Source organism: Macadamia integrifolia, chromosome 8, assembly GCF_013358625.1.
Source record: "Macadamia integrifolia cultivar HAES 741 chromosome 8, SCU_Mint_v3, whole genome shotgun sequence".
Taxonomy (NCBI): Eukaryota; Viridiplantae; Streptophyta; class Magnoliopsida; order Proteales; family Proteaceae; genus Macadamia; species Macadamia integrifolia.
The window spans coordinates 24,936,746-25,000,967 of NC_056564.1; the positions used below are offsets into that span (position 1 = coordinate 24,936,746).

Sequence of the window (64,222 nt, forward strand, 5' to 3'; positions counted from 1 at the left end):
TTATATATAGTTTTTTTTTTTTTTTAACTATTTGTTTTATGCAATAGTGTATAAAAAAGTGTTTCCTATCCATTTATGTATCTTTAGCGTATCTTAGCGTATCTCCAATACGATATGATACCCTCCGATACGTATTTTAATTTTCGCTGGCCAATATGGCGACCGATACTGATACTTTAATCCTTGGCTAGGATCCATATTGAAAAGCTCATTGAAGTAATTTTCAGCCACTCTTTTAACATCATCAAATCTGTGAACAGAACTTCTATTCAAATCAACAAGTGTGGGAATGGAGTTAACATTAGATCTTTTGCCTTCAAGGTCCGGTGGAAATAAGCAAAATTAGAATTATCAAGCTCCAACCATTTAATCCTAGACTTTTGCCTAAGGAAACTTTCTATTTGACCAAGGAGAGAGGCAAGACTAGCAGAGGCAGCTTTTTCCTCATCAACCAAAGAGGAATAGAGAGGATCCGATTGAAGCCTCACCTGAATACTAACAAGGTTATCTCTGCAATCCAAAACCTGAGAGGAGATATTACCAAATGAATTCGTGTTCCAAGCTTTAAGAGCACTCATGACATGGACATATTTACAGGGTCATTCCCTTTGGGCTCAATTCATGAGACAGAAAGATGGGGATTCTCATGAGGTATTACATAACCTGCTCATTCCTATTCCTTTCATTGTTGGCAACCACGGATCGTTTTTTTAATCAATTCAAGTTTGTTCGCTTCTACTTACTATACGATGTAATTTGCTTTTGCATTTGCTTTCTTCTTTGATTCCTCTTTTGTCTTTTGAATTGGGTTCAACTCTGCATCTAGGCGGGTTCTTCTAATAAAACGAACAACAATTGTACGACCAAAGCACCCAGCCAGAACTAGGCGCGAAAGCAGCCAAGCAGAGAGGAGCGGATGGATTAGTTCTGTCCCCTCTTTGGAATTGAAATGAGTATCCTGGAAAAAGCAATGATTGGGGTAGAGAAAGCCTAAACATGCTTGGTCCAAGCTTCTTTAACAATTGAAGGAAATTAGGGTGAGGACCACATGTCAAAATATTTGAATGGTTTGGGGCTAAATGAAATGTAAGGTTGGATAAACAAAGAGATGGGGCTGTGATCAGAGATACCTGGAGCTTCAAAAGAGGCATGGGAAGAGGGGAAGGCAGTGAGCCAAGATTCATTGACCAACAACTGATCAAGCTTGCAAGCAATACTGGCATCTCCACTTCTTTTATTGTTTGAGGAGAACTTGAGCCTAGACCATCTGAGATCATTGATAGCAATATCATCAATGCAATCATTGTAAGCATCCACATGAACCATGTCTAGGGAGGCCCCCACCTTGTTTTTCATGGCTGAAACGGATCACATTTAAAGTCCCCACCGTTCCCTAAGGGAGAGAGCCCACTTGATTTGCAATATGGCGAAGATCATCTCGAAGGGTCTCTCTTTCAGAAGCACTATTGGAGGCATAAATGGCTGAGAAAAGGAAGTAGGTGTGATAGGATTTAGTTTTCAATTAATTTGAGTTTCCAAATTAGAGTAGGTTTCTTTTTAATATTGGTTTTCTTTTACTATTTAAATGCATGTAACCGTTCAGTTAGGGACATATTTGAAGAATGATGAATTGAGTTAACGTTTGAGAGCTTTCGGGCTGTGTGTGATTCTCCTCCCTCTTGTGCGAATCTCCTCTCCCTCCCCTGCAACTCTGAGTCCACCTTAGAGATTCTTCCCTACCCCTACCGGGCCCTCCATCAAGTGGTATCAGAGCTGAAGGATCCCTTGCTCTACTGAAACGCAACTTCCTTCACCTCCCACAGTAGCCCTTCCACCTCCCGTGCAACTCCTGATGTAGATCCCTATTATGGGCAGTGCTATCGCATGAAGCCCAGCCCAAAGGGTCTACAATCGACCTCTAAGTGAGGCCCATTTTAGGTAATAAAGTATGGGCCCAATGGGCCCATCGGTTTAGGTAACTTAAGTATTCTCTTAAATATTTGTATTTTATTTTGGGCCATTGATTGTAAGTCCTATGCCTATCAGCCCTAGTCCTAGTTGCAATAGGAGTGGTTAGTCCTAGTTATAAACTAACTCCTATTAGCTCCTAGACCTATTATGGTTGTAAATCTGCCCTCTTTAAATAGAGGAGCTTATGTACACTTATTTCTCAGATTTAAATAAAGAGAATATTGCAGTCAACTATTAGGACAGCCGAGATAGCTGTGGGTGAGAAGCCCAGGCTGAGACAGCCGCTCCTCTCCCACTTTATCTTTGTTTCTTCTCTTTTATTCTTGCATTCGATCAACCCTATTTCTTGTTTATTGTTGCTATTGAGATCATATCAGACCTGCCCAGAATTTCCAGAAGAACAAAATCAACCAGCCTAGAATCTGGAATTTTGAGACCTGCGAACTCTCTCTTATTCCTCATTTTGAAGTCTGATTGAGGAAGTACTGTTGGGAGTTGTTCCAGGGTTCCAAAGGATCAATGGACTCTCTTTTTGCAGCTGTTCATTCAGCTGCTGTTCTTGAAGGGTTTTCTCAGTTTTCTCTCTCCTAGGGCTGAAATCAAGAATCTTCATATCTTCAACTCCAGCCGTCGGAATCTTCTAAACTTTATAGGTTATTGTTGCCTTCAAGGGACCTCCATTTGACCAGAAGTACAGCTCCATTGGAGCTACACACAGCCAGCCGCCCCTCTCTCTCTCTCCCAATCGTAGGTTTCTCTCTCCTATCTTTTGGGACAGTTCTGGGTTGGGTTCTGCTACTGTTTCAGGTTATACTTTTGGGTATTGTTTGCTGGTTGTTTCCTTGTTATTCCCTTTGGTTTTCTATCAGCTATTGTTAAGATCATTGAGGGAAGGTTACTTGTGTACTTGGGGTTATCTTTGCGGGAGTTAGTTTCTTGTTACCCAATCTTACATTAAGTGGTGTCAGAGCTATGGTTGAAGAAGAAGAACCCCAAATCACTCTTAAAGATGTGTGGAAAGTCGTCCAAACTTTGGCCACAAGATTAGACGGATGTGATCAACAGATAGCTGAACTAAGAGAGAGTACTGTTGCTTACTCTAATACTCAACCAACTGTTGTCCAAACTAATGTTCAACCTACTGTTCAAAATACTTACAACGTACCTATAAGGGTCACTATGCAACCTCGAAGGAATATACCAGTCCGTGTTGAGGAATATGATGACTATGATAATTATCAACATCAACATGATGATACATACAAGGTGAAGTTGGAACTGAAAGAGTACAATAGGTGGCACAATCCCCTCTACTACCAGGATTGGGTAACTTCCTTTGATGATTACTTCCGGTGGTACCATATGCCTGAAGAAAGGAAAGTCTAATTAGTTGTCACTAAGCTAACTGGTGGAGCTAAGGACTGGTGGAAGAATAAAGATAGGCTAATCCGCAGTCGTTAGATGCCTCACAATTGGGAAGACTTGAAATTTATCCTTAACGACAGGTTCCTACCACCAACCTATCGACGTCGATTCTACGACATGTTGAATACTCTCAGGCAAGGTACTATGATTGTAGGATATTATATTGATCATTTTAATGAACTGTTTTCACCAACAGGTGCCCATAAAGAAGATGAACTGCTCATATCCTGCTTCAAACTAGGGTTGAGGCATGATATTCGTGAGAAGCTTGGTGTGATCGAGATACCCGCTTGAAATACTTGTTTTGACAAATCACTAAAAGTAGAGGATCTAATCAAATCAACCTCCAGAAGGTTTAACTAGCCAATTGATAACGAAAAGCCATATGTACCAACCAAACCAACTGGATTCCCTACCCGAGCTCCACAAGATACGCAGGATAAGGGGAAGGCTCCAATAGGGGAAGGGAGAATGGATCTGTGACGTGTTTCAACTGTGGAAGAACTGGACATATGGCAAAATTCTGCCCTAAGCGTGGACGATCCAACTCCGTCATCAGTGCCATTGAGTCCAACCCGGATTTGCAAATACATGAACCTCAGGATGACGATTGGACTATTAATGTTGCAGTTGAATGAGAGGAGGATGAATTGGAAGATGAGTTTGCACCAGAAGATGATGATCCTTATGCTTATGTCAATGTGGTTGCAAGAATCCTAAAACTAAGGGTGAAGACTGGAGGAGGAACAATATCTTCTACATTTTAATGTCTAGTGGACCTCACAAAGCTCAAGTGATTGTGGATAGCGGGAGTTGTGTGAATGTTGTATCACAGGCCTTCGTTATTGACGGAAAGTTTAAGACTGGATTCCATCCACAACCATACAAGGTATCTCTTCTAGACAACAACACCATGCCTATAACTCAATCTTGTTCTGTAGCATTGAAAGTTTCAGATTATGAAGAAAGTGTATGGTGTGATGCCATTCCCATGGTCCTCACCGATGTGCTACTTGGAAGACCTTGGTTATATGACAACAATGTGCTAGTGGGAGGTGCTAAGAACCAATGCATCTTCAATCAGAAAGGCAAGCCGTTCATTCCAAATCCACTCAACATACCTCAAGTAAAAGACAAATTAAGGGCTGCCCAAATAAGAAGACAATATGTCTTAAAGAATGTTGCAAAGGCCTCTTCCAAAACAACCACTGAGCAAAAGAAGCAACCATTCAAAGGAAATTTCAGCAGGAACATTTTGGACAACAAGCTATATGTGCTACCCCATAGAGTTTTAACCACTAGTGAAGAAACCGGACTAATCCTAGCTCTTGTTGCTAAAGTTGTTGAACCAATGAAAGAGGTAAAACATCACCCACAAATCAAACAGTTACTTGCTGATTTTTCAGATTTGGTGCCAGATGAATTGTCTGATGAACTACCACCCATAAGGGATATTCAGCATGCCATTGACCTTGTGCTTGGGTTAGTACTCCCTAATGTGCCCACTTACTGTCTCAGTCCCACAGAGCATGCCGAGCTCAAGAGACAAGTGGATGATTTGTTGAAGAAAGGGTTTTTGGTTGAAAGCATGAATCTATGTGCAGTACTAGCCCTATTGACACCAAAGAAAGATGGATCATGGTGTATGTGCATTGACAGCCGTGCTCTCAATAAAATCACAGTAAAGTACAGATTTCCTATTTCTCGTTTGGATGATATGCTTGATATGTTGACAGGGGCCTCTATATTCTCAAAGATTGATCTACGTATTGGCTACCATCAAATTCGAATTCGTCCAGGAGATGAATGGAAAACAGCTTTCAAGACCAAAGAAGGACTTTATGAGTGGAAAGCCATGTCTTTTGGACTCACCAATGCACCTAGCATTTCTATGAGGGTGATGACACATGTACTGCACCCCTTCATTGGCAAGTTCCTGGTAGTATATCTCGATGACATATTGATCTATAGTAGGGCACAAAATGAGCACCTTGAGCATCTCAGACGTGTCATGAGGGTACTACAAGAAGAGAAGCTCTATATCAGTCTGAAAAAGTGTTCTTTCAGTTGCCCAAGGTTATATTCCTTGGCTTTATTGTGTCTTCACAGGGTATAGAAGCTGATCTGGAGAAGGTGAAGAGTGTGGTAGATTGGCCTATTCCAAAGACTTTGACAGAAGTTCATAGTTTCCACGGTCTTGCTTCATTCTATCGATGGTTCATACGAAATTTCAGCTCTATTGTAGCCCCAATCACAGAGTGCACAAAAAGGGGAAAAGTTCTTTTTCAATGGACTCCAGTAGCCACTAAAGCATTCAATATGATCAAACAAAAGATGATAGAAGCACCAGTGCTTAGACTACCGAATTTTGATCTCCTGTTTGAAGTGGCTACTGATGCATCCCATGTTGGGATAGGAGGAGTGCTTATGTAAGAAGACCATCCGGTTGCCTTCAACAGTGAAAAGTTGAATGATGCAAAAAGAAGGTACTCTACTTATGACTTAGAACTTTATGCCGTTGTTCAAATTTTCAAGCATTGAAGACATTACTTAATTGGCAAAGAGTTCATACTCTATTTGGATCATGAAGCACTCAAATATTTGCATTCCCAAAAGACCATTAGCGATCGGCACGCTAAGTGGATCTCATATTTGCAAGGATATGTATTTACCCTCAAGTACAAGGCTGGAAAAGAGAATCAAGTGGCTGATGCATTTAGCTGGAAGGTGCTAATGATGAATACCTTCACCGTACAAAGTGTAGGAGTGGAACACATCAAAGATGAGTATGCCAATGATGCTGATTTTTCAGAATTATTCAAGAAGTTGCAAGAAGGAGGTAGAGATGATATATCCTCCATACATATGGGTACCTCTTCAAGGGCACATGTCTTTGCATTCCAAACACCTCTCTAAGACATCACTTGATTCAAGAGCTACATGGAGGGGGAATGGGTGGACATTTTGGCAAGGACAAGACCTACTTTATGATGATGGACCTGTATTATTGGCCTTAACTACAAAAGGATGTTCAACATGTTATACAAAGATGCCGCCCTTGTCAACTTGCTAAAGGAGAAAAGAAGAATGCGGGTTTGTACACACCGCTACCCATTCCACTTGCATCTTGGCTAGACATAAGTATGGACTTTGTCCTAGGCTTACCACCTACATAGGAAAGGTACGATTCTATATTTGTGGTAGTGGATCGTTTCTCCAAAATGGCACACTTTATCCCTTGCAGGAAAACTCTTGATACAAGTCACTTAGCCAAGCACTTCTTCAAAGAGATAGTGTGTATGCATGGTTTGCCATAGTCGATTGTTTCAGATAGGGATGTCAAGTTCATGAGCTATTTCTGGAAAACCCTATGGCTGAAAACAAACACTAAACTCAAGTTCTCCACGGAATTCCATCCTCAAATAGACGGATAGACAGAAGTGGTGAATAGAAGCCTTGGCAATTTACTCCGTCGCCTAGTCCGTGATTATGAGAAATCTTGGCCATCTATTCTAGACATTGCTGAGTTTTCTTGTAATAGCTCAGTCAATCGCACCACTGGTCGTATGGCATTTGAGATTGTTCTTGGACTGTAGCCATAATGACTGGTTGACATGGTACCTTTGCCACCTCATGCCCGTGTTAGTGTTAAAGTGGATGAGTTCCTTAGGCATATCATAGAGGTACATGTTGCTGTTCGTTGACGCATAGCCATTAGCAATGATGGCTATCAAGCAACTGCTAATCGTCGTCGACGATGCGTGGAATTCCAACTTGGTGATATCGTGATGGTTCGAATTCCACCTGCGAGGTTCTCGCCTGGTACAATGCATAAACTCCATCCTTGGAACATGGATCCTTACAAGGTTTCGAAGTGGATTGGCACTAATCCTTACATGCTTGAATTACCTCCTACCCTGAAGATCACCAATGTCTTCAATGTGGCTGATTTGACACTGTACGTAGGACACCATTCTGATGAAGGAGACACAGAACATACTCTAAAGCTTCCCCAATTTGTATCCCCTAACGATGATGTTATTGAAGATGTCCTTGAAAACAAGTTCACTGTAGTTCGTGGGGGCAAGGGTTACTACTTATTCCTCGTCAAATGGAAAGGACGGCCACAACAAGATTGCACTTGGATCCATGCAGATGATTTCCAATGACTTGATACAGATCTCTATCAGCATTACATGTCATCCATCCATTCATCGGAGATGAATGATTCTAAAAAGGGGAGAGCTGATGTAGATCCCTATTATGGGCAGGGCTATTGCAGGAAGAAGCCCAGCCCAAAGGGTCTACAATTGACCTCTAAGTGAGGCCCATTTTACTTAATAAAGTATGGGCCCAATGGGCCCATCGATTTAGGTCACTTAAGTATTCTCTTAAATATTTTTATGTTATTTTGGGCCATTGATTGTAAGTCCTATTAAGGCCTATCAGCCCTAGTCCTAGTCTTAGTCTATTTCTAGTCCTAGTTGCAATAGGAGTGGTTAGTCCTAGTTAGAAACCAACTCTTATTAGCTCCTAGACCTATTATGGTTGTAATTCTGCCCTCTTTAAATAGAGGAGCTTATGTACATTTATTTCTCAGATTTGAATAGAGAGAATATTGCAGTCAACTATTAGAACAGCCGAGATAGCTGTGGGTGAGAAGCCCGGGTCAAGACAGCCGCTCGCCTCCCACTTTATCTTTGTTTCTTCTCTTTTATTCTTGCATTTGATCAACCCTATTTCTTGTTTATTGTTGCTATTGAGATCATATCAGACCTGCCCAGAATTTCCAGAAGAACAGAATCGACCAGCCTAGAATCTGGAATTTTGAGACCTGCGAACTCTCTCTTATTCCTCATTTTGAAGTCTGATTAAGGAAGTACTGTTGGGAGTTGTTCCAGGGTTCCAAAGGATCAATGGACTCTCTTTTTGCAGCTGTTCATTCAGCTGCTGTTCTTGAAGGGTTTTCTCAGTTTTCTCTCTCCTAGGGCTGAAATCAAGAATCTTCATATCTTCAACTCCAGCCGTCGGAATCTTCTAAACTTTATAGGTTATTGTTGCCTTCAAGGGACCTCCATTTGACCAGAAGTACAGCTCCATTGGAGCTACACACAGCCAGCCGCCCCTCTCTCTCTCTCCCAATCGTAGGTTTCTCTCTCCTCTCTTTTGGGACAGTTCTGGGTTGGGATTTTCTACTGTTTCAGGTTTTATTTTTGGGTATTGTTTGGGATTCTCTCTTCTCTTATTCCCCTTGTTATTTTTTTTTTTTGTTGGGGTTATCATTGTGGGAGTTAGTTTCTTGTTACCCACTCCTGCATTAACTCCCTTTCTCTCCCTATTCCCTTCCCCATTCTCTGTTTCTTCTCTACCGAAACTGAGAACAGCCCTAATCCCTCCCTTTTTCCCTCCCTTCGATTCCCAACAAAAAAAAAAAAACCACCCCCTCCTCTTTCCTGTTTCCGACAGCCAGAAAAAAAAAGCACAGAAGAGAAGAGAAAAACAGAACAGAAGACCAGAAAAAAGAAGAAGAAGTCAATGAGAAGCAGCAGCGAGAGCAAGCAGAGAAAAAAAAAGCAGCGCAATCGATCCTCCCCTTCCCAAGGGTTCTGCCGAGTGAAAAAAGAAAAGAAAAACAAAACAGCACAGAAGATAGAAAAGAAAAGAAGAAGAAGAAGAAGAAACAGAAGAAGAGAAGACGAGTAGAAGAATAAGAAGAGATAAGACAAGAAGAGGGCAGCAGCATAATAAAAGAACATACCTGGTTCGAAGCCTGCGTGACCGATTCCTATCCACCGCTGGTCGTTGAGCTGCCACCATCTTCTCCATCAAGTTCCTTTGGTTCCGTCTCCAAGGAGGACTCCTCTGTCGATAAGTCTCCTCAACCCACGATCCTTTATTTTTCCTAATTCTTTTTTTGAATTTCTAGTATTGCCCTTTTGATTCTCCACTTATCCCTAGTTATCCTTTTTACACTTCACTTCCAAGTATACCCCTGCACCCACACTAATATCCTTTGAGGTGTAAAGTGAACTTTCAATATTTATAATTCTGCCACCCTAGAAAAAAAAAATAGAGAAGCAAAACTGACCGATGGATTTAGATCTTTTATTGGATATCCGTCAACAAATGCAATTGATGCAAGAGAAGCTTGATTAGATTCAATGACATTGCACGAACATCAAAACCCAAGCACACTTTACCTTTAACTATGTGATCTCAGCCATTGAGCAATAGGTAGACGGACGAGAAGATGGATCACCAGTGGTAGAAGATGAGATGGCACTGTTGGAAGTTGAAGATCAACTTGTGGAAAAATTTAAATTGGTTGAACTCTTCAGTAAACCGATCAATTTTATTTTTTCGAATCACTACTTCACCTATACACTTCGTGTCGTGGATTTCATAGCATTCGATTATTGTTTTGATGGTGATTTCATATATGCAAGGATGGATACTAATTGATTGGTGTTGATTCTCCCGTTTTACAAAACTCGTGGACGAGTTTTTCTCAATATCGGAGAATCAATGTAGATAACACACCCATGGAGCGATCCATATCCATCTGGGTATCTAGCGAGAGATGAACCGGACCCATATTGAGTCCTTGGCTAGTAGGATATTTTAGGAATTTTATTTTCATGCAATCTTTTAATTTTTGGTAACTTAGGTAGGAAATAGCTACCAGGATTTAGTTTCCAATTAATTTGAGTTTCCAAATTAAAGTAGGTTTCCTTTTAATGTTGGTTTTCTTTTACTATTTAAATGCATGTAACTGATCAGTTAGGGACAAATTTGAAGAATGATGAATTGAGTTAATGTTTGAGAGCATTCGAGCTGTGTGTGATTCTCCTCCCCTCTTGTGCGAATCTCCTCTCCCTACCTTGCAACTCTAAGTCCACCTCAGAGATTCCTCCCTACCCATAGCAGGCCCTCCATCAAGGTGTTATCCGAGGTGTCGAATATGGAGATATGGAGGATTGAGAGGAAGAAGACATCAGAGAAGCCTTGAATAAGAATGATTAGGGTTAGAGATGAGGAAAAAAGCGAGAAGAGAGGAAAGAAGAAGAAGGAGAAAAGAGATGAGGGCAAAACGCGAGTTAGCATTCTTGCTCTTCCCACATATATTATGCTCAAACTAATCAGTTAGGTAAATTACATAATCCTCCCTAGGGAGGTAAAAGGGAAAAAAGATAATACAGCTTAGGACAACTTAATACAAAGATAGTTACTAAAGTACCCCCTATTACATAAACTCCAACAGGGCGACCCACGTTTGAACTGGGCCAAGACCTACTTCGATTAATAGACTTTTTTTCCATGTGTTAAACTTAAAATTTTTTATGTTCTTTTTTACTGCTTAGACATATCTCTGGTATCTCTTTTATCGTCTTCTAGTTCCTTGTTGCAGTTCTTTTATCCTGTATTTCTTTACCTTGATGATCATATTGGATCCATGTAGCTGACACCGTTTAGTTGGGATAAGGTTATGGTGGTGGTGGTTGTTGTTGTATTAAACTTAATGACCAATGTTCCATTGTTATATTTAGTTTCAAGTCTGATAAACACCTGAACACATCCACGTCTAAAATTTTTCCAAATCCTGATTTAGCAACTATAGTTTGAGACCCTAGAGCATCACTATGCAGGTAAGTCTCCAATTTTCCACATATTTTGATTATGGATTTTGTTGCTCTGTTTTTCTTCTCTATCTCAAACTGTTTCTGTTTAACTAGGTATTGAGGAGTGGACGAAGGATTTCGAGAGAAATTCCAACGTCAAAAGAATGAACCTAGGGAGAGAAGAAGACAAAATGATGTGCATGACAAGGATGAGGCTTTCTTCATAACAAATAATGGGTGGTAGAGGAGTTATTGGGGATAAATGGTCAATGAGGATTCTGTGGGCTTGTGCGATTGGAAGTGCTCTAGGCCTGTGGATGGTTGGTGTTGAAAGGCAGGCTCAGAACAGGGAACGGGCTATGGCTGAAAGCTTGAAGGCTATGGATTCAGGTGCAGATGGTCAACCCAGTGGTGAAGAAGTTTGAATAATTAACTAGAATAGTTGATCCCGGGCCTTTATCCTTGAGACATGACAAACCGTTTCTTTGGCTCCTTCCGTAGAACTTTTCTTTCCCCTTTCCTTGGTCTTTACTCTTTGAAGCGTCATCCCTTTAGGTAATATCTTATATTCATTGATCCTTTCCATTGCCCAATTCATTTGTTATGCCATTCATACCCATTTTCTTTCTTATCCTTTTTACCCCAAACTTTATGCTCTTTGCAGGTCGGGTTTCCATGAGTACCAGATGATTGTTTCTCCAGCTGAAGCTTTCATTCCATGCAATCCCTGGAGAACTTCTTGGGTCTTCAGGAATTTGAGCCATGGCTTAGTAAATCTAGTCATTTCTCAAGGGAAGCCCAAGTTTGAAATGCATGAAATTGAGCCCCCGAAGAAGGAGAAGTGGAAGACCAAGAAGCGATTAAAATTGCAGCGAAAGAGAGAGAAGCGAAAGAGGAAAGCAGCAAATAAGAGGGATCCACGATGTCTTGGGGTCAAGGGTAGGAAGCAGAAATTTCCAAACGCCGAGGCTAGAATCAAATACAAGATTGAAAAGGTGAGTGAAAATTGAGTCCTTGAGTTTTTTTTTTTTAGCCTTTTCTGATATCAACAGTACCAGAGTTAACTAGTTGATCTGTTCCTTTTTGAACAGCTTTAGTTAACCTTATCCTTATTTACGAGGATTGATATGATTTATAGGCTTCCTTCTTCAAAAGATATTCATTAATGTCCATTGGGACCAGGCTTCATCTGTGGGATCTCTTTCCTGGTCTATCTATAGTTGAATTCCTTTTGTACTTCTCATTTTCATGTTATATCTCCATTATTATTACTTTCAATTCTGACCTTAAAAAATTGTTGTAGAGGAAAAGGGAGAAAAAAAAAGGATTCCATTGAGTCATGAGCTGAAACCACATGTTCATAGGAGGATCAAATAGTTACCATTCCTACCTGTTCTTATCCTGGAAATCCAATTGTTACTTCTATTTACATTACCTCAATAAGCGCAGAAGTTAAACTAAAATTTTTCTGAGTAACCTATTCATGAGAGCAGAAATCAAGGGTTGCCTAACCCAATCACCAGAAAAGAGATCAAGGATTGCCAAAGAGCAATAAAATTTTATTCTTTGAAACTTGAAACATTAATTAATCTAAGCAATGCACCTGACTTAGGAGGAATGACTTACTATAATACCAAATTGATGTCCACAAGGTCAATTCCGTGCAATCATGTTCCTTCAGTGTGCCCAATTAGGGTTTCATTGACCCAATGGAAAAACAATACCAAAAGAGAAAAGGGGAATGGACAGTTGAAGACCACTCTCATCCAGTACAACTTCCGTGCAATCACGTTCCTTCAGTGTGCCCTTAATGAACAAGAGTTCAACCGAGTCATAGCATGTGACACAACAAAAGAGATTTGGGATATGCTTCTTGTCACACATAAAGGTGCAGCAGAGCTAAAGGAAAGAAAGGTAAACCAACTTGTTTCTGATTACGAATCCTTCTTTATGAAAGAAAATGAGTCAATAACTTCTATGTTTACAAGATTTACTGACATTGTGAACAGTCTCAAATGTTTAGGTAAAACTTACACTAACGCTAAAAAAGTCAGGAAAATCTTAAGAGCCTTGCTTGTAGCTTGGAGACCCAAGAAAACAGCAATAGAAGAAGCCAAAGACTTGACAAAAATTTCTTTGGACTACTTGCTTGGATCTCTACAAACTCATGAAGTAGAGTTGAATGCCAACAAACCAAATCCTGAGAACAAAAAGAGAACCATAGCTCTAAAGTCATCTCAAACTATCGAAGAAGTAAGCGATGATGAAGAATTTGATATAGAAAAAGAAATTTCACTCGTCACGAGGAAATTCAACAAGTTCCTCAAAAAGAAAGGAAGATTTCAACACAAGAACAAATCCTACGGAGACATATCCTATAGGGAAAAAGGTAAATATAAAATTAAACCCAAGGAAATCTCTTCTAAAGATATAGTATGTTTTGAGTGCAGAAAGCCTAGACACTTCAGAACCGAATGCCCACATAAACCAAAGAAGAAGGCTTATGCAGCCCAATGGGACTCAAGTGATGAAGAGGAGAAAAGCGAATTTGAAGAAGAAGTCACCAACCTCGCCTTGATGGCTATCGGAGATGAAGAACAAGAAGTATGTCAAACTCAATCTGAATTCTTAATAAGGGACTCTAATGAGGAACTTCAAGAAGCCTTCGAGACCTTGCATGAAGAAAGTCTCAAATTAGAGTCTAATAAGAATGAACTTGAAAAAGAGGTTGACGCACTCAATAAGAGAGTGGATGCACTAACCTCAAAGGTGAGTGAATTGGAGAAAGAAAACTTCAAGTTGAACTCCACCCTTTGCACCTTCACCCAAGGGCAAAGGATCCTTGACAATCTTCTTAGATCTCAAAGGAAATGTCCAAATGAAAGAGAAGGACTGGGTTACAATGGACAAAATCCATTTAGGAGAAAAGAAAAACAAAGTGAGAATCCAAGAAGGGGTGACCAAAGAAACCAACCATCCACCTCTTACATCAAATGTGGTTTTTGCAAAAAGACAGGACATTTCATAAACCAATGTCACTCTAAGAAAAGAAAGAACCCCAACTCTCAAACTGAGAAACCAAGAGTTAGCCATGCCTACTACTACACGCCCCTAAGAAGGAAATATGGGTCTCAAGAAGACTCTAGACCTATGCCTAGGTATAGAAAATCCCAACGTCAAAGAGACTCTATTGAGAGGCCCCAAAGACAATACTAAGGATATGAGAACTACCATCGAGAGACTTATAGACCACAAGGGAAATACCAAAACCAAGGATCCTATAGACCTCAAAGATACTATACTCCTCAAAGATCAAATGGATCTTATGAACATCAGAGGACCCAAAGAAACCCAAAGTCATCCCAAAGGCAGAACCAAAGACCTAAAAAGTACAAAACCATTTGGGTTCCATTAGGAAAGTTTGACACTAACAATAATGGACCCATGAGATTATGGGGATCAATGTACGATTAAATTTCTATTATAGGTTTGATTGAAGAATAAGGTGAAAGCCGAATGGGTTATCGACAGTGGATGCTCCAAACACATGACATCCAACAAGAACCTATTCTCAAGCTTGCGGGACTACGACGGAGGATGGGTCTCCTTTGGAGATGACAGCAAAGGAAAAATTGCTGATATTTGAAAAATAAGACTTGGAGGTATTTCAATCTCAAATGTTTACTTTGTGAAAAATCTGAATTATAACCTCCTAAGTGTAAGTCAGTTATGTAGCATTGGATACAAAGTAGAATTTAATGTTTCTCATTGTTGCATTAAAGATGCAAATGATAATCTAATTCTAAAAGGGTCTGGCAAAAACAATATCTATGCTTGTATGCTTGACGAATCAAGTTCCTTGAATGCATACTTGGTTTCTAACCATAGTGAGTCATCATTATGGCATAGAAGACTTGGACATGTAAATGTCAAGTTGATTCAAACCATTGCATCCAAGGATCTTGTGAGGAACCTCCCTAAAATCAAGTATAAAATAGACAATTTCTGTGATGCTTGTCAAAAAGGCAAACAAACCAAAGTCTCCCACAAGTCGAAGAATATTGTCTCTTCCTCTAGACCATTGGAACTACTTCATTTAGACTTATTTGGACCTATCAATGTATCTAGTATGAGTGGTAAAAATTATACCTTTGTAATCGTTGATGACTACTCTAGATACACTTGGACTGTTTTTCTGAAAAACAAAAATGATGCCTTCGATGAATTTGCAACTCTATGTAATAGACTGCAAAATCAGAAAGGATATACAGTAACCTCTGTGAGGAGTGACCATGGAGGAGAATTTGACAATATAAGTCAATTTGACTTATATTGCAACAAGTATGGAATTGACCATAATTTCTCTGCTCCTAGAACGCCTCAATCTAATGGGGTTATTGAAAGGAAAAACAGGTCACTACAAGAGACAGCTCGGACTATGCTCAATGAGTATTCCTTGCCCAAGTACTTTTGGGCTGAAGTTGTAAATACAGCTTGTTATGTACTAAATAAATAGGATAATTCTCAGACCTTTACTTTCCAAGACCCCTTATGAACTGTATTTTGGTAAAATGCCAAAATTAGACTACTTTAGAGTTTTTGGGTGTAAATGTTTCATCTTAAACACTAAAAACTATCTTGGAAAATTTGATGCGAAATCTGATGAAGGAATATTCTTAGGATATTCACTCAACAATAGGGCATATAGAGTTTTTAATAAAAAGTCATTAATGGTTGAAGAATCAATGAAAGTACGTTTGATGAATCATTGCCTAATAACTTAAACAAATCTCTTGATGATGATGATGATGATGATGATACCATGTTTGATGAGCTTAAGAACAAGGTTAATGATATCTCTCTTGATGATTCTAATGATGTTACCATCGAAAAAGTAAAAACACTTCCTAAGGAAGTCATCCCTCATAGGAATCATCCCTTAGAAAACATTATAGGGGATCTAGATGGAGAAATCCAAACTAGATCTAAAACCCTAGAGGTATACAATCACACTGCATTTATCTCAAGGATCGAACCCAAGAACATAGAAGAAGCACTAAAAGACAGTGCTTGGATTATTGCTATGCAAGAGGAGCTTCACCAGTTTAAAAGAAGCAAGGTATGGGAACTTGTCTCAAAACCTGACCACCACACCATCATTGGTGCTAAGTGGGTCTTTCGCAATAAACTGGATGAAGATGGGAACATAATAAGAAATAAAGTGAGACTAGTAGCCAAAGGGTATAATCAGCAAAAGGGAATAAACTATGATGAAACCTATGCACCAGTAGCAAGGTTAGAGTCCATTAGAATGCTACTAGCTTTTGCATGCCATAAGGACTTTAAACTATATCAAATGGATGTTAAAAGTGCCTTCTTGAATGGATGCATTCAAGAAGAGGTCTATGTAGCTCAACCCCCTGGTTTTGAAGACCCTAAGTTTCCAAACCATGTCTATAGACTTGAGAAAGCGTTGTATGGCCTCAAACAAGCTTCTAGAGCTTGGTAGGAGAGAATAAGTACTTTCTTGATGGAAAGTGGCTTCTCAAGGGGGAGGATTGACACAACCCTGTTCGTGAAGCACTTGAAGAATGACATACTCATTGTTCAAATCTATGAAGATGATATCATCTTTGGCTCAACCAACGAGAGCATGTGTACTAATTTCAGTAGCAAGATGAGCAATGAATTTGAAATGAGTGTGATGGGAGAGTTAAATTTCTTCCTTGGACTTCAAATAAAACAAACTGTTAATGGAATTTTCATAAACCAAAGCAAGTACACCAAGGAGGGAAGGGAAAGGATCTTGAGAGATCTAGGTTAGAAATGGGTTCTAAGCTAGGGTTTTGGGAGAGGAATAGTCGAAATAGGGTTTTAGGCTAAAAGGGGTTTTTAAAATGAGACAAAATGGTTAAAAAAATCGATTTTAAAGGAGTTCGGAATCAAGTTTTCAGCGGCTCCGGTCGACCGGTAGATGGCTGCGGTCAACCGGTAATCCTTTCAGTTAGTGGCGGTCAACCGGAAGATTTGAGGCGGTCGACCGGAAGATTCTAGAATTTCCTGAAAACCTAGAAAATTGTGAATTTTGAAGGGGTTTTTCAAGTCTGGGCTTTTGGAATAAATATGCATGAAAGAATGGTTAATCTTTCAACCAAATGGGTTGCAAATTCCAAGCTCCTTAGGAAACTAAAACGCTCTTCACCTAGTGGTTTAGTGAATATATTTGCGAGTTGTTTCTCGGTTTCAATGTATTCTAGAGAAACATCGCCATTTTGAATGGTGTCTCGCAGAAAGTGGTGTCGAATATCAATATGCTTTGCCCTTGAGTGTAAAATGGGATTTTTACTCAAGCTTATGGAACTGGTGTTATCGCACATGATTGAGCAAGATTCGAAACTCACTCCAAGGTCTTGGAGAGTTTGCTTCATCAAAAGGATTTGAGCACACCATCTACCAGCTGCAACATATTTGGCTTCGGTGGTAGATAAAGCAACGGAGTTTTGTTTCTTGCTAAACCAAGAGACAAGGCAAGAGCCGAGAAAGTGACAGGTACTACTGGTACTTTTTCTGTCGATATGGCAGCCTGCGAAGTCAGCATCTGAAAAGCTGACTCAGTCAAGGGGTTGGTTTTTGGGGTATCATAACCCAACATCACAAGTGCTTTTCAAATATTTAAAAATTCTTTTTACAGCTTGAGGTGAGATTTCTTGGGATCAGCTTGAAACCGAGCACATGCACATACACTATATATGATGTCAGGTCTACTTGCCATTAGATGTAGAAGGCTCCCAATCATGCCTCTATATCTAGTTACATCCTCAGAAATGCCATCTTCATCCTTGGTTAGTTTAAAGGATGAACTCATCAGAGTATCTGATGATTTTTACTATTAATGTCAAATTTCTTTAGCAGCTCCTAATTGCCCACAAGATCAATGAAACCCTAATTGGCCCACTAATGAGCCCACCAAGCAATACGATTAAGTTTCAACCATTGACTAAATAAGATTTTGGGGAATAATTCTTAATTCACTCTTAAAACCAATCAATTGTCGGTAGAGTCCTTTAGGGAATCCAGCCAATAATAGCAGTAGCGTGAACTTAATTATTCAATTGATGTGAGCCAAATTTCATAGATTTGTTTTTTTTTTTTTTAAGTACAAAGTCTTATTTAATTGAAGTGTTGTATACCTTACCGGAAGGAATAATTCTACTCCATAAAATGAATTCAGGCTACATATTTCAACAGTTTAATGAACGATGAGGAGATTAAAGAGAGGTGGACTAAATATTTCTACATTTTACTAATTGAAAATAATACTAGTATATTAGAAAGTTATAATAACCATCAAGGAACTACGAAACTTAGATGTATACGGAAAATGAGGGTGGCTGAAGTAAAAGAAGCATTAAAATATATATGAAAATAGGTAAAGTAGTAGGTCCAGTGATGTCCCAATAGAGGTTTGGAAGAGTCTAGGAATTTGTGGATTGCCCTAGCTAACTAGAGTAATTAATAATATTTTAAGTACAAGGAAAATGCTAGATGAATGGAGAAACATCATTTTGGTACCGATTTATAAAAATAAAGGTGATATTCAAAGCTGTAATAATTATAAAGGAACTAAACTCATGAGCCATTCTATGAAATTGTGGGAGAAGCAATTGAAGCGTGTTTAAGACAATAAACTAATGTTTTGTATAACCAATTTGGCTTATGTAAGGAAAATCAACCACATAATCTATCTTTTTTTCTCAGGAGACTAATGGAAAGATTTAGAGCATATAAGAAAGATCTTCATAGGCTTTAGAAAAGCCTATGATAGAGTTCTTAGAGAGTTAATTTGGCAAGTTTAAGAGAAGAAAAATCATGGTACTGTAGCAGGCAGGTTGATTTGCAGAGTGGAAGCTCACTACAGGGAAGGAATTGAGAGGCGAAACTCGAGGGTTTGAGTTGCCTACGGAAGGGCAAGCAGTGCCCAGAATATCAGACCAAACAAATCACTAATGGGAGAGATTGATCAACTCCTTTGTAGCTCGGCAGAAGAACAGCAATAGAAAATAGGGAATAAGCTTAGAAAAGAAAGGAAGAAGATGTGAGAGTGAGAGCACAAAAAAGGGGGAGGGGGAGGGGGGGGGGGGGGGGGGGGAGGAGGTCAAACGACCTAGTTTTGCACCATACTCGACACCAAAACACTCGTTCAATTCATTCTTCAAAACTTGTTTAACAAATTGAGTTACAAGCCTTTATATAATAAACTGAAATCAAAATTTGCCTAATTAAAATCTAAAACTGAAATAACAACTCCTAATTACTTCCTACAGACTAATAGAATAGAAACACAACAAAACTAAAAATGGAAATTTATACTTGTCTAATAGCTACCCCCAAAATAACCCAAAATGTAATACTACGTATCTTCCCAATTAAAATAACTCAATCTTTCCTGAATAACATAAATCCTAAAATATCCTACTAAACTCAAAAATCTAACCGGACCTCGTTTGTCTCGGTTGAGATCATGGTTTAAGATCTTGGCGAGATCTCGTTGTGTCGAAAAGGCGAGTTGGCGTAACAGGCTAGGTCAAAAAATGACCAAATCTCGAGCGAGATTTTGAGATCTTGCCGAGATCTTGGTCAAAATCTTGACTTAACCAGTTTCGGTTCATTTCGGTCCAATTTTTGGTTTGGTCCACACCATATAAACAAGGTTTTGACCCCAAGAGGTTAGATATCTCGCTGGTTTCGCCTGGTTTTGCCTCTGGGACCTATTTTTGAGAGGAAAAACACACAAAATCTGTGGAACATCTGTTCTTTCTTGGAGATTTTCACTCTTAGTTGCATTGAAGCAAAGATATTTAAGATTGGTAGTGGCTTTTCCCCTCAAGAACATTAAGGTAAAAACTTCTTCCCAAACCCCTTTTTTTCAAAGTAATGTCATCAAATCTTGTTTCTTACCATTGGTTTTTTCAAATGTCATGATTCTAAGGGTGATCTATACATTCATGGAAGAAAAATTAATTTTCTGTTTTTAAATTAATTTTTTTATTTTTCTGTTAAAATAAATGCTTTTCTAAAAAAAAAATTGAAAAAAATGATTTATGTAAGATGTTTGGTACTCATTTTTTTTATATATTGGTCACCAAAGGCTGATCTATAGCCTCATGGTGGCCATTTTTTTTCAGCCAATAAATTAATTAATTAATTTTCTGAAATATATAATATATATTAATTAATTAATTTTCTGAAATATATAATATATATTAAATAATTAAAGAAAAATAAAAAATTATGAAAAAAATTTCTGTTTTCGATGGAAAATTACTCTAATGTTGTGTAAATATTGTTTGTATATTTTGAAATGAAAATGGTGTTATTAGTTGCACTCTAGTATACTTTATTATGAACTTTGATTTATTATTAATAAAAAAATATGATTTAAAATTACAAAAAAAATTAAAAAAGTAGGGGATTAATATGTAATAGCTACAAGTTATTGAGTAGCTCTTAATGCATGCATTCTTTACAATATAGTGTTTATGTTGAATAGTTACTAATTTACTATTTACTAATTCATGCACAAACACTTTTATGTAATAGTGTTGAAGACTTGAAGTTGGGGAACAATGTCTACTTCTCATGGTGGTGATATTGCATGGTTACACAGGGATCCTATGTCCGATGATAAAAAAAAGTCTAGGTGTAGGTATTGTCAGAAGATGATAAATTCTAGAGGTGCTACTAGGTTGAAGCAAAATTTAATTGGGGGGGTATAAGGATGTTGCCAAATGGCCCCAAGCACCATATGAAGTCATAAAAGATGTACAACGTAGTCTAAGAGGTGAAATGTTAAAGAAGGCAAAGAAACAAAGGTTGGACCAAGAATTCGATGAGGCAGTCTTAGAGAGTCATCCTTAACCAACAACAGTGGATGTTGACTCTGATGAATCTGATAGTGATTACAACCCACAATCAGGTATGCCAAGGGCAGAATGGAGAGAATTGCAAAAAGTTAAGGCAACGAGCTTAGTCTCTCATCAAATAGAAAATGTTAGGCGGGTAGAGATGAAGAGAGGAGCAGGTGGCTCTAGTTCTAGAGTAGCTGCATCAGATGTGCCTCCCACAGAGGGAAGAATGAACAAGAAGCAAAGGAATGTGGATGTGCCTTTAAGGAGAGCTCAAAGTGTGAGGGCTGCCACATCATCACCCCGAAGAGATCCTGATGAGAGGCAAGATCCCTTGTTATTTAGACAGTAGGATACATATCAAAGAACCATAAAGCAAGCCTGGGGTACATAGAAACAACTTGGGAATGCAATGTCAATTTTTTTTTCTATAATAGCATCCCAGCTAATGCTCCACAAGGGACATATTACTATGCCATTATTGACACTGCAGGAAGGGCTGGTCTAGGAACAAAAGGGCCCACTCCTTATAAGCTGATGAATGTTTATTTGCCTCAACAGAAGAAGTTAGATGAGTACATTAATGGCTTGAAGACTCAGTGGGTATGATATGGAGTTATTGTGATGTGTGATGGTTGGACTGGACTAACTAGACTATCCATATCTTTATGGTGTATTGTGATGGGAAGACTGTATTCTTAAAGTCGGTTGATGCATCCAAAGAGAAGAAAGATGCAATGTACTCATACAAGTTGTTGAAGGATGTTGTCACAGAGGTGGGGCTTGAGAATGCTGTTCATATTGTCACAGACAATGGGAGCAACTTCAAGAAAGCGGGGGGGGGGGGGGGGGGAGTAGTGAATAAGAAGAGCAAAAACATCCACCTTTTTTGGACACTATGTGCTGCCCACTCCGTTGACTTAATGCTTAAAGAAACGGTGAAGAAGTCTTTGGTAGCAGGTGTGGTTGAACTGGCAAGACAAGTGATCATATTTGTTTACAACCATGGATTTTCTCTCGCTTTGCTGGGGAAAAAATGCGGTGGAGACTTGGTAAGGTTAGGTATGACCTAATTTGCAACCAACTGCATTGCACTGAAGAGCTTTCAAGATAAGATTGGTTTGAGATCCATGTTTGCCAGTAAAGAGTGGTTTGGATGGAGGGAATTGGGTTCGCCAGTTGGTATTGCAGCATAGACCATCTCTAGTGAAAGATTTTGGCAAGATGTGAAGAATGTTCTTATGTTTGGCCCAATTGTTACTGTCTTGAGGTTGGTAGACTCAGAGAAGTAGCCTACCTTACTATATGTGTATGCTGTAATGGAGAAAATGAAAGACAAGGTGAGAGCATCTATCCCTAGGGGTGCAAAATCCTACATCAAAATTATTGAGAGATGGGAGAAACATTTGAGGCATCCATTGCATAAAGCTGGTGAGTTTATAAACTTAACTATTGAAGACTTACTTTACATATTACGGTTAATGACAAGTTACTTATGGAATTTGCAGTGTTTTATCTCAATCCTAAGTACCACTACAAGTATGGTCTAGGAATGGATGATGAATTGACGGAAGCAGTGGAGTTTGTGGTGGCAAAGTTGGTCCCTAAAGCTAATCTACAGGCAACATGCAACATTGAGGTGGGTTAATGCTTAAGATATATATAGACTTATAGGTTATAACTTCTTAAGTGTTGAAGTACATACCGTATTGTGTACTAACTCGTATTCAATACATAGTTTTTAAGGCGGTAAGGCGACGGAGACGTTTGAGGGTCTTTTAGAGCGCCTTAGCGATAAGGCGGGCATAAAGCGTCGCCTTATCAACTAAAGCGTTCATGTGTAATTTTTTTATAGTTGAATCTTATTACTCATATGTTAAATAAATATAAAGGTTCATATTCTTACCAATGAAAACAAATCAATAAAATGAATAAATTAAGTTCATCTTCATCAATCATCAATCATCAATCATCAATCATCAATCATCATAACATATTAACATATAATATAAATACATAATTATGAAGCAAAATTATAAATATAAAGAAAAGAAGACATAAAAAGTACAAGTATTTATTATACTTACCTCTATGATGCCAAAATGAGTGCCTAAGTCCTAAGGTCATCCACTATATTGTAGAAACGCAACCCTAAAACAATGCAGAAGATAATGGAAAAACAAAACAAACAATGCACACAGATTTTACGAGGTTCGGCAAGGTTTCCTACGTCCCCGGTGGGATGAGATCCTGCTTCACTATCAATGGAGAATAGGGTTACAACGCTCGTCCTCACACCTCTTAGTATTGCTTGCATTACAGAGAAAGAAACCCTCGCTACAAATATATAGTGAAAAAACATTAATCCGGATTAAACTACAAATATATAGCGGGACCGCCGTCCTGCCTGTCTAGGTGCTGCACCAGTACTCCCTGGATTAAACTGCGATGGAATACAAGACATCATGCACCAACATATATTTCTACTCCCGTCAAAGAAGAATGAAGCTCATCGCTGCCGGAGCAAAATGGTGGCCTGGATCAATGGTTCTTCCTTGTTCCTTGATTCCTTCTCAAAGCCCTTTCTTAAAACCCTTGACAAAATCCAAACCCTGTTTGTGAATCGTGTTTTTGTTTTGTTTGTTTTGGTTATTTTTGATGGAGTAAAGCTGATTTCATACATCTCAAGTGTTAACAAAACCATACACTTACCAATAAAAAATATATATTTGGAATCTTCATCAAGTAATTTTAAATTGTGTTTAAAAAAAAAAAAAAAAACCCATAAGGCGCCACTTCACAAAGGCAGAGCACTGCCTTACCATCTCTAGACCACATCAGCGCTAAGGCGCTGGTAAGGCAACTTGAAAACTATGATTCAATATTTGAAATATGTGCCAATGAAGGAATTTAGGGATGCTAATGGGAGTTTTGGTAGGGCAGCGGCAGTGGCTGGGAGGCAAACTACTACCCCTGGTGAATGGTGGGTCCAATATGGAAAAGATGCACCTAACTTGAGGAAGATAGCAATCAAGGTGCTCTCCCAAATTGTTCTGCATCTGGATGTGAGCATAACTGGAGTACATTCTCATTGATCCACACCAAGAGGCAGAACCGACTGGGTCATGAAAAGCTGCAGCAATTGGTATTTGTGCATTACAACATGAGATTGAAGATGTAACATATACGTCAAGGCCAAGAGGGTAGCAGTGAGCCAATTGAACTTGCTAACATTTTCCAAGAAGACTCAAATGAGGTCTTATACCAATGGGTGAAGGATCGAGGTGAGCCACTTATGGATCAGCCTGGGGGTAGGCCTGACCCCGTGGTAGCTAGTTAGATGGGTACATACGTGGATGAGTATATGTCTCAAGAGGGCCGTGTGCTTTCACAGGTACCCAGGCCTTTCAAGACCCAAGCTACTGGGGTTGATGTGGTGCCTGAAACTATTTGGTCACGGTCCAGTGATGATGATGATGGGGATGGGGATGGGGATGGGGATGGGGATGGGGATGGGGGGTTACACGAGGTACCATTACACTGAACCGGAGCAAGAACAGGTGCAGTTCACAGGAGAGACTCAGTTCACTCATGCCACACTAGACAGGGTGCACCCGCACCCGCACCCGCACCTGCACCCGCACCCACACCCACACCCACACCCTATAGGAGAGGCTCACATCGTCGATTCTTAGCTTGACTGACACACTTGGAGGCTTAATCATAGAGAGTGGTACTGGTACTTGTAATTCTTGGGGAGTCGTTGGATGCACCTTTAGCTATATGTGGCATAGGGACAACAGGTTTAGACTAGTCATTATAGTCAATTTGGCCAGTTTGGATACCCACAGCCACATGCCAGCTCTTACCCCTTTGGCACTGAGTATGGGGGTCAGTCACACGACTCAACACTCCTAGTCCTAGATTGGGTTAGGTTTTGTGGATAGCATCTTCGGGGCTCTAGAGCCTCAGCCCCAGCCCCAGCCCCAGCCCTAGCCCCATCCATATGTTGTGATTCCTGTTTGTCAAGCACCAAGCAGCAGCTATGGATCGTGTTCAAGCTCATTTAGTTTCAGAGATATTTACCCAAAGATTGTGTACCTCCAGCTTATTGGTGATGATGTTTATAGGGCTGTTGTGGTTGACTTTGAGTATTACTTTCGTCAAACTATGACATGGCCAGCCTTTGTGATTCAATCAGAGCAAAACATACTTCGACAGCAACAACATGGAGGCTATGATGATATGACCTGTCACTCATTTCAGTACTAGGAGTCTTGGTTTCTAGGATGGAGATGTTATGTACTCTATGGCTTTATGTTTACTTGTTAGTTGTTACTTGTCATGTTACATTGTTATTTGAATGTATGTGATTCATCAATCAGCAATAGGAATTAGAAATTATTGTTTTTATATCTTCTAATGATTAAGTTGTGTCAAAATGGTGATTGTGGAAGGTGGATTGATGAATATATCATACTGGATGAAGTGTTCGAAGATTCGCCGCATACTTACGTAGGGTACATTGTCAAAGTACCATTTTAAGTTTGTTTTTTTGCTAATCTGATGTTTCCATTGTGTTTAGAATGGCTAAAATAGGGTATATATACAGTTTCAGGGCCTACAAAGGCCATATGCCCACCGAGATCTACTAGGGAGTCGACCGCCCAAAAAATACAAGGTTTTGGCGAGATCTTGCCATATCTCGTTTTTTTGGGGATAGTGAGATGGCTGGCAAGATTGAGTTTTAAAACCTTGGCTGAGATTTCTAGGAGGGTCAATCCGGTTCAGCCATGATTCTACATCATGAGGATTGTAAGTACTTAGAATATAACAGAAATAAAAGAGAAAGAAGAATTGATGGAAAATTGAGAGGGGGGAAGAAGAAGATGGATTAGGCCTCTCACCGTCTCATAGTTTTAGGTATCCCACCCCTCAACTGAATCTCTCAGCTTTGAAGAAAAACATCAAATTTTATTAACTCAACTTGTCTCCTAAGCTGAAGCAGCTAGTTTTGAAGTAATAGAAAGAAAAGCTATGACTAGAGTGGGAGAGTCATAGTCGAAAAGAGGATTCCTCATTTCTTTCTCTCATTCAAAACTGTGCATGAGACTTTCATCTCACACGGCTCCTAAGTGATAAAAGAAAGAACTCATGAAATGTCAAATATTTTGTTTTTCTGATTTTTTGCCCGATACTTAAAAATATTCAATTCAAATCAAGAAGTTGCAATTGGTAATATTAGATGACCAATTCGCTAGTGAAAAATTATTACTTAGTTATTAACTTTAATAACTAAAAAATAACTAAATCTTATTCTTGAATCTTGTTAGTGATACTGAGACAAAATATCTCTATGAATTTTTCCAATTTCTATGTATACTAAACTACTACAAAGTAAGACTTATCTAATCTTACCAATTGTTATAATTCTTTTTTTATTGAACAAATCATGAATGCTTGTAGGACTAAAGAGATCTCAGTGAAAACTAACAACTGATAGCCTTTAAGTAGGCTCAGTCAAACCTTCAAAATAGAAGGTTTCCAAGATAGAAACATATCGAAAAAAGGAAACTTAAAAAATGTAGAAACAAAAACTTCCCTATTTCTGAAGTTTACTTGCTTGCTTAACAAGAGAATAAGACAAAAGGAAACTAATACATGATCTTCTAGAAACCTTCCAAATTATTCTCCCAATCAATGCCTTGTTGACTAAGGCTTTGATTGTAGACAAAATAGCAACAAACTGAAATTTGTAGGGAGTTTTTGGCCTCTATGGCTGGACTAATCTGGATTGCATGGGGATCGATTTGGCTGGTTCGGTCTTCTATCAATTTGGGCTGGTTCTTCTTTCTTCTATTATATTTCAGACCAATCAATTGATTTACAACACTTTACTCTCTTGGGTTCAACGTTAACTAATCTGATCCTTCAGGGTTGGTCTCTCCGGTTCAGATTAGTAACCGTCCTTCTTCTTCATCTTTTTCACTAGACAGATCCTTTGTTTTCATATTCTTTTTTAGCTTACTTTATATTGTCATCTCATCTGCCAATTTTTCCCCTTTCAAATTTGATATCCTAGCTTCAATTTCTTAGTTTTCTTATAATCTGAACTTAGGTTTCAGTTTTCAACTCAATTCTCATTAACCTGCTTTGTTTTGTTCCTTTCCTGTATCCAGTTCCATCACTCACTCTAATCTTTTGTAGAATGATTCTTTTATTGCTTAAATCTACCCTTCAGTCTGAATTGATCCTTCCCTTAAAAGTTACAGCTCGGTATAGGTAGTTTTTGGAAGTTTAGTTCACTTTTTCCCATTCCCTGTTACGATAAAATTCTCCTTTTAATCTCTGAAATTTCAGAATCATTTACTATTATCTTAGATACATAGTCTAAGTAGTGTCTGGTAATATCAGTTTAATCATTTTTTCTATAATTGCATTAATTTATGAAAAATCCTCCCATATCCCTGCTTCCATAATAAATTTAATGAGTTCCTATTTCGATTCTATCCTGTTCATCTTCATAATTACAGAATTGTCATTATTCTATGGTACATGTTCATATTTATGAAACTGTTACGCAGCTTCAAGTGGATTCAAATCTTCTAATTAGATTTGAAATTGAGGATTTTTGGATACCACATCACCACTAAGACGACTGTCTTATGCCCCTACTTTTTGAGATTTTTTGTCAATGGGATCCACTACGGTTTGGAAGTTTTCAGTAGATAGGATTTGTTTGCTTCTTTTATGGGTTACAACTTTCAACAATTCTCAAATTAGTTTAATAGTTTTGGTGATATTTGATTTCTAACTTATTCTTTCTTAAATGACTTTGAAGTTTGAACTTAATATTGGTTTTCTATGTTTAATTACAAAGCAGGGTATTCTTTTTTTAATTTGAATATCTGTTTTGGGGGTGGGGGTGATGTAATATTGTAATTGAGGAAGCTAAAAACAATACCAAGGTAGGATCTTTTCTCAGAGAATAAAGAAATCTAGATTTGGAAGTAGGATTTTGCTGAAAATTTGTTGATAGAAGAAGATGATAGGATAATAGACAATAAAAGTAACACCCGAGCTTCACACCACAAGGTGGATCAAACACCAACCTACCTTGATCAAACACAAGGGATTTCTTGATCAAACACAAGAAGAGAGTTGTATAAGAAAACTTTGTTTTGAATTCTGAGTTGTACCCCCAATGCTTACAATTGATCCCTATTTATAGGTAGGATTACATAAAAAAGAAAACTAACTTCATGAAAATCATGTGAGTGGGCTGCTCTCATGCATTATATAGGCTGGCTGCTTACATGCAACATGTGGGCTGGTTGCTCACATGCATCATGTGGGCTGGTTGCGCCCATAGTCTATATATAGGTTGGCGAGGCTGGTACTTAATAGATGAGAGAGGCAGCAGGTGCAATCGCCTTGTCCTTGCCCTTCCTTCGGCTGTAGGTTTTCGCTGCTGCGTCAGGGGCGGATCGTCTGGCCGGGTAGCTGTTCATTTCTACTTCCTTTATATAAATTGTTCTACCTATGCTTTTAGAATTTGCCCAAAATTTAGAAAGTGTCATCTTGTCAGTGTCTGTCAGTCTGACCATAAGTGTTGCGTTGATCAGTTCAAAGACCGAAACCAGACCGAATAGTTAATTGCTTCCCTAACTGAAGCTGATTTTCATTGGTTTTGGTTAGTGGGGCTCTTATTTTGTCTTTAGTCGATGGGGTCATAATTGGGCCAGGGATGAATAATTGACTAACAAGCCCATACTCTGCATATAGGTTGTGGGCCTGAACCTTTTTGCAAGCTATCTGAAGTGGCACTAAGACTATTAGAGAGGAGAGATTTATACTCTAGGAGAAAATAATGGCACTTAGATATGCTTTATTTTTAGTTCCACATTGGAAAACTGTCAGGGAGAAGGATGAAATAGGGTTCTAAATAAGAGGAAAGCATTGTGGGTGAGCAATCCCACTCTAAAGGGTAATACTCGGTCAGCTTATGGGGTTTGGTTAGTGCACGGGCTGCTCGGGTTAATCGGTCTGGTGCCTGTTGGTCTAATTAGTCCAGACCGCTACCAACCAATTAATTGGAAAACCCATAAAACCCGAGACTGAACCAATTGGTCCAGTCTTGGGTTTTATCAGTCGGATTACTTGGGTCGAGCCTAGGGTTGACACCCTGGTAGGGGGTAGATAGGATGAACCCTAGGTTTAGAATTACACACCCCGTGACAGCATCTCAAGAAAACCATAAAATAAAATTTAGATCAACGATAGGGGGCATAGTCAACCATTTCTGATGGAGATTAAATTTTAACAAGGCTCACGACCTGTTAGATTAGATAATCCCCAGAATACAACAATGTTCTACTGGTTGGATTTAGCTCAACAATCAAATAAACGTCCGAAACTTCAAAACCCAGAATTAGAGATTTTTTATCACAGAAATCAAAGGTTTTGATCAGCCTCAAAGTCTGGTCAAAGGTAAGTCTTGGGGAGCTTTTCAATGCCCAAAAGTATGAGCAAAATCTAATGGTCAGATTCTAAACAGTGGACAAAGTTCAGATTAACACCTCTGAATATCATGCCAATCTAAGGGTTAGATTCCTTTGGAAGAGGGAATCAACTATTCGTCAAAAGCACCCAAAACAGTGGTGCTGCCAGCAACTATACACAGCCAAATTGATTTAAAATAAATTCCAGATTGTAATGGCTGATCAGACCTATGTTTCAACAGATAATATTGACTGAAACCCCACTGGAACTTAAGCAATAATTGAAGAACAATGGATGTACTGACCTGGTGTCGCAGGGATGGGGAAGAGAATAAGAGATGGATAGAAAATCAGATCTACCATCTGATTACCCTCAGAATCCCACTGAGGTTGCTGCTGTTTCTCATGGCTCCATTGATGCAAAGCTTTCTTTCATTCAATATAAAATCATTGAGGGCCTAGAATAGGCTACAAGCTTTGATATAAAAAGAGAGAATTCCTAGCCAGTAAGAAAACTAACTATAATTACACAGCCAATAGGAAACATAACACATAAAGGAAACCCATTAGGCTAGGTAATAATGCTTTAGTGAAACAAATCAACTTAAAATGATAGAAGGAAAGAAACTAAAACATATTCCACAACTTGGGCTAGAAAACAGGCCAACTAATGGGGCTTTAAAGGCCCATGTCGGGCTGGGCATAAAGAAGCCTAGCTTTCTTTAAATTATTGGCCACTAAGGCTTGTTTGGTTTTCTTCTTTCTTTGGGATTAAGTTGAAAAGTTCCATGCGCTACACCCCTATCCTTGGGGGAGGAGACTTATTCACTTTTGGCCGACTGTTAGAAATAGGATAAGTGTACCGCAGGGGTACAATTGGGGATTTCCCCCCCTTCACCTACCCTATTTAGAGTGGAGTGGCTGGATTGGGGGGGGGGGGGTGTACACGTAATTTGGTTATGACCTATACTCTTGTTTGGGTTATGAATCCTGTTTGGGTTATGACTTTGACTTGTACTGCTGTTATGACTTGGACTTTTACTTCTATTATGACTTGGACTTGTACTTTTGTTATGAATCTACTTTGCTTATTATAAATAAAGGGCTTGAGTGATCGATTAGATCACTTTTGCATTCTCCCCATTCTTGTTCTTAACATGGTAGTAGAGCTAAGTTTCCGATCTAGTTTTTTCAGCCACTTTTCTTCTCCTTCCAAAATCGCAAGCCCTCTCTCTCATCTTCCATCTTCTTCACAAGCCTCCATCTTCTCCCACTTTACCTTCCCAACTACCTATAGGACAATACTAATGAGGTGATTCATATGAATCTAGTTGCTGTCCTATACATCACCTCAATGTTTTAGATAAAATAACTTTGAAAAATTAGGGTTCTTACCTATTTACGATTTTCTATTCTTCTCCCTTGAAATTTGGTTTTTCCTACTTCTAAGAACAAATTTCCACCCGTTGAAGATTAAGTACAACAACTGGGAAAGGACCCATCATCATCCACAAGATCAACCTACGAGATTGAAGCCCTCAAGAAACCAGGGTTTTTCTCCAAACCCCTATGTTAAGGTTCTACTTCTTAGAATCGATTGAGATTTGGAGGATATCTTCCTTACACCTAAAGAGGAGTTCGACCGGCCTTGTGGCCCAGTCTGCCAAGGCTGTGTGTGATCCTCTTCCTTGAAGATTTTTAGGGTTTTCTCCTAAAACCCTAATTGGACCATATCTCTAGTTCTTCATCAGAATCAGATATAACTTGGAGGACTTCACCACCCTTATTAGGCAGTTCGATCCAAGTATTGGCCCTTTCTGACGGTTAGCTTTGAAGATCTGGTATTTCTCCCATATTTTTGTTACTTCTCCCTATTTTCATTATGTATGGAGTAACTACTGTATCTACTGCAATTTCAGACTCTGATAGGGAAGGTCGCAATGAATATATTCCTTTTGGTGCTTGCTCTTTGAAATTGGATGGAACTAATTTTCTCATCTGGTCCAGAATCACATATCTTACGATTGCTAACAGAGGTCTCACTGGACATATCACAAGAAAATCAAAGAAACCCTCTGAGGAGGGTACTCCTCGAGATAAATGGATCACCAATAACTCTCTGGTAATGGATTTTTTGATGAACTCTATACATCAATCTATATCTAGAGGATTCTTGTTATAAACTGCTCTCAAATCTAGTCTGCTGCCAGAGAAACCTATGGATAAATAGGGAATGATGCTCAAGTGTTTGATCTTCGCAAAAAAGTGCATATTACTACTCAACAAGACCTCTATGTGTCCAAGTATTATGCTAAGCTTCGAACTTTGTGGTATGAGCTTGATCACTTTACAAACTATCATCCATCCAGTGTTGAACATATTGCTTCCAATGGAAAATATGTGGACAAAATTAGGGTGTATAATTTCTTGGCTGGTTTAAATGTTGAGTATGATCAGATTCGTGTCTAAATACTTAGTAGATCTCCCTTCCCTACTCTACCTTTTGCCCTAGTTCATATGGAGGAGTGTTGTCGGAACTCTATGCTTCACACTCCCTCTATTGAAAAATCAGCCCTACAGATTGCTTCTGCTACTTCTGAGGGAGCTGCTATTTGTACCAATGACACTACCAAGGAGGTGGTGAAATGTGAACACCGCAAAAAACCATATCATACCAAATCCACATGTTGGAAACTTCATGGGAAACCAGTTGATTTTGAAGCTAAACGTACTCATGGTAAACCAAGACCATCAAGCTGAAACTGTTGATAAACCTTGTGTGTCTATCCCAGGAGGAATTCCAAGCTTTCAAACATATGCTCCAAGCTTCCAATTTATCAACATGTGCTGATTCTCCAGTTCCTTCAGGTTCCAACTTTGCTCATTTAGGTATCTTGTTTGGTGGTCACTATGCATCGGTGGTCTCTAGTCCTTGGATCATTGACTTCGGGGCCGCTAATCATATGACTGGTTCTTGCCAACCTTTTCCACCAATATTCACCCACCCCAGGCAGAGAAAAAGTGAGGGTGCAGATGGCACCTAATCTTCTATATTTGGAAATGGTTCTATTCAGTGTTTTAATTCTCACTTTAAATTTAGTTTTACATATCCCTAACTTTACTACTAATCTGCTATATATTAGTAACCTTACTAGGGATTTGAATTGTAAAGTAGCATTTTTTCCTTCCCACTACGTTTTCCAGGATCTGGTAACATGGAAGACGATTGGATGTGGTAAGGTGCAAGGTGGTCTCTATTTGCTTGGTAATAGTTGTCTTCCTACAGATTCGGTCTTTGCTACTCCTCATCAGCAACACTCTGTCTCCTCTGATTTGCAATAGTGGCATTGTCATTTGGGACATCCTCTTCTTGAAACATTATCTCTTATTTTCTCAATTAGTTAAGCATTGTAATAGGGATAACTTTTTGTGAAGCCTGTATTCTGGCTAAACAAACTCGTTCTAGTTATTTTTCATTAAATAAAAGAAGTTCTGAACTTTTCCATTTGGTTAACTCTGATATGTGGGGTCCACCTCTTCGGACGTCTATCTCTGGTAAACGTTGGTTTGTGTCCTTTATTAATTGCTACTCTCACACAGCATGGGTGTATATGATGCAACATAAAAGTGAGATGTTTAATTGCTTTCAACACTTCCACAAGATGATTTAGACTCAGTTCAATGCTACTTTAAAAATTCTTCGTAGTGATAATGGTACTGAATAAATGGAGGGTTAGTTTCAGAGGTACCTAACTGAACATGGGATCCTTCATCAAACTAGTTGCGTTGGCACTCCTACTCAGAGTGGGTTGCCTAACGACAGACACTTACTGGACGCTACCCGCGCAATGGTGTTTGCCAGACAGGTTCCCGCTCAGTATTGGAGTGATGCTGTTCTGACTGTTGCCCACTTGATCAACCACATGCCTACTAGGGTTTTTGATTCCCATACTCTTGTTGCCGTTGTCCATGGGGGTAACTCCTTTCTGGTTCCTCCAAAGACTTTTGAGTGTGCTTGCTATGCTAGGGGTCACTACTCACCAAAACAATTTGAACCTCTAGCATTAAGTGTATCTTTTTGGGTTATTCACCTACTCAGAAAGGATACAAGTGCTACCATCCTCCTACTAGATAGTCACCATGGATGTAGTGTTCTATGAATTGTTGGCTATTATTCCTTGCCATCTCTTCAGGGGGAATCCGGTATTGAAAGTGAAGAGACGACTCTGAATTTGCTTGCTCCACCTCCAGTGTATCTACCATCTCCGATAGAGAGTAAGGGGTCAAAGACTACTGATGAAACCACTGTTCCAGCTCAGGGGGGAGATTGAGACCACTGTTCCCGCCCAGGGGGAGTTGACTCCTGTGCAGCATACTATTGGGGAATTTCAAAGATAGATTTATATAGATTGATGATTCAACTCTTCAAGTCTATCGTAGGAGCCACACCAGAAATAAGCAACTTAAGACCACTACCACTAGCACAACACCTTTACACATCCCCTTTGCCAACCCTGGATCCAGAGCCGACTTAGCCTATTGTGATAGGTATAATTTCTTCTTATGACCAACCTATTGCTCTTAGAAAATGCACTAGGACTTGCGCTCAACACCCTATATTCCATTTTGCTTCATATGATTCTCTTTTTCCCTCCTATCGTGCTTTTGTGTCCTCTCTTTCTTCTGCTCGTGTTCCCCAGAATTGGCAAGAAGCTCTTGCAGATGGAAAACGGAAGGCTGCAGTGGTGGAAGAAATGGATGCCCTAAACATAATGCTACATAGGATCTTGTGACTCTTCCTCCTGGGAAAAAACCAATCAGTTGTAAATGGGTGTTTGTGGTGAAGCAGAATATGGATGGCTCTGTAGATAGGTACAAGGTGAGACTTGTTGCTAAAGGATTCACTCAGACATGTGGCATTGGCTACCAAGAGACGTTTGCACCAGTTGCCAAATTGACCTTTGTGTGAGTGTTGCTCTCATATGCTGTGAGCCTAAGATGGGATCTCCAACAACTTGATGTCAAGAATGCTTTCCTCCATGGAGAGCTCAATGAGGAAGTATATATAAATATTCCACTTCTCTTGTATGGGAACTTAGGGCAATGTTTGTAAGTTGAAGCATACTCGCTATGATTTGAAGCAGTCACCTAGAGCGAAGTTCGGGAGATTTCACAAGGCGAAGACATCTGTGGGGTATAAACAAAGAAATGCTAACCACACGTTGTTTATAAAGAGGTTTGTGATAAAGTTACAATTCTCATTGTCTATGTGGATGACATTGTGGTGACAGGGAATGACTGTTGAGATTGGTCACCTCAAGGACTTTCTTGGTCGAGAGTTTGAAATAAAGGATCTTGGGAAGCTAAGGTACTTTCTTGGAATCGAAGTTGTTCGATCTTCTAAAGGCATATTTTTATCCCAAGGAAGTGCATCCTTGATCTATTATCAGAGGCTGGTTTATTGGGATGTCATCCTTCTGATTCAAGGAGAAAGAGGGTAAATCTGTTGACAAAGGGCGTTACCAACGGTTGGTAAGCAAATCGATCTCTTTCCCATACTCGGCCTGATATTGCTATGGTTGTTAGTTTATGCATGATCCCTATTCCTCCCATATGGAAGCAGCCCTACATATCCTGAGGTACTTGAAATCTGCTCTTGGAAAAGGGATTCTTTTGTCTCCTAATAATCATTTTAGAGTTGAAACCTATACATATGCTGATTGGGTTGGATCTCTTGACAGAAAGTCCATCTCAGGTTATTGTACCTTTGTGGGTAGGAATCTTGACACATGACATAGCAAGAAGCAAAATGTGGTAGCTCGTTCTAGTACTGAAGCATAGTTTCGTGCTATGGCGCAAGGGATTTGTGAATTGTTGTGGTTACACACTCTTAGATGATATTGATGTGCTTGTTCGTCTTCCTATAATGCTCTACTGTGATACCAAGGCTGCTATTAGTATTGTCCATAATCCAATACAGTTTGATTGTACCAAACATATGGAGATTGACAAACACTTCATCAAAGAGAAGCTGGATGTTGGCTTGATTTGTGTTCCCTTTATGAAGTCTGAAGATAAGTTAGTCGATGTATTCCTTAAGGGTTTAGTTGGGAAGATGTTTCATTATTGTTTAGTCAAGTTGGGCATGCGTGATATTTATGCGCCAACTTGAGGGGGAGTGTTAGAAATCGGATAAGTATACCGCAGGGGCACAATGGGATTTCCCCCCTCCACCGACCCTATTTAGAGTGAGGCGGCTGGATTGGGGGGGGGGTACTTTTAATGCGGTAATGACCTGTATTCTTGTTTGGGTTATGAATTGGACTGGTACTCCTGTAATGACACTACTTTGCTTATTATAAATAAAGGGCTTGGGTGATCAGTTAGATCACTCATGCATTCTCCCCATTCTTGTTCTTATTATAAGAATCTTGTGGGAATCTCTGTTTCTTTGTGGTATGATAATATCAACTCATAGTTCCCATTAATTTTTGTATCGTGGTGTTCTCCCTGAACATAAAGGTGGCATTTTTGTTCTCTTATAGAATTTAGTATTTTGAGTTATCCCCTAGAGTGTAAATCCCTGGAGAGATTCACTGTCAGTTTTTTGAAAAACAGAATTGTCCCCTAAACAGTCAGGAATGCTATTCAATGTCCAAATGTCCCAAACAAAGTCGCAGCCATTTTGGGGATGGTAATGAGAAAATTCAAAGAAAGTAAAAAATAACAAACTGGAAAAGGTGGTGTTTGTGTGTGTGTGTTTGAGATTCTAGGAGTTGGTTAGAGAAGGTAATGGAATGATGTATCCTGCTAGTTTAGGCTAAAATTTTCCCACCTTAATGATCTTAAGGTCATAACTAACTAGTGCTATTTCCTGTTAGATAATTCTGCCTTGCAAGCACTGAAAAAGAAATAGTAGGAAGGATGGGTTCTGTCAATGATGTTGAGTTTATATAGGTCTGACATTTATTGTTCTGGTTTGATTTCTCAGTTGTTTAACCATATTCATGGTTGTTAAGATGCATGCAAACAAAATATATTGATTTATGTTAATGCTATCAATTGCAGGCCAAAATCAAGGAAGCTTTATTAATTGAGAGGTTGAAGAGGTATGAAGTCCCTAAAGTTCAGGGCCCAGTGGTTCAACCAGACAACCTCACTGGTGAAGAGCGGTTCTACATGAAAAAGATGGCCCAGAAAAGGTCTAATTATGTGCCAGTTGGCAGAAGAGGGGTTTTTGGTGGTGTTATTCTTAATATGCATCTGCACTGGAAGAAGCATGAAACTGTTAAGGTCATATGCAAGCCTTGTAAACCTGGTCAAGTACATGAGTATACAAGGGAGATTGCTAGATTGAGTGGTGGTATCCCAATTCAGATAATTGGAGATGACACTATAATATTCTATCGGGGAATAAATTATATTCAGCCAGGAATTATGTCTCCTTTTGATACACTGTCCAAGAAAAGGGTATGTGGTCGAACTTTAAAGAAGCTTCACTTTACTTCTTTTTTTTTTTTTCCTGAAATTCTCCTTCTGTATCTTATATTTGTTATTCCTACAATCCTACTACTATTTTATTTTAAGTTGCAGGGTTAAAAACAAACTCAAAATTGGCTTGTGAAAGGAGACCAATAAAAGATCCCCCCAACCTTTTTTCCCACCCAGCTCCCCCTCTGCTTTTTTTTTTTTTTTTTCTCTTATTTTTTTATTTTTAAATTAAATGTTGTAGCAGATTTTTATATCTTACTATTTGGAAGCAAGTTAGAAATTTTGGTTTCTTGTCTGAAAGATCTCATGTGATTTCAACCACTGGGGGTCTGAGAATATATACTTGTAGTCACTGGCATCTATGTAGGAATGTGTCGAAGTTTCTCAACTCAAAAATCTTATCCATGCCAAAATCATCCATTTGATTTCAATACATTGGGGTCTAAGACATGGTAACAAGGGACATTCCGTTACATAGGAATTATGCAAATAACGTTATCACATACATGAGTGGAGGTATTTAGAGTCCGGATCAGGTCCTTGGACGAGAATCATTCTTGGACTCCACATCGTACGAGAATGATTCTCGTATGAGAACCTGATCCATACTCAGGTATTTATAGTGTCTCCTGCTTAACCTTACCCTGCTCGCCCTTATATTTATTTGGTTTTTTGTAAAACCTTCTATTCAGCATCCTGTTTATGCTTCTTGTAGCATTATGTTTTTCCTCCATATAGTTTGCCAATGTTGTTTTGTTTTCTCTTTCCTATTTCTTGCAGGCACTTGAAAAATCAAAGTACAAGCAGTCACTTGATTCTCTGAGGCGCTTCATAGCTGTAGCCGAGAAGGAGTTGGAACTCTATTATAGGCATGTTGCACTCTGTGGTGACCCGGTTACTTGGTGCTCCAGTTCAACCTTGCCCAGTCCTAGGAAAGTGTCTTGTGAACAAGGAATCTCCAAAGAAATTGATTCAGGAAGCCTTGATTCAACTAGTCATGCCTCGACAAATCGTTCAGAAGTTGAGAACTTTGTAGGTCCAGAGTCATCACTAGCTGATGTTGACTCTGAAGATGAATTCTTGATGGGAATTGCAGTTGATTTTGAGGACTCCAACATACCAAGTACTGATTTTGATTCCAATGATGAAGAAAGCTCTTCTGCCCAGCAAGAGAGAGAGAGAGAGAGAGAGAGAGAGAGAGAGCTTTGCCAGTTCAGCTTCAACGGTTGGACACGGGATTCTGATGATCCAGATTTTCTTTGGTAGATTTGCAAATTAAGAAGTTTTGAGTTCTTTTATTTAGGAGGCTAAGGTACCTATGAGGTTGTGAATGTGATCTGAAGATTTTCATCAACTTATGGTATAAGCTTAATTGACAAAAAATGTTATGGACTTGACAATTTTATTTGTTCGTTATACTCTTCAAACAGGGCTTAAATTTCCACATTGGAAGGTTGAAATAAAAAGGATCTTGATGGTTGTTTGTTTCTCTTGCGTGTCTTTGTTTCTGTGGGTTATTTTTGAAGTGCTAATAATTAGCATTTGGGCGTCACCATTTCAAAGACCTGATTCGCCGATCTGCAAGCCACCGTCATGGCTTTTGGGATTCGTTTCCTTCCAAATTTTGGAAGACACAATCACATGACTAGTACCGTCCAGGGATGGGATCTTTTAACATGTGAGGATGGATCTTTAGCTGTTGACCATCACTGATGCTGACGCATGCTGCTGCCATTGCAGCCTAAACCACTCGAGGATTTTTCCCCAAATTGTTACGGGTAAATTACATTCCGAAATGATGAAATGTTTGAATAAATGCCACAGAGATTACATTTGGAGGGCCAGGCAAAGCAAGGCACACCCCTTTTCTACACATATAACAACCGACAAGAGCCTGAGAACCACGTACGTACGTTGCATTGTAATATGCAACCAAACACAAGAAGAAGCTCCATATTCCATAGTGACGGGATCCCAAAGTTCGCCTAAGCACCTTTGCTAGCTATTTGTGGCAACCAAAGAACTGTTGATGGTGCATAGTTGAAAGGGATAAGTGAGACCCGGAGCCGACTCCAGGGAAAACTCTCCGTCGCCCAAGCCAGTAATTCGTGCAATAGTAGTGATTAGGTGTGGATAAAGTAAAAGTGAGCATGACTGTCCCCCTTACCTTTTCCCCTCTTCCCTCTTTTATAGTCCTATAGGGAAACGATTTCCCTCTTTGGAGTCAGTTGAGATACAGTGCCCAAGTAGGTTTCCATTCTTGGATGTGGAGAATCCTTCCCACCTTCGGAAGCCATGTCAGTTTCCGAGATCCAAGGATATTCTCTTCCCCGTGAGTCTTCTTGGCTGATTGGCACAAATTCCCATGCCACATGTTGACTGTTCATTGTCCCATTATTTTTATGCATATCAGAGGCCCCTTACTCTTGATGGCGTAGCCAAATTAACCAGGAGCAAAGCACTAAAAAAATCCCCTCCATATTTTTTTTTTTTTTTTTTTTTCGGGTCATGGCTTAAACAAGGCTGGGCTTCGATTTGGGTGAGAGGCTTGAGCCCCAGCCAAGGATCAAGGACTCCTTCGGTCAGGTTCGCTTGGCCTTGGTTTGAGCCCCAACCGAGGGTCAAGGGCCCCTTCAGTCAGGTTCGCTTGGCCTTGGTCTGAGCCCCAACCGAGGGTCAAGGGCCCCATCGGTCGGGTTTGCTTGGTCTACAGCAATGCAACCCTAAATTGATGCAAAAAAGTAATAGGAAAACAAGGGTAAACTATGCATATAGATTTATGAGATTCACCAGGATTGCCTACGTCTTCGATGAGATGAGATCTTGCTTCACTATCAATCGAGAATAGGGTTACAACGCTTGTCATCACACCTCTCTCAGATTGCTTACAAAGAAAGAGAACCTTGCTACAAATATATAGCGAAAAATTCTAATATCAGAAAGGAAAAAATTGCCCTTGGAAAATGGGACCACCTTTATTTGGGGGCCTGCACCAGTCTGCGACGGAATACAAGACATTGTACCCCAACAATCTTGGCCTTGGCATGAGCCCCAACCAAAGGTGAAGGGCCCCATTGGTGGTTTCCTCGGCCTTCGGCATGAGCCCCAACCGAGGGTCAAGGGCCCCATTGGTAGTTTTCTCGGCCTTTGACCTAAGCCCCAACCGAGAGTCAAAGGCCCCCTCGGTTGAGGTTGCTTGTCCTTCGCCTGAGCCCCAACCAAGGGTCAAGGGCCCCTTCGGACAGTTCGTTTAGCCTTGTCCTGAGCAATCGAGGGTTAAGGTCCCCTCGATCAAGTTCAATCGGCCTTGGACTGAGTCCGAACCAAGGGTCAAGGGCCCCGTCTGCTCAACATTGGCCTGAGCCCTAACCGAGGGTCAAGGACCCTTTGGTCGGGTTTGCTCGACCTTGGCCTGAGCCCTAATTGAGATTTAAGGGCCCCTTTGGTCAGGTTTTCTCGACCTTGGCTTATGCACCAATCGAGGGTCAATGGTGTCCTCCTAATCATCACTTCCTTGAGATCTACACGTAAGGCCCCTACACTTGGGGTTTCATAAATAAAGCCTTGGGAACCCTAACAGTCGCACGCCTTGGAATTTCCTTATTGGTGGAGGTGGGAGGTGGGAGGTGGGAGGTGGGAGGTGGGGGGGGGGGGGGGGGGGGGGGGGGGGGGGGGGGGGGGGGGGGGGGAGTCGTACTATCACTGTTCCCTTTATATGCAAGGTGATCCCCTTTCTTGCTACCTCATTCCTTTATTTTTTTTCTTACTCCTGAAGCCTCATAGAGACTGGCCACCTTCGGTCTTAGGTATTTTGATTTTTTCTTGTTTGAAAGTAAGTCTTCTTCTCATCAGCTTCTCATATCAAGTCATTTAGAAAGTGAACCAATTGTCCGAGCGGACTCTCATGTCAATTCATTCAGATAGTGAACCCTCGTCCGAGAGGACTCAATCTGAGGTTGGGGTGTCGTTCCCATAGTGTTCAAGGCATGCCTTCGGGTTCCTTTCCAAAACCCATCATTATTCCGCCCCACTCTCTCGGAGTAGAGATGAGGTCATGTCCACACCTCATCAAGCTGAGGGGGGACATGGATAGATAGATTCTAAGGAAGGTATCACCAACGTAAGGGCTCAGAATGACGATTCCCTAGAGGTGTACATTCGGGAGATAGTGTCCACAATGACCGAGTTTGAGCTAGACAATATAAGGTGAAATAATCTAAAGGGGGTGAGTAGGTTATGCTAGTGGATTTTAAAAATATTTTACTTATGCTTCCAAATGTGATTGCAACTTAAAGAATACAGAATAAGAAAATCAAATACCACAGTTTATAGTGGTTCGACTCAATCCGAATCTAGTCCACTCCCTACAAGTTCCACTTGTAAGGTATTCCACTTGGTCTTCCCTTTCAGTACAATAGGTGTTAGGGATATGCCCACACTCCTATAGTTGGTTTTGATGATAACAAACATATGAAGGTATGTCACAATTTTCCTTTAAGTATTGTTTTGTAGAGACTTCATATCAAAGATCGAATTTGGTGAATGAAACGAAGAAACGAAGATTGAAGTCATCAAATGAAGAGTATCAACAAGTTGGCATCAATGCTTGAAGAAGATATCATAAGAATTTAAGCTTCAAGATGTCAAGACATGAATCTTAAAGACATGGAATTTCAAACAAGAAGAAAAGAAGATAAAGTGCCAAAGAGTGGAAGGTTCAAGTGAAGAAGAAGACCACTAGGATAGATCGGTCATTTTTAATGTAGTTTGTAACTTCCACATATATATATATATATATGCACTCACCACATGCATGTGCATTGCATCATACTAGAATGACCATAGAGCATACCTTGACCAAGTATGGAGAGTCTCTAAGTGGTAAGGAACATATTAGGAAAAATGCGTTTTAGTGAAATTATGTGAAAACCACATTAACCTGACTTAAGGGTATTTTGAATAATCTTAGAGTCGGTATCAGAAGATGAAACCTTCATATAGGTTGTAAAAAATCGAGTCACGATTTCAACGAAACTGATTTTAGGTCATTTTGAGGTTAGATAAAAAAGTTATGATTAAAACACTGACGACTAGTCAGTATCACAACATTCTGTCAAAACAGAGTATGTCATGTTGGAGGTCGACCGGCTGGAAGTCCCGATCGACCAGAGCTATCCGAGACCATATCCGATCGACCGTTAAAAAGTCTCGGTCGACCGATGACTGCCTTGAAGTACCCCAACGGCTATATTTTACCTCAACGGCTCTTGGCGGTCGATCGGCTACCGATGGCGATCGACCGGTGGTCCCAGAATACGTTCGTTAGAGCCTGATTTTCTACCTAAAATGCTTCACTAAGCTCACCAATAAATACCTCTAATACTACCCATTAATTAACAATAAATCCCAACTTTAGAGAAGCATTATTTGAGCATTAGAAGTGAGAATTGGTCTACACCATCTCTTGAGTTCAAGTTCTTCATTTTACATTCAAGAGGAACTCAAGACCATCTACAAGTCTTCATCTACATCTTGGCATTTACATTACAAGCATAAAGAAGACTTCAAAAGGTGCATTCATTCTATCATCATTGCATATTTCATTTGCACCACACCGGAGGTAATTCTCTTTTATTCCACTTCTCCATTTTCTATTTTACATTAATTCTAGACTGTACTTAGGCTTGTGTAAGGACCCTCTCATCCTTAAGAGATTGTAAGGATCCTCTTATCCTTAAAAGAGTGTAAGGTGCCTCTCTACCTTAAAGGAGATTCTAAGGTGCATCTCTACCTACAAAGGAGATTGTAAAGGTGCCTCTCTGCCTGTAAAGGAGATTTGTAAGGATACTCTTATCTGTGAAAAAGATTGTAAAGGTTTTCTTCCCTACCTATCGTACTGAAAGGGAGAACTAGTGGAATACCTTACAAGAGGATTCTTGTAGGGAGTGGACTAGACTCAGATTGAGTCAAACCACTATAAATCTTGTGTTGTGTGATTGTGCCTATTTTATTTATTTCGCATCGTTTTTAACTTGCAATCACACTTGGGACCTATACATCGAAAAGAGTTAATTTCCACTAGTATAACTTATTCACCCCCCTCTAGGTTATTTCAATAGGTAGGGAGGAAAACCTTTATAGAATTTTTTAAGGATAAGAGGATCCATACAATCTCTTTCACAAGTAGAGAAGGACCTTACAACTCTTTCAAGGATAAGAGGATCCTACACAACACCTAATTATAGACTAGAGTATTGTGTACCTACAACCATCCAATACTAGAGTTACCTAACTCTTGGACAAATAAGAAATAGTGGAATATGATTAGAATTACCTCTGTGTAGTGCAGCAATAATATGCAAGAAAGAGTAGAATGCACCTCTCACTCTCCTTCAATATCTTTGCTAAAGTATTGATGATGATGAAGACCTTTGATAAGATCCTTGAGTCTCACTTGTGTAGATAATGTAGACCAATAGCTCAAGCAAAGAGTAGATTAATTTTCACCTCAAATGCTTTAGAACTTAGTCTCAAATGCTTAGAAATAATTGATAATTAATTAATAGCATTAGAGGTATTTATAGGTGAGATTAGGGACAAAATTAGGCAGAAAATCTCACTTAAATGGTCATATTTTGGGTGTATTGGTCGACCTCCATGGGTGCCGGTCGACCACCCAAATAGTCATTGCAAAAACTGGCCATTAAAACTAGCCGTTGGAAGCCGATTCGCCCAAGCTAGTCACCAGCCAGTTGACCAGCTGCATTGATCAGTAGCTGGTCCAATCGACCGGTTGGAGCCGGTTGCTACTACCGGCTCTGGGCCAGATTTTGTAGCCTATTTTGGGCTGGTTTTTGATGGGGTAGTGTTCAAGTGAGCATAACTTAGTCATTCAAAATCCGATTGATCTGATTCTAAGTGCGTTGGCTTTGAAACTCAAACCCTACAATTCTTATGAAGAGACCATCTGTTGATACCAATTCCTTAAGTACCTAAAATTTCATTCAATATAGCAAGTACTATTTTCATAGTCAATGTAGGGGCTTCTTAAAGCCAATATGTTCTTTATAGCTACGGGTCTTAGTCTTTACTAAAATGACATGAATTACGATCATTCTAAGTAAGGTGAATACCTATATGAAGCATGATGAGCGTGTATGTACAAATACAATCAATTACACCTATGGCTCTAGACGGCATGTACTTGATCTTCACTCTTCTTTATGGTAAGCACTCTAACCTGGACGACTTCATTGCTTCGAGAGTCTTCAGGTTTGTCTTGACTTGAAGTCCTTTTCTTCTTCATGCATTACTTATGGTGCTGGACTTGTCCAAAGTCTGACTTCTTCAATTTTAATCTTTCCAGCTTGACTTGAAGCTTGCTAAAAATTACTTGAGAGTATCTTGTTAGTTTAGTCCATTTGCTTGTTATCGTCAAAACCACTTTAGATAGATTAGGAGTGTGGGCATATCTGCAACAATCTCCCCCCTTTTTCCATGATAACAAACAAGTGTTAAGCATGGTGAAATAATAATGATAAATAAAATGTCAAGCATGGTCAAATAATAATGATAAGCAAAAGCCTACATATGACCTTTCTCCCCCTTTGTCAAAATAAAAAAGAAAGGGGTAAAACAAGTAGAGAGCAAGCTTCCCCTACATATATGCTAGGGAGAATAATAAAGAAGATCCAACATACTACCATAAAATACTAGGATCATATCAAAGTAGTTTCTAAAACATCATTTGCACACATAGTCATAAAACATAACACAAGTCTTAGCTACTTAGAAAATACACCAAACATGATATAAAGGGTAGAAAAACAATCTAATTATCAGATTCCTCAAGCAATTCTATAATGCGGTCCTGCTTCTCCTCAATTATAGCTTGGCGTCTTTCAATTTGTCCAACCGAGCAAACAAATGGGTCTCGAAGCAATCAAATTGAGCTTGCAGTTCATTGACTATCGCATTGGTTCTAGAAGGTCGGGTTCCTTCTCCAGCATCCCTTGGCCTCAGAAGCTCTTCTTCCCACTCTTGACACTCGCCGATTCTAAGTTGCCGGTTTGGGAATAAGACCCATCTTCTTGACGGAATAGTTGTCAATGTCAGAAGGAAGAGCCTCAACTAGCTCTCCTTCAAAGTCAACTCCGAAATGGTGTAAGGTGTGACCAACCATTCTTCCATGGGTAAATTTCCCCTTTGAAGCTTATCTCCCGAAATGATCATATTCGTCATAAGCACATATGGAAGGTTAATGGGAATATTTTCACACAGACAGTAGGTAATGAAGGCATGGAGGGGAGCCACCTCTTCCCTATGTCCTCCTTTGGGAATGATATTGTACTGGACAATGAGTTAGATGATCCTGGATAGGCCAGTCAATTAGGTTGCCTTAATTTTGTGGGTACCCTCATAGTTCTTCATAATGCTAGTGTAGACTAAGGGCCCGTTTGATAACGTTTCTGCCATTTCTGTTTCAAGAAACGACAGAAACATAAATTTCCGTTTCTAGAAACAGAAACGGAATTGAAGGTGTTTGATAAGTTATATTTTTAGAAGTCGATGGTAACCAGTGAAAGAATTGCCACAAGTCGTTTCCAGAAACGGCGAAACAAGTTGAACTTGTTTCGCCTGGGTCGTTTCTTGAACCATAAATAAGTAAAAATTTCTATTTCTATTTCTAAAAATAAGTGAAACGAAACAGTTTTATCAAACGCTTTTTACTCTGCTTCTGTTGTTTCTGGAAACAGAAACGGCAGAAACGCGTTTCTTGAAATGTTATCAAATGGGCCCTAAGTCCTCATCTATAAATTCTTCAAGGTCGTACTTTGAAGTGTAGAACTTGAAGGTTCCTTCACTTGAAATGTCTAGGATTTCTCCTAGAGACAATTGTGAGATCTATTGGAACACCCTTCACAAGGGATTTGATCTTGAGGGTTTTAATTATCCCAGAGACAGAAATATTGCAATAGAACATCCTTAGTAGGAGTGGGTAGAACTTGAACCATAAACTTAGCATACTTATCCATCCCAAGAGAGTGGAAAGCTCTTCTATGCCATAAGTAATCAAGATAGTTAACATGCCTACCTTGTTCAATCTGTCTTGATTCGAACAAATCCCAGCTATCTCTTGCAAAAGGAGAGAGAAACCATATGCCTTCCTCCATAGAGATTTCCTCTTTCCTCTTTCCTTTCTTTAGATTCTTGGAAGCTAAAATTTCCCTTCTTGGAGGGTCTTTGTTAAGCCATTTCACAAGATTGGAGAGAAGGATGGATTTGAGATGGGTTTGGGGCAAGGACATTTTGAAATAGGGTTGGAGAGGAGTTAGGGCAAGAAAAATGAGCCAAAAAGTCATTTTTTATGATTTATAGATGGTTTTCAAGTTGGGTCCGAGTGGCATCGATTAACCCGCTGGGTCTGGCAATCGACCAAGAAACTGTTTTGGGTTGGTGGCGGTTGGCAGAGAAAAGTGGCGGTTGGCCATCAGATGCTTCGGGAAGAATGTAGGTCAACCAGAGGTTTGGGCGGTTGACCAATTAAGGCCGAATTTTGAATGCAAACCTCTGAAAAATATGGAATTTTGGAAAAATAAATTGAGTAGGGAATTTTGGGAGTTTGAAAATATGGTTTTTAAGATATGTTAATAAAATTAGAACCAACTCCACTTACCCAAATGGGTTGCATATCCCAAGCTCTTTTCTGAGAGCGCCAAATCTTTATTCAAGAAAGGGTTTTATGAAGATATCTGCATGTTTTTCAGTTTCGATGTACTCGAGAGTTACATCACCATTCCGAATGGTATCTTATAGAAAGTGGTGTCTAATGTAAATGTGTTTTTCTCTTAAGTGTAAAATTGTTTTTTTTTTTTTTAATCAAGTTGATAACATTGGTATATTGCACATTACAGGACATGATTCAAACTTTACTCCAAGATATTGGAGAGTTTGTTTCATCCATAGAATCTGGGCACAACCTCTACCAGCCACAACATATTCAGCTTCAATAGTAGATAAAGGCATAAAGCCACAAAGTTTTGTTTCTTGCTAAACTAAGAAACGAGGCAAGAGCCAAGGAAATGACAAGTACCAATGGTACTTTTCCTGTCAATATGGCAGCCAACAAAGTCAGCATTTCAGAAGCTAACTAAGTCCAGGATTTGATTTTTAGGATACTATAATCCAACATCATAAGTGCCTTTAGGTGTTTGAAAATTATTTTAACAGCTATGAGGTGTGACTTCTTAGGATCGGCTTGAAAACGGGCATATGTGCATACGCTGAACACGATGTCTAGTCTACTTGCCATAGATATAGCAGGCTTCCAATCATGCCTCTATACCTAGTTATATCCTCTGAAATTCCATCTTCATCTTTAGCAAGTTTGAGGGATGTGCTCATTGTTGTGTTAGAAGATTTTTTTACTGGTTATGTCTAATTTTTTAAAGAGTCCTTTTGTATATTTACTTTGATTAATGAATATGACATTATCTATTTGTTTTATTTGATACTCAATTCAAATTCATTACTCATCTTTTTACTGGACTCAAGACACATGCCTTCATTGGTGGATCCAAAAATGATGTCATCCACATAAATTTGTACAATTAGTATGTCTTGTTTCTTTTGCTTTACAAATAATGTAGTATTAATCTTTCCTCTTGAGAAGCCACTTTCAATTAAGAAAGTAGTCAATCTCTCATACCAAGCCCTAGGGCTTGTTTGGGTCCATATAAGGCTTTCTTAAGTTTAAACACATGGTTTGAAAACTTTGAGTTTTCAAAACCAGGTGGTTGAGTTACATATACCTCTTCTTGTATGAAATAATTTAGGAATGCACTCTTTACATCCATTTGATATAAGTTGAAATTTTTATGGCATAAAAAGTTAGTAGCATTCTAATGGATTCTAATCTAGCCACAAGAGCATATGTCTCATCATAATCGATACTTCTCTGTTGATTATATCCCTTAGCTTCTAGTCTAACTTTGCTTCTTACAATGTTTCCATCCTCATCCAATTTGTTTCGAAAGACCCACTTGGCACTAACTATAGTGTAGTGATCGGGTTTTGGGACAAGTTCCCAAACCTTATTTCTTTCAAATTGGTGAAGTTCTTATTGCATGGCTATTATCCAAACACTGTCTTTTAGTGCTTCTTCTATGTTTTTAGGTTCAATTTTTGAGATAAATGTTGCATGGTTGTAAATCTTGAGTATTAGATCTTGTTTGAACTCCTTTTTCTTGATCTCCTTTTATTTATTCTAGGGGATAATTCATATGAGGAAGATTCTTTCGGTAAGAATTCTTCTTTGCATTTTCTTTTTCTTGAGGTTTCTTAATAGTTATACATTTACTATTTCCTTTATTTCTTCATTGACAATTTCATCATCATCCACTGGAGGCTTGTTCATATTTGTCTTTAAGTGGAGACTCATCAAATCTTACATTCATAGATTCTTCTATCAACAGAGATCTTTTATTGAACACTCTATATGCTCTACAAGTCCTATGACCTGTAACATTGTCACAAATATATGGACAACAAGGGTATTAAACCCAGAAACCAATTAAAGTAAATAATTTCCCTAATTTCCAGGCAGAAACCCCAATTTCAAGTCTTGGGTTGGCCAATTCCTCACCTACAGCTCTCAATCCAGTTGTAGGGAGCTACAGGGACCACATGGGACTTGTACAATTCCTAAATAGCACATGTCAACATAATTGCATGCATAATTTCAGTCACTGTAACTGAATTTTGTCCATTTCCATACATGGAAGTTAAATTCCCTATCCCAGGGTCACTTATCTACACATTCAGCCCAATTATGGCTGAAGGAGGCTACATGGACCATAATCAACCTAAATCTTAGCCTAATTAAGATAATTATAGCATGTTAAGAAATATTCTCTGTGACTGAATTCCAGTCAATTTCCAACCATGTAGTCCAAGATTCCCAATTCTGAGTGGTTGCATGCTTGTAACCTTGGTTGAAATTCATTTCCCACCTAATTACCCTAATGTATAGCAATTATAGAGGTAGAATGTTTACCTTCCTTGTGTGTACAGTAGTAGGGAAAACATTTGTAACAGAATACTCAGCTTGGACAACATCCCTTGCTCTCGTTCCAGCTTGGATCGAGCTTGTTAGCATGTGTAGGTCTTGGACAGTAGCCTAGCTTGCATATGCCTTCATTTACTGCAGCAGCATAAAGGGGACAACAACAATAGCATGTAGGGAAGTGCAACAGGAGCAGCAACATATATGAATTCAGATTGGACAACTCTTGGTACTGAACTCCACTTGCATGCACTAAATTAGGCATGATGTCATCAACTATAACAGAGCACATCAAGAGCATTCTACAACCTTGGACAATAGTAGTATGAATGCAGAAGTAAGAGCAGCAACAGTTTGTAAATCAGTCCCAAAATCCGGCCCTAAACCTTCTTCTTCTCCAAAAATTGGGAATGACATTAATCATCAATGCTGGCATGCAGGTCCACTTGATCATTTGCATGTTGGGTGCCAAATGACCAGAATTGAATGCCCTTTCAGCCCATATGATACCCCACTTTTAGAAAACCTGGTTTACTTACATGGTTGACCCGATTTAACCATGCAGGACCTGAACTAGAGAGGGTTAAGGCGGGTTCCCTATGGACCATGATGGCAAGGGTGACTTTGAACACAGGTTGGCCAGACAAGTCCGAGTCAGTGCCAAAGGAGACGGGTGTACCCAAGCCGTGTACATGCACGTATCATAAGGCCATGTACGGGTAATGCTGGTATGTAGCAGTATCCTAAAGTGTATACGTATTATATAACTTGTGCCGAGAGTGAGATGCATGCCAGAGTCGAATTCCATCGAAATCTCAATTGTCTGGCTAAGTTTTGACCAACAGGTGGGCGGTCACAGGCCGGCGAACCCACCCACCTGTGTGACCCACCCATGTGGCTACTAGATATTCTCTAATATAAATAGTATTTATTGTGTTTTTTCTTTTTCTCATTTAATGCATTAAAGAGTTGGTGAGAAGGGTAAAGAAGAGAGAGAAAAGAAAGGAAGAAAAGAGAACGAAGAAGAAGAAAGGAAAAGAAAAAGAGGAAGAAACAATTTTAAGCGACGCCGAGGTTTGATCTTCTCATTCCGGCATCGAAAAAGTGATCCCCAACACGAGACCTACGATTTGAGGTGAGTGAAGGCTATACTTCTTAAACTTTCACAAAACCCCAAGTGAAACCCTTGATTTAGGTAGAGTTCCTTGGGTTCTTATTAATCCCACTTGAGATGATGAATCTAAGGTTTAATAGATGGTCTATGTGTTGATTTTGAAGGTTTAAAGAAGTGTTTACAAGATTTGAGAAGCATTGGTGATTTCTTTAGTTAAGAGGTGATTTTGGGGTTTTGGAAGAGTTCTTGAGCAAAGAAGGTAAGATTGCTTTTCAATCCTTAAATCTAACTTAGATCTAGGTTAGAATCATCTTATAAGACCTTAGATGTGTGGAAAATATGATCGGAACAACCCCATTTGGTTTTCCCAAGGTTGAGGAATGTTTCAAAGGTGAAAGCCGATTTTTGCCCCAACAGGCGCGGGCGGTCTCCGCCCGTGCCTGTTGGGGCAGCACCTTAGTTCCCACAGGCGGACGAAGATCTGCGGGTGAACCCGCTTGTCTGAGGGAGCCTCTGATTGAATCAATGGGCTATCTGGCCCTCCTGTTGGACTGGCAGGCAAAGACAGGTGGGTTGTCTAGCCCACCTGTCTACCCACCAGTTGGATTTTTGAGCCCGAATGGGCCCAAAATGGGTAGGCAACTTTATTTTATGATTTTAAACATGATTTAAACATCAAATATTGTTAGTTTTGACCCCAATGTGGTGAAATGCTAACATCATCTGCTTATGATAGGTTCTACTAGAATTTACATTCTCACGTTGGATCTCACCCGTACCGAACGTGAGCTTTTGTACCCAACAAGTAAGTGGGGAGAGGACATTTAACTTTATTTTAAGGCTTGTTTTGCATCATTAAATTGCATCTAGACTAGATATGTCATCATGCAAGTTATATGTAGATTAGTCATCCTCGTATGCCATTCGCACGCATTGCTTGTGCATTCTAAACAAATGATTTATGATGTGTGTTGTGCCTTACATTCTCAATGTTAAATGATTGATGTGCTTATGTGATAAACGGTTGGATTACTGTGCATGATGCATTATTAGACTAAACGCCGTAGATGGCTTGGAAACGAGTGCATTGGTGGCCCATGGTATGGGACACGATGGTACTATGCAATCATACTTTATCATATAGGAGCATGCGGTATAGGATTATCATTCCCTGTGCTACGACCCTTCCCAATAGGGGTTGAGGTGTTGGGTTATCACTTGGGGGAAGCAGTGGTCACGGTTGTCGGGTCACTGTGGTGGTTAGACATATGCCCGGTTGGTCATTAGGGCAGTCGGCAACCTCAGTGGTACATTCAAGAGGGCCAATCGTACTGCTTTTAAATTTTTGGGGTCGGCACCTTTACATTTTTGTCATTTACTTTTATGTTGAGAGCCGATAGTCGGCATACTTTACTTTTCTGAGTACTCACGGTGGGCCTTCTCCGATAACCCTATGGGCATATCGCGGGATGGAGTTCGTGACTCGTACCCGGGGCATATGCGTACTGTGGTTGTGAGTAGCACATAACCTAAGACTTAGTAATGTTGTTTAGGTGGATAAGATTTAAAATGAATTGCATAGCATATAGTGCATATGGATGTGATTGTTTGTGTGGTCTTTCTTTTCACTTACTGAGCTAGTAAGCTCATCCCACGTGCACACCTCTTTTAGATGATTTTACAGGTTACCCGCCTGAAGATCAGGAGTCGGGCCCCATAGTCGAGTTTTCTGTTGAGGATTGGTGGGTCCCTGAGAAGTATGAGCACGGTGCTAATTGCATGTGTAAGGGCTGTGCTGCGGGACCGCAGTAATGACACCGTATAGGATTTTGCTTTTTGATTATTTTGATGACCTTCCCTTTTGTGTACTTGATACGTAAATTATTATTCTTTTTGTGTAAATATCATGCCTGCGGGCCCACATGTACTTAGCTATATACTACAATTTGGGTATCAAGTATATTGGGGATATTTACAGGTAATTTAAGTCTTCCACTGAACTTTTGAACACTTATCTTAGATGTGGGTGATGCTGTGGTGGGGTACTGTATCAGATGATTCTGGCAGGTTTGGGTTAACTGGAGTTAACTCGATCACCGATCCAGTTATGTGTGAACGGGGTGTGACAACCCATGTGAATGGCTGAGGCATGTCCGTAAGGTTATGGGACCCACATACCTTTGATGTGATATGGCTACAGACAGCACCACCAGCTACTGATGGTTAGACAGGTGACTTGCCGATGATAGCAAAATTGTCCTTCCAATGGTTCCAACCCTTTGGCCCATAGGCTAGACTATATAAGGCTGGATTCAGCTATTGTTCACCATTTGTAATAGTCATTAGGTGGACAACATGGAAGAAAGGAGAAGAATAAGAAGTAGAGGAAGAGGAGGGGGCTGTTGGTTGGGTTGCATGCATGCTGCCCTGCTGCCATTACTACAGTTGCTGCTACTGCTACCCCTACTTCTTAAGCTACTACCTAGCCATTGCGCTGCCGCCCTGTACATGCATCCTTGCTTCTGCCTCTGTATGGGTGCCACTGATATGCTCTTAATGGCTGGGCTACTATGTGAGGTTTAGTGTTGCTATCCTTGCACCTAGGTAAGTGGTCCTATCCTCCTAATTTTATGTAAATTTTGCCGTGTAAATAGGGTAGCAAGTTAGGGTTAGGCTTTACATTTAATTGGTGGCTGGAATTGAGTCCCTGAACTATGAATTAGTTCCCTGTAACAGAATCCCTAATTTTAGAATGGGTTCAGGGACCTAATTTGATTCTAACCTATCCCTGGGAAACCTAAGTCATAGGGATTTTGATATACAAGTGAAATTGGAGTTGGGATGGGGCTGTGTATGCAAAGAATTCTGCCATAGGGTATGCGGAAATATTATTGCCCTATTATTTTGGAAAACTGGGAATGACCTATATGTTTTCTTCCCTGTAGCCAACTTCTGAGCTTAATTGAAGTTGGGATTTTACTCATACTACTATATTTATGTTAATCTAATCCCAATTGGGTGGAATTACTAAGGAAAGAGCTTAGCTGTCTTAGTTTATTCATTTCCAATTTTAATTCCCACAATTACATTCAGATTGAGTGAGCTGAGCTATGCCTCACATAATCAGGCCCTTGAATGAGGCAAAAGTGGACCTTAAAGGCACATCAGACCTTCCCCATGTTGTGTGACACAATGGCTATTGGCCTTGTGCATAGCCATAACCAACAGAGCTCAATAAGCAAGCCTAGCAGAATACAGAATTCTACAGACATGCACTATTGGGTGCCAGTGGCTAACCGATGTATATACTGCTGACCTTTCGATGGGGCTCCTGTATCCCAAATTAACCCATATTCTTGTTGTTAATACCCTGCCATTATATGGGTCCTTCATACACACTTTGCATGGTTTTAACCCTACATAGGAGGGATATCCTAAGGGAGGTTTGGTGAGAAAAAAACTAATAAAGGCATGGCTAGGGTGTGAAATAGATTTCCGTTTAATAATAAGTGAACCATGGACTGTTGTATCCAATGGGTTACCCCAATTACCTGTGGAAGTGTACTGGTAGCCATTGGTTATGAGATGGTCCTGCTTTGATGATCATATGGACAAGGCTATGTGGGCTGAGTCTGGGGCCTACATATGAGTTGTGAGTTCTATCAAACTAGTTTAGGTTAGTATGTGGGAAAGATGTTGACTTAGGTCAATATCCTTCTCAATGGTCAGGATTTGGATCTTGCTAAGGGAATTTAACAGGAGTTTGATTTAAGTCTGCCCTTGGATAGAATGAATAAATCTAGCATTTAATAACTAAATTAATTTAGGAACCTAAGATAATCGGTGAGGATACGCAATGATGGGAATTCAACAAAAAAGGCTTCAGGTTTGGGTATCAAGGAGAGTGGGTGATTGTGATTTATTTTATGGAGTGTTTTATATATATTTTTTGATTTTGAATGCAAATGTGTATTGGATTGTTCCATGTTATGGATGTATTTTATATATAGGTAGTATTGCACATGTAGATATTGGATATCATGACTGATATAATCGTGGTTTTGTGGATGTGGATTCTAGAGTAGTGTATGGTATGGTAGTAATTGTAGTATTGAAGGTATGAAGCACGGTGTGGCCGAGGGGAGGATTTGGGTACCATGGGCTCAAAGGTCAGTATTATGATCATTAGCATAGTTCAGAGAAGTGGATGTGGATCTATGGTAGTTATTGGCTGATATTGGTGCACATAGATTGCATCAGGTTAAGATCATATCCCAGTGCTATAATCCCTTGCCAATAGGGGTGAGGTATTGGCTAATCCCATCCGGTGGTAAGTCTTAGGGGACTACTACGCCCAGGTACGATGTACAATATCTAGGAGGGTACAATATAGTATGACATATTGTACGTATAGGTAACTGACATAGGATTTCGGGACCATGATTGTAGTGCACCTCTCTCTAAACTCGGTTTATTTTTTTGTTGGTTCGGTTTGGTCGTGCAGGGTCCAAACCAGAAAGAGTTGATGTGTGTGCCCTATGGTCTATGACAATAAGGGTGACTTTGAATGCAGGGTGGTCGGATAAATTCGATCCAGTGCCCGATGTGGTTCGCATGCTTAAGCCATGTCCTTGCACGATCATAAGACAATGTATGAGTAGGGAATGTATGTTGTCGTATTTGATGAAGAGAACTTGGTTCACGACAAGTGGCATGAGTGAAATACACGTTGAAAACTGATTCCCACTGAAATCTAGCAAGGTTGCCCATGTGTTTGGCCAATAGGTGTTTCGAGAAATGTGGGCCAACCGGTCACTAGTGGGTGCGACCCACCTATAGGGGAAATGTGGGCCCTAGCAAGCCTAACTTGGGTGATCACAAGTGTTTCGGGCTCCCATCGTAGTGAAGTCATATATGCCCGGTAATACTGGCTACTTCGCTCGGTATCGCGGTTTAATGCAATTCGGGCCATAGAGTGTCAAAACCAAATGTACCCTAGTAGATATTTATGACCCAAACTATAAATAGCATTTACTCCCCTCCCATTTATTATTTCAGCAAGGGTTAGTGGAGAGGAGGAAAGAAGATGGAGAAAAGAAGGGAGAGAAGGGAAGGAAGAGTGGGGAAAGTGTTTCCCCTTGTTACCGAAGCCGTACCTCACCATTTCAACATCGAAAAAGTGATTGGCACCTTGGGATCTACAATTTGTGATAGGTAAGTGCCATAATCCCTTGAATTTGGTGAAACTCTCTTGTGTGGTTAAATTAAAGAGTTAAGAGGGACTCTATGTGATTTCCTTGAAGGTTGTAAAGGAAGAGCAACTAAGATCTGAAAGCATTTTGTGATGTTTCGAGTTGGGAGAAGGATCTTAGGTTTTTGGGGTTTCTTGAGCTAAAGGTATGATTTTATTCCCAAAATCTTAATTTGAACTTAGATCTATGATGTGTTCATGTGAATGAAGTCTTAAATGTGTGGGAAATGTGATGGAAACAACCCCATTGGGTTCCCAAAAGGTGGGATGAAGAAGGGAAGTAGGACAGCAGAACCTGCTGGACACTGGTGGGTAGCACTGACGAGTAACCAGACCCACAAGTGTGACCTCCCAATTTTACCTGGGCTTCGGAGCCTACCGATGGGTAGAACCGACAGGTACCTAAACCAGTCAGTATAACCCATCGGCCTTAGCTGGGCTCTGGGGTCCTATCACCGGGTAGGACCGATGGGTATAGGTACCTATACCCATCAATAGCACCCATCGGTCTTGGTTGAGCCCCGGGGTTCTACCAGTGGGTAGGACCAGCGAGTACCCAGACCCACCAGTAGCACCCGCCGATGTGGTCTAAGTGTTATCTGCATGGGTAGCTTGCAAAGGTGGGTCCTCCTACCCACCTGTATGACCTACCTATAGTCCAATGAGCTCCTTTCGAGCTCGAACTCATCGACGACCTCCTTTGCATTATTAAACGCGTCATGACCATATCTTTCATCACTTTTATGGTCCCGAAATGGACTTATTCTATGCTTCCTTTCTGTGTTAGGTTTTTGTGACCCTCATCTTCGCACATCAGATCTCACTCGTACCATGTGTGCACATTCTTGTATGTGAATAGGTAAGTGGGGAGAGGACGTTGATTTTATTTTGGAGTGTTTATTGAATCTTATCATTTTATATACCATCTTACCATTTATGAATGCCATCTCCATGCATATGTCTTGTCTACTGCAGGATGCATCTATTAATCGTATTGTTGTATCTTTAAATTTCCAAATACTTGTTACTTGTTTTGAATTATGAGCATAGATCATTTCAAATATAGGATAATGACGATTTGTTGGGTATGTGATGAATTACTAGATTAGATGTCATAGTTGGCTTAGAAACGAATGCATTGATACACCATAGAATGGGACATGGAAGCACTACGTAGTCGAATTATCTCATATAGATGCATTGGGTTTAGGTTGACACATCCCTCATGCTACGACCCTTCCCAACAGGGGTTTAGGTGTTGGGTTATCACTGGGGGAAGCGTCGGTGGTGGACCGCCGTGGTGGTTATAACTACACCTGGATGATCATTAGGACAATTGGAAATCTTGATGATATATTCAGAGAGCCAAGCATATTGCATTTATTTTCTGTTGTGGTTCAGCCACGATTTACTTTGATGCTATGGTTCGGCCACGATTTATTTTTATGTTGTGGTTCGGCTATAATTAACTTTTTTGAGTACTCTCGACTGGCCCTCTCCGACAACCCTATGGGTGTATCGAGGGATGGAGAACGGGTCTCATACCTAGGGCATACACGCAGTATGGTTGTGAGTAGCACGTAACCTATAACTTAGCATTATTGCCTAGGTGGATAGGCTTAAAATGAACTTTATGCATGTAGGATCATTTGGAATGCAATTCCTTATTTGAGTCTTTTGTTCCATTTACTGAACTAGTGAGCTCAACCCTTGTGTACACACCTTTTTAGATGATTTTACAGGTTTCTTTGTAGCAGAGCAAGAGCCGAGGCCCATTGATGAGTTTTCAGTAGGAGATTGGTGGGTTCCAGAGGGTTTTGGGCACGGTGCTGGGGCACATGCAAGGGCTGTGTTACAGGGCAACAATAGCGATTCCGATCATCACCTTTTTAATTCTTTTGATGCATTCTCTTTTTTGTGCTCTAGATATTTAAATTGATATTTCTTGTGTAATTTCATGCTTGTGGGCCCACATGTATATATACTATATATAACAATTTGCGTATCAAGATAAGTGGAGAATTTATGTGTATATTTGATGAGTCTTCTGCTGAATTATTTAATTATATTTTCATGTCGTATGTTGCATGTTGTGTTGTGGTTTACTGCATCAGATGATCCTGGTGATTTTTGGGTCATCAGGTCACTGGTCCGGTCGTACGTGAATGGGGCTTGACAACGGTGGTATCAGAGCACGATGCGCTAAACACTCACAGCTTGCAAGTTCAAACCCTGTAGAATCTATAACAGGATTTGGGGTGGGGTAAATATAAAAGATTTCAATATAAAAGTTGTAATGATATAAAAGTTAAAATGTGCATCATGTTGCATGTACCGCAAAAAAGAGTACAAGGGTAAGGAAAGGAAGAAGAAGAACAGAAGAGAAAAAAAAGGAAGTTGTCCAAACAAGTTCACATACAATCACCTTGATTCATTGCACTATCAATCATCATCTAAATCTATGACATCTATCTCCCGGGACCTAGAGTTAATGTTGAGGCCACGATTATAGTAGTCGAAGTGTCGGTTTACTAACTTCACCTCCTCTTGAAGCTGTCTAAGGTTCACTGCCACCTCTGTAGAGAGTGATTCAGGGTTTGGATAGGTACCTAAGATCTATCTCCATACCTTTTTAGGTCTTCCAGAGTGTCCCCTCATGTGCGGCACCCTCCTCTTGATTCTTTATTATCTGCTCATGTCCTACCCGAAGTGCCTCTAATCGGTCCATCATACCTTGGAAATCAAAAGCTCCACCTGGAGGGGGTGGCGCTGTATAAGAGGGATCCTTAGCCTCTATTGCTTCCTCCTCATCCCCTTTGGGAACATATTCCTCATCTTCCTCTAGAGCCACTTCCTCCTCATTAGCTCCCATCACACCATGCAGATCCATCTTGTGGAAGTTCCCTTGGGAAAACTTATCCAAGGGGAACTTTCCCTCCTCACCCCTTTGATCCACAGGGAGATATTGAAATACTCTCGTGAGAGACCAGACATAGGGGAAGTTACCAAGGGAAGGATGTGCAATGTAGTACTCCGTGGTCTTCATCGTGACGAAGGTAAGACATATGCAGGAAGCATCCTCTAGGGCCATGTAGATACAGTAAGCCATGTATGCCCCCATGAAGTTCACCTTTTTCCTGTGATCGGCTCTAGGGAGCAAGTTGAACTGGACCAGGCAGCTGAAAACCCGCACAGCTGGAATATACACAGTCTCAGACTCGAGGCACATTGTGCTACCACTGATGGTCTGGTAGATGTGGCTCTGTAACTCTTGGTCCATGAAGGGACCCAAGGCCTTGCCGCTAGGAGGACAAAAGTACCAGTTACCCTCCATTGAAATGCCTAGAATCTCCACTAACAACACAATGGGAAGTCAAATGTCTTGTCCCTTTATTTGTCTAGTGAGGGAGTATACCCCACCGTCATAAGAGACCTTGAGGTTACAGTAAAACATCCAAACAAGATTGGGGTAGAAAGGTGAGTCGATAAAAAGCATGGACTGCCAGCCCAAAGCAGTAAACTTCTAACAATCGGACTCTCAAGAAGTCCTCAACTACCACAGAATTCTACATAAATGCGGGCTTTGAGGAGAGTGTGGACTATGACACGGATGCCTCTAGACTCTGGAAGACATGCTTGTCATAGTCTTTGGGGCCTACCGGTGCATTTATCCTCGAATGAGCCCTTGTTGCAGAAGAGCTCGAAGATGTACTCTTCCTCTTCTGATTTGGAGCATTTCTGCTTCATGATGGGGTAATAGCCTCCTTACCCTTGCAAGATGACATCCTGCAAAGTCCACATGAAAGACATAAGAACCCGACAAAGATTTCAAGAGGAATTAAATTAAGTAAGGGATAAAAGAAGAATGACAGCAAATTAGGACCATAAGAGGTGGAAAAGTAGTATGAATGACAGCAATCCAACATGGCACTCATACTAAGTGACATTGTAGGTGGTAATGTGTATTGAATGATGAATAAGGAGAGAAAACCACTAAAGTGCTAATTCCATTGTCATGATGTGCTCATATAGGAATGATAAGTTGACAGGGAAAAGAGTTGGCATGTACAATGTAGTGACCAAGTGAACACCAAGGTGTTGTGATTTTTGAATGTACATTTCACAATAAGAAGCCAAGAAGTGAGAGCATATTACTTAAAGCATAAATGCATGCAAATGCTCAAGCTAACATCAACCTAAGGCATTGGACAAATTTCAAGAGAAGAAAAAAATAAAAATGGGGAAATTTCATAGGGAAGAGCATAATCCATGAACATCCATTGCATTGAGAGGAGTTCGACAATAGTGTGCAAAAGAAGGTTCAAATGCATACAATTACACATATCATAGTCCTATTGAAGTCAAAGAATGAAACCCCCCCCCCCCCCCAATTTCCTCATGAACCCTAACCTAGGTATAGTGAAATTCCTTGCCAAGGAGTGCTGGGTGAGGCATACATGCAATGTGTCACTCTCACCACTATAGTGCAACCAAGGGTGAGTGAATAAATCTATTAGGTCATACATTGGGCAAGGAGAGAGAGAGAACATGAAAATCCTAAAACAGAAAAATTTGGAGAGAGAGGGGTTAAGCAACTCATAAAATTGATAAATGTGGTGATTTGAAGAAGAAAATCATGGACAAATGACCTATTCTCATGCTACATTCATTTTATTTAGGAAGGATCAAAAGAAAACAAATTTTAAAGGATATAGATCAAGAGCAAACGAAATTCCATAGTTCAAAAGAGAGAATGGAGGAGAACACTTACTTAAAGAATTGAGGTTGATGGTGAATGCTTTAATCCAAAATGGAGGTGCATAGAGTGCTTGGTGGGAGCTTCCCAACCTTTTCCTTGTTGCCTTGAACGAATTTGAGAAGAGTAGGAAAGGAAAGGAATGAAGAGTGAGAGAAATGAGGGCAAGAATACCCTCTTACCACGGCCGTGACCGGCGAGTCATGACCTGTGAGTCCTAAATCCAGCCCACCCGCTAGTGTGGAATTTTGGAGCCAGAATGCCCTGAAATTGAGTATTCTGCTTCCTATGCCTAGTAGACCTCAAATTTGCGTGAATTGTAAGTGGTTGCGCTAGAAACTTGGGTGCATTGTCATGTGTGATGATTTTTATATTAGCGGTTAATGTTGTGGATGCGTAATACAATGATGGAATGCAGTGTGATAATGTGACCTATGGCGTGATGTGCATTTGATTTCATGTGTACACGTGATAATTGTGGCACTTAATCAATGCTTAACTTTGATGTAATCTAAGTACATTGTATGGTCCCCATCCTATCGGATGACCACCAAATCTTTGAGGGCCTCGACCGGTGGGACAGTCACCACAGCCACAACCCCGGGTGGGCCCTAGGCAAGAGGAGGTATTGAGAACCCACCTGTGAATGAAATCCCGGGTCCTCCTCCCATTATCACTCCAAATGATATTGCGGTTCTTATCTAACAGTTGCAGCAAGTATTCCAACAACAACTACTCCAGCAACAGCAGACTTTCATGAATGTTGTGCATCAACAATTGAACCCTACACAACCGGGCCATCATCCCCGTGGGGTAACTTTTCCACAGGATCTGCCCATTGTGCCAGGTGCCGGAGCTCAACTGAGGGGTACACCTCCTAAAGCACCACCCGTAGATATATAGGGGGGTACACCTCCTGGGGTACCACCATAAGACCAACCAGGGGGTACACCTCCCGTGGTGACACCATGGTTTTCGCCGTTCGGCACTCCTCTGTATATGATGCCTCCACCATATCTGTTCTATCCGGCTTATCTACCCTATTACCCACCGGCAAATACTACGGCAAAGGTGATTAAATATTTTAAGAAGCACCTGCCACCTATCTTCACTAAGGTAGGCAATCCCTTGGAGCCGAATCGATGGATCTAGGAGATGGAGAAAATATTTAAAGTGGTGGAATGCACAGAGGCTCAGAAACTTATTTGTGCAAGCTTGCAATTGAAGAATGAAGCCAATTCATGGTGGAGAGCTTCCAAGCTCATCTTAACGACAACCCACCCAGAACCAACTTGGGAAGAATTCAAGGAATTGTTTTTATCAAACTACTACCCTAGTAGTTTTAGAGACCGAAAGGAAACAGAGTTCATGGCATTGACTCAGGGAAACAAGTCCGTCCTTGAGTACCAACAGTAATTTGAGTACTTATTTTATTTTGCTCCTCCACACATGAAAACAGTTGGGGAGAAAGTTAGGAAATTTGTGAAGGGATTGAAGGTGTCCATTGGTTCAGTATTGGGGGCCATGGATTTGATAGATTATGCCTAGATAGTATAGAAGGCCAAGCCCATGGAGGATAAATAGAAGGGAGAGTCTTCCACTACACCGAGGCTTTGGATGAGGTCTAACCCATATGCAGATTCAGGCAACCGGAATAAGAGTTTTCATGGGCCATATAATTATGGTCCATCGTTCAGTAGCAGTACAGGTCATCGGGTTATATTCCCCGACCAATTGGTGGATTGAGTACCCCATCTTTCTACCCGAATACTAGTATGGTGCCTACAACCCTGAGACCGCCTCATCCTATAATCGCACCAGGTCAGATACAGAGAGCCCCAGTACCAATGCAAGCATCTCAAAATCGTTGTTATGTCTGTCATGTGGTTGGACACTTTGCCAAGGATTGTCCATACAGACCGACTGCTTTACAAAATCAGCCCATGCTTATAAACCCGCATTGGCTCAAGAGGGCCAACCTCAAGGAAGGATGTATGCATTATCAGCCGAGGAGGTTGAAGCTAGCCCTGATGTGGTAGTAGGGATCCTATCTATCTCAGGTATACCAGCTTATGTATTATTTGACTCTGGAGCATTGCATTCATTTGTATCTAAAAGGTTTGCTAGGAAGATTGATATGTCACCCAAGGCTCTAGAGGGAAAGTTGATTGTTAGTACACCTATAGGAAAAGTAGCACAGTTAAATGAAGTGTATGGACCATGTTCAGTTGAAATTGGTAGGAAGAAGCTGGATGCCCAGCTTATCAAATTCAATATGCAGAATTTTGATGTCATACTGGGCATGGACTGGTTGTCAACTCATCGGGCTAATGTGATGTGCACCAATAAACAAATTAAGGTGGTGAGTGATGAAGGAGAAGAGCTAGTGTATTAAGAAAATAAGGTGAAGTGACCTAGAGAGGTTCTCATCTCGACCCTGCAAGCAGTGAAATTACTGGAAGGTGGATGTCAGGGCTACCTAGCTTTAGTACAAGGTGTGGAAGCAAAGGTCACACCATTAGAGGAATTGAAGGTAGTTAAGGAGTTTCCCTAATGTCTTTCTAGATGATCTAACCCGACTACCGCCTGACAGAGAATTGGAGTTTGCTACTGATTTGGTTCCTGGAGTAGCCCCAGTGTCTAAAGCTCCATACAGAATGGCACCTCCTGAGCTGAAGGAGTTGTAGACACAGTTGCAAGACTTGTTGAAAAAGGGGTTTACACACCCGTGTGTTTCTTCTTGGGGTGCTCCAGTTCTATTTGTCAAGAAGATGAATGGGAGTCTGCGTATGTGCATCGATTATCGGGAATTGAACAAATTAACCATCAAGAACTGGTATCCGTTGCCATGCATAGATGACCTCTTTGATCAACTGCAAGGTACTAAGGTATTCTCAAAGATTGATCTCAGATCTGGCTATTATCAGCTCAAAATAAAAAACAACGACATACCCAAGACAACCTTTAGGACTCGGTATGGTCATTATGAATTCCTAGTGCTTTCTTTTGGGTAAACCAAAACGCCGAAAACTTTTATGGATCTAATGCACTGAGTATTTCATGATATTCTAGATAAGTGAGTCATCATTTTCATTGATTACATTTTGATCTTGTCAAATACGGAAGAGGAGCATTCATTACATTTGAGGATGGTACTCCCAAGGTTGAGAGAACAGCAATTGTACGTAAAATTTAGCAAGTGCAAATTTTGGCTCACGTAGATTGGATTCCTGGGACACATAGTGTCACACCCCGTTCTCACAGAACCGGGCCAGCGACCGAGTTAACACCGGTTAACCCAAACCTTCCAGGATCATCAGATACTGTATTCCACCACAACATACACACAACTAATATAAACTCATCAGATCAGCGGAAGACTAATTTTTACCTGTGAATAATCCCATAATACTTGATACCCGGATAGTGATACCATAATTATATACATTTGGGCCCGAAGGCAAGATATTTACACAAAAATAATAAAATTCAATTATCAAGTACGTAAGGAAATCCACAAAAACAATCAGAGTACACAGCTCGGCTCGGTATCAAGGCTAGAGCTCAGCTCGGCATCAAGGGTTGAGCCCAGCTCGGCATCACGTAGTAGAGCTCAGCTCGGCCTCAGAAGTGGAGCTCAGCACGGCCTCAGAACTACTGTCCCGCAGCACAACTCTCGCACGAGCAGTCGGTGCCGTGCTCTAACTCCTCAGGGGTCCACCAGTCCTCTTCAGGAAACTCGACTATGGGACCCACCCCGTGCTCCTCAGATGTATGACCTGCAAAATCATCTAAAAAGGGGCGTATACGTGGGATGAGCTCACTAGCTCAGTAAGTGGTAAGTTGGACCAGACAGCAGTCCACACATCACAACACATCATATGCACTACATGTCATGCTATACATTTTAAATCACATCCACCTAAGCAACATTACTAAGTCCTTGGTTTTAGTGCTACTACAACCACAGTGCGTGTATACTCCGGGTACGAGCCGCGAACTCCCTCCCGCGATACGCCCATAGGGCTGTCGGAGAAGGCCCACCGTGAGTACTCGGAAAAGTAAAGACAATGCCGTCCACCGGCTCTCAACAGAAATGTAAATGACTGAAAATAAAGGTGCTGA

General features: G+C 40.2%; 1 protein-coding gene across 1 annotated transcript; it reads left to right on the forward strand.

Annotated features, from left to right (window-relative positions):
• Window positions 1-11,129: 11,129 nt before the first annotated feature.
• Window positions 11,130-38,401, forward strand: LOC122087178 (CRM-domain containing factor CFM9, mitochondrial). Its single transcript, XM_042656220.1, has 4 exons — window positions 11,130-11,570; window positions 11,680-12,010; window positions 36,490-36,891; window positions 37,693-38,401. The coding sequence occupies exons 1-4, from the start codon at window positions 11,485-11,487 to the stop codon at window positions 38,176-38,178; spliced, it is 1,305 nt and encodes a 434-aa protein (XP_042512154.1). The 5' UTR covers window positions 11,130-11,484; the 3' UTR covers window positions 38,179-38,401.
• Window positions 38,402-64,222: the final 25,821 nt, after the last annotated feature.

Excerpts from the sequence above, each read along its gene's own strand:
- LOC122087178 (XM_042656220.1), top strand. The coding sequence starts at position 11,485 with ATGACAAACCGTTTCTTTGGCTCCTTCCGTAGAACTTTTCTTTCCCCT. Across the intron at positions 11,571-11,679 it reads TTGAAGCGTCATCCCTTTAG|GTCGGGTTTCCATGAGTACC; the intron begins GTAATATCTTAT and ends TGCTCTTTGCAG. Across the intron at positions 36,892-37,692 it reads ATACACTGTCCAAGAAAAGG|GCACTTGAAAAATCAAAGTA; the intron begins GTATGTGGTCGA and ends TATTTCTTGCAG.